This window comes from Scyliorhinus canicula, chromosome 2 (assembly GCF_902713615.1).
Source record: "Scyliorhinus canicula chromosome 2, sScyCan1.1, whole genome shotgun sequence".
Taxonomy (NCBI): Eukaryota; Metazoa; Chordata; class Chondrichthyes; order Carcharhiniformes; family Scyliorhinidae; genus Scyliorhinus; species Scyliorhinus canicula.
The window spans coordinates 48,212,064-48,273,011 of record NC_052147.1 but is presented as its reverse complement, the minus strand read 5'-3'; the positions used below and the strand labels follow the sequence as shown (position 1 = coordinate 48,273,011).

The 60,948-nt window shown below is 45.8% G+C and overlaps 1 protein-coding gene across 2 annotated transcripts; it reads left to right on the top strand.

Moving 5' to 3' along the window:
- Window positions 1-18,817: 18,817 nt before the first annotated feature.
- Window positions 18,818-56,107, top strand: LOC119953367. 2 transcript variants are annotated; one of them, XM_038777564.1, is made up of 4 exons: window positions 18,818-19,428; window positions 36,476-36,583; window positions 54,519-54,629; window positions 55,745-56,107. In XM_038777564.1, exons 1-4 carry the CDS (start codon window positions 19,223-19,225, stop codon window positions 55,992-55,994), a joined length of 675 nt encoding a protein of 224 aa, XP_038633492.1. In that variant the 5' UTR covers window positions 18,818-19,222; the 3' UTR covers window positions 55,995-56,107. The 2 variants fall into 2 exon arrangements, 1 of the variants encoding a protein (XP_038633492.1); XR_005458008.1 differs by lacking the exons at window positions 54,519-54,629; window positions 55,745-56,107 and adding an exon at window positions 32,887-33,046 and having other exon boundaries at window positions 36,476-37,538.
- Window positions 56,108-60,948: the final 4,841 nt, after the last annotated feature.

Here is a 60,948-nt window from a genome sequence, read left to right as displayed (position 1 = left end):
TTGGGTACCTCCAACCTAGGTACCATAATACCCCTAATACCGACTACCACACAAGGCCAAAGCGGTTCTTTACCAAAGGCAAATTCGGTTCAGGGTATTGTACCCGGCAAAACTGTGGGTAACCTTTGAAGGCCAGGAATGCTACTTTGGAACCCCAGAGGAGGCCAATGACTTCATCAGAGAACATAAACTGGGGGAGAACTGAATGCTGATGGGAGGGGGAGGCGCTGGAACAACAGAGATTGGAAGATGCGGGTAGTATGGGGGCTGGACGGTGGGGGGCTTTTTCTCAGGTGGGGTGATTTTGTTATTATGATTGTTTGCTAAGGGGTAATACGTTTGTAAGGGTGCAATTGCCTCCCTCCTCCCACCATTTGTGGTATTTTTCTTTTCTTTTTGGATGGGGTGACCTTTGTTTTGGATCTGTCTTTGTTTGTGTGGGGGAGGGTGGGTCCACAGGGAGCCGTTTGCACAGACCAAGGAGGGAAACATGAGGGGAGGGGTGGAGGGGCAGATAGGAGGAGCCATCGGGCAGGAGCTGCCACGCTGGCAGGTAATGCTAGTGAACGGAAGTGAGGTGGGGGAAGTGGCTGCGGGGGTTGGTCAAGTAGGAGTGGGGGGGGGGGGATGCGACGTGGCAGTGTTGGAGTAGGAGTGGGGTCATGGGTGGAGAAGGGGGCCATCTTGGATGGGCCCAGTTTATGGTGAAATTAAAGGAGGGGTTTGATGGCGGACGGTAGTGGAGAGTGGAGACGTAAGCCTCCGGTAAGGTTTGTAATTATGGAACATATGGGGACTGAACGGGCTGGTGAAGAGGTCACGGGTCTTCACATGCCTGAGGAACTTGAAGGCGGGGGTGGTCTTTCTGCAGGAGGCATACCTCCGGGTGAAGGATCTGGTCAGGTTGAGAAAGGGATGGGTGGGTCAAGTATTTCACTCAGGGTTTGATTCAAAGTTGCAGGGGGTGGCCATCCTGCTGAGCATATAGAAGGGGTTTGTAGGGGCCAAGGAAGTGCGGGGCCCGGTTGGGAGATACATGATGGTGAGCGGGGTGTTGGAGGGGATGCCGGTGGTGCTAGTAAACATCTACACGTCAAATTGGGACAATGTGGGGTTCATGAAAGGGGTGTTGGGAGCGATTCCAGACCTGGATGCGCATCAGTTGATTATGGGGGGTGATTTTAATTCTAATGGAACTAAGGGTGGACCAGTCGAGCCCTAAGTCAATGGGAAGCTTGAGGATGGTGAAGGAGCTGTGAGGGTTTATGGAAAGAATGGGAATGGTGGATCCATGGAGGTTTAGGAACCTGGGGGAGAGGGAGAATTCCTTCTTCTCACATGTGTACAAGGGAGACTCCAGAATTCACTTTTTTGTAGTGAGCCGAGCGGAGTATGTGGGAATCGTGATCAGACTATGTGCCGTACTGGCTGAAGGTTAGACTTAGCTCGAAGCAGGAGCAGAGGCCGGGATGGAGGTTAGACATGGGGCTTTTGGCGGACAAAGGTTTCTGTGAGAAGGTGCGGTTGGTGATCAAAAACTATGCGGAGTTGAATCAGAATGGGGAGGTATTGGCAGCCACATTTTGGTAGGCGATGAAGGCAGTGGTTCGGGGGGAGGTTATCTCTTTCAAGACACACAGAGACAGGAGGAGGAGGGAGGAGGATGGACAGTTGTTGGACAAGATAATCGAGATTGTCAGGAAATATTCGAGTGCCCCACAAAGGAGGGGTTGGTGGAAAGAAATAAGTTACAGTATAATCGGATTTTATGGTTAAATTGGAAAAAAAATAATTGGGTACTCTAAATTTAAAAATTTTTTAAATCAAAAATAAATAAATAAATAAAGGCCATCCCCACTACTTGCCTTCAAACATCCGCGCAATCTCAAACGGACCATTGTTTGCAGCAAACTGCCCAGTCTTCAGGAGAACAGCGACCACAACACCACACAACCCTGCCATTCAACCTCTGCAAGATGTGCCAGATCATCAACATGGATACCTCCATTACAGCAGTCAAACATAAAGTACAACTGGACTTTACACTGACCTTGTTCATAAAATGGTTAAAGTTATACATGATTGCATCAGTCATAAACAGCTCCGGAGGTGCCAGCCTCTGAAGTCTACGATTTAAAATAATTATACACAATACATCTGCTGCGATGGAATCAAGGCTTCTCAAGTCAATTTCTAAAAGGTTAGATGATCTCAGAATAATTTGCACCCTAGTCTTTTCCTTGCCATGGAAAAACAATGAAGCATCCATTCATTGTCATCTTCCTGACTGATAATGCGTCATATGGGGAATTGTCGTCACAAATATTCTGTCCTCAGCAAAACACATTCCTATACCACCATGTGGCATCACCCTGTTGTCGATGATGAAGTTTCAATTTAATTTCTAAGGCTCATTGTTTGATCCAGATGTTTTCAATGTTACTTGAAAATGAATAGGTCAGATGGGAAAGAATATTATCAGTTTAATGGTGGAAGGCCAAGATATATTGAACCAAATTACTAACACTTTCCAACAACTAATAATCAAAAGTTTTTTTTATCTTGCATGTATTTTTTTTTAAATTTAGAGTACCCAATTAATTTTTTCCAATTAAGGGGCAATTTAGCGTGACCAATCCACCTATCCTGCACATCTTTGGGTTGTGGGGGTGAAACCCACGCAAACACGGGGAGAATGTGCAAACTCCACACGGACAGTGACCCAGAGCCGGGATCGAACCTGGGACCTCGGCGCCGTGAGGCTACAGGGCTAACCCACTGAGCCACTGTGCTATCTTGCATGTATTTTGTAGAATTTTAACTTTAAAGGTTATTAACATACATTGTAAGTCATTAACATTGTTAATTAGGCACCTTTTTAAACTGTTTTCTGTGTAAAAACAGGTTGCATTTGTTTCGACCTATTAAGTAAAGATGTACTCTGAATACTGGTTGTATTCTGTTATTACCGTTAAATGATAGAGGGGGAGGGCAGCATGGTGGCACAGTGGTTAGCATTGCTGCCTATGGCGCTGAGGACCCGGGTTCGAATCCCAGCCCTGGGTCACTGTCCGTGTGGAGTTTGCACATTCTCCCAAGTCTGCGTGGGTTTCGCCCCCACAACCCAAAGATGTGCAGGTTAGGTGAAATGGCCACGCTAAATTGCCCCTTAATTGGAAAAAATAATTGGGTACTCTAAATTTTTTTAAAAAAAATGATAGAGGGGGAACCTATTGCTGTTGCTGACGAACTTACTCTATTTTGAACTGTAGATGTTAAAAGAGGAAAATAAGTTTTATTTCAAATAAATTAAAGTACCTTGTCATTGCAACCATAAAAAGTGCATCTTTGATCATTCTACTTTGTCCTAGATCAAGTAAGAAGATATGCTAAAGTACAAAACAGTTTATTGTTCAATGTTGAGTAAAGGTAACTCTATTTTACAGTTGTTTGTTTAAGGATCATTTCTGCGCCTTGGATTAAATACAAACAATGAATGAAGAAAAATAACACTGTCCTGAATTTTGTGGTCATTGGCAAAGGGACAACATTCGCCACAGACATTGAAGAAAATGGCTCATGAGGATCGAGTGATCTATGTAGCATGGATTTCACCTTTCCCGATTTCCATTTTAATCTGGCACCAAGTTCAAAGAGATCTTAAGGTGTCAAGCAACAGCAATGTTATCAAGCAGGGTGAGCCGCCAATTACATTGAAGCATTCTCACAGACAGCAACCCAAGAAACAAATTGAAATTAAAACAGAAAATTCTGGGAATAGTCAGCTTTTTGGCAGCATTTGTGGAGAAAGAAACAGAGTTAATGATCCAGATTGGTGATCCTTTTTCAGACCTGACGTAAAATTCACCGATTATTCTTCACTTAAAAAAAATGTTTATTAAAAAAATGTCATCTTAAACAAAGCCATCCAAAACAATTAACCAAAATTCCACAATAGAAGGAAGAGACAAACAAGAATATTAACATATTAACTTTAACCCCAAAAATAAACTAAACCCCCAAACAGCTGATGGTGACTAGCTCCTTAAAAAATGAAATGAATGGCTGCCATCTTAGGTAGAACCCTTCTACTGACCCTCTAATGGTGCACTTAACCTTCTCTCAGATCTGCACGGTAGCACAAGTGGCTAGCACTGAGGCTTCACAGAGCCAGGTTCCCAGTTTCGATTCCCCACTGGGTCACTGTCTATGCGGGGTCTGCACATTCCCCCCGTGTCTGTGTGTGTTTCCTCCAGGTGCTCAGGTTTCCTCCCACAATCCAAAGACGTGCAGGTTAGGTGGATTGGCCATGCTAAATTGCCCTTCGTGACCAAAAAAAGGTTAGGAGGGGTTATTGGGTTACAGGGATAGGGTGGAAGTGAGGGCTTAAGTGTGTAGGTGCAGACTCGATGGGCCGAATGGCCTCCTTCTGCACTGTATGTTCTATGTTCTGACAAAGGATCACCAATCACTGACCAGGAAACATTCACTCTTGTCCAAATTCAATTCGTAACCAGAGAAGGAGCCAAAAATACGAAGTAGCTTCATTATCTTGTCCATGGAGGGCACTGGATCCATAATATCGAGAAGTAGATTGTCCGTATAATGGGACACCCGATGCTCTACCCCACCCCGATTAATGCCACTCCACTTAATAGAGGACATCAGCACTACAGCAAGCAGTTGTTTTGGCAAAGCAAACAGAAGCAGAGACAGTGTACACCCCTGTCCCGTGCCCCTATGAATCTCAATCAGATACTCCCACTCCACTCTATGCCTTTTTGGCATCCAGTGAAATAATCACCTCTGTTCGGGTACAAAGGAGGGGAAAAGGTTTAGTAGGTGACGTACATTGCCTGCCAATTATCAACCCTTAAAGAATCCCATCTGATCTTCCGAGACTGCCTTTGGTAGGCAGGGCTCAAGCCGCACCGCCAGCAAATAGGCAAGTAATTTAACACTCTGTTGGGTCTTTGCCTTTCTTGAGAATCAAGGAGATAGAGGCCTGTGTGTGGGTAGAGAACAAAGAACCCCGGATAAAGAATCATTAAGCATGTCCCACGAACATCTTATCAAAATCAATGGGAAAGCCATCCCGGCCAGTGGCTTTGCCAATCTGCACCAACCCAATGCATTTTATAATTCCATCTGGGCTCAACGGGGATTTCAACTCATCGCTCCTCTCCATCTCCATTGCTGGGACGGATAAGCTGTCCAAAAAGTAATTCATGACTGATCTTTCCCGCCGGAGGCCCGATAGAACAATTCAAAATTCACATTAACCTGAGATGGGGCAGAAACCAGGCTATGGCTCGAGTTTCAAACCTGTTCAATTTCCCAGGAAGCCATCTTCTGGTTAAGCTGGTGAGCCAATGGTGACTGGCCTTATCCCCGTATTCATAAAACATGCTCCTTAAATGTGACAGCTGGCCACTCTGTCGACAGTAACTCAAATTGTGTTTGCAGCTTATTCCTACTTGCCAAAAACTCCAGGGTAGGGGCAAGTGAGCACTGGTGGTCCATCTCAATAGTGGAGTCCACCAGCCTCTGCTGCTCCACCCTGGCTGTCTTCACCAAGTGAGCTTTATAGGAGATAATCTCCCCCCTGACGATCACCTAAAGGGATTCCCACAGCATGGAAGGTGAGATTGACTCACTTTATTAAATTTTATTTGGTCCCCAATGGCAGTAGACATGCGTTCACAAAATTTCATATTCGTAATAATGTTCTGTCCAACCTCCATGATCTACGTTGGGAGGGACCTGGGGCGGAATTCTCCGACCCCCCGCAGAGTCGGAGAATCGGCTGGGGCCGGCGTAAATCCTGCCCCGTTGTGGCCGGAATTCTCCGCCACCCGGGAATTGGCGGGGGCGGGAATCACGCCCCGCCGATCAGCGTGCCCCCACCCCCTGCTGGTCGGCGGGTCCCCCGCAGCGATTCTCCGGCTCGCGATGAGCCGAAGTCCCGCTGCTGACAGGCCAATCCCGCCGATGTGGTTTCAACCACCTCTGGTGGCGGCGGGATTGGTGGCAGGAGCTGGCCCCCGGGGTCCTGGGGGGGGGCCGATCAGACCCTGGGGGGTGCCCCCACGGTGGCCTGGTCCGCGATCGGGGCCCACCGATCAGCGGGCGGGCCAGTGCCGTGGGGGCACTCTTTTTCTTCCGCCGCCGCCACGGCCTCCACCATGGCGGGGGCGGAACAGAACCCCCCTACCGCGCATGCGCCAGTGGTGACGTCAGCGGCCGCTGACGCACCGGCGCATGCGCGAACCGGCAAAGGCCTTTCGTACAGCCCCGATGCCAGGCGCGGGCGTCAAAGTCTGTTGGCGCCGGTTTTGCCACCAGTCGGCATGCGCCAACCACTCCGGCGCGGGCCTAGCCCCTAAAGGTGCGGAGAATTCCGCACCTTTGTGGAGGCCCGCGCCGGAGTGGTTGGCGCCACTCCACTACGCCAGGACCCCCCGCCCCGCCGGGTAGGGGAGAATCCTGGCCCTGATTCTTGTGCCAAATCAACAAAGTGCAATTGTCCAAAAATCACAATTGTTGACTACTCAGCCGCCACCACTGAAGGGAGGAGAGACGTGTCTACCACAAAAAAATCTATCTGGGAGTATACCTGATGAACATGCGAGAGAAACCAAAAATCTTTGTCACCTGGGTGCAAAAAACTCCAAGAATCTAACCCGCCCCCATCTGCTCCATGAAAGACAACAAAGCTCTAGCCATCCTCCAGAGAGCCACAGATAATAAATAACATGTCTGCCATTGGGGTCGGTTAAGATCATAGAGGCAGAAAACTTTTATTAATTAATATTGTCGCACCCCTGGCCCTACCATCAAAGCTGGAATGAAATATTGGTCCAACCCACCCTTTCCGTTGGCTTGTCTGGTCACTGACCGGCAAATGAGTCTCTTGCAAATACACCACATCAGAGTTTAACTCTTAAGGTGAGAAAATACTCTTGAGCTTTTCACTGGGCCATTCCCACCCCTCCCCAATCTGACCCAAAAGATACATACAAGCATACAAAATATGACGGATGGCTAGCCCACCACCTTTCCACCCACCTCTGACCCCGTATTCATAATACAACAGGTGAACAGGGGCCAAAATCAGCAGCCTGCCAGCCATGTTGAAAAAAATAATTAACAGGCAATTTGGGTGTCTTAAGCCAATTGACCCAAATATTATGATGCTTGTACCATAATATGGTTATTGTTAGCAGACGGCCGAGGGCAGGGAATCCGCTGTATTACAATCTGGGGGAAAAAAGTGGGAAAGAAGAGGCTTGCATCTTTTGGGGGTGCCCTGTGTGCATTGGTGGTATCCCTTTGTGCCCAGAACAGCCTGGCCTCCAAAGCAAATCCTCCACCTCTCGCTCCCCTCCCTAGGGTGCCCAATCTCTTCCTATGCTAAAATCCCGGGATTTACCTGAGTCAAGGATTCGCTGCCCTTCTTCCCAGGGATTGCTTGCAGTCTCAACAACACCTATTGCTGAGTTCTCGGACTGCTAGAGCTGATGGCCAATCAGAATGGCCAGCAGTTCTCGAGGGCTGGACTCCCTACCGCTGGGAGGTGGAAGTCCCACTCTCTGTTATCACTGAGGGGCGGCGGTGTTGAAAGTTGGTTGGCTTGGAACTGCTTTTTGTAAAGGGCAGGAGGGTGTGGGTAAACACCTCTCACCCCCCCCCCCCCCCAGTACTTTCAAAGAGCTGACACAAGCTGAATGGTCTCTTACTGTGCTGTAAGGTCCTAATATCTGAAGCATACGCACTACCTACAGGATTTTCATTTATGTATTAATGAGTTTCCCATGTTTTGTGTGTCTGCGTGTCTGTGGTGTGTCTTCCCTTCTCCCTAACCCTCTTTCTCTTTGTTGCTATCAATTTCTGCCCGTGTGCCCGTATCTTTCTTCTCCTATCTCACAACCATCATTAAGTAGAAAAATTACATGTATAAGCATAAATAAAATGTATAAACAATGATGATCAGAAACTTTTTGTTTGACTAAGAAGCTTTCAAAATTCAATTAATTTGCTTTTTACTTTGAAAAATAACCCTCAAATTAAGTTGACAAAAGATGTTCTGAATCATCCTCTCATTCTGTCAGTTGTATATTCTTTTGAACAGTTATAATTTAAGCATGATTAAAATTGGTCAAAATCTTTTTCTCAGCCAACGTCAACAAAAACAATTTATCCGATGATATATTTCTGCGCTGTATGTATGACCTTGCTGAGTGCAAATTGACTGCTGTTTTTTTCCCTATGTTACGACAATGACTGCACTTCAATAAGTATTTTGGGACAGCCCGGGAACGTGACGGACAATATATGACTACAAAGTTCTATCTTCACAAAGAAGGACAACTGACATATAAGCAATAAGAATATAGGAGCCTGGGACTTAGGAGCAGAGTAGACCATCCTTCCCTTCGAACCTGCTCCACCAATTGATAAGATCTGATTGTGGTTTAAACTCCACATTCCTGTCTCCCCCCACCTCGCCGTAACGTTGATTCCCTTGTCAATCAAAAACCTATCTAACTCAGCCTTGAATAAATTCAATGTCCCAGCCCCCACCAACTAAAATCCCTCTGAAACAATTTGTCCTCACATCCATCTTAAATAGTAGCCCCTAGTTCTAGCCGCCCTCACAAGAGGAAACATCCTCCTGGTTGTCCATCCTGTTAATTTCCCCCCAGGATCACCTCTCATTCTTCTCAACTCCAATGGGTATAGGCCCAACCTGTTCAACCTTTCAACATAAGATAAGCTCTTCATCTTTAATAATGATTAGTAATGATTAAAATAAAAATATCAACACAGTATATCATTTTTTCAGTTGTTTTTACTCCCCTCATTCATATTTTTATTTGTTCTTAGAAGGTAGGCAACAATTGGAAAAACACATTTGTTACTCAGTTCTAGTCGCCTTAGTTTGTTTTCCCCTTGAACCGATGCAATCCTTGTGATGAGAAAACTCCCACGATAATATTAGGTAGACAATTTCAGGATCTGAACTCAGCCATGGCGCAGGGGCAGCGATATTTATCCAAGCAGGCATGATGTGTGACTCTGCGGGGAACTCAGAGATGACAACAATCACATGGCATTGATGCTGTTGTCCTTCAAGGGGTAGAGGTCATGGAGGAGGAGGCGCAGCTGGAATATCCTTGGTGAGCTGCTGCAGTGCACCATAAACAAGTAGACAGCCACTCAGAAAAAAAAGCTGAAAATCAATCAGCTTTGGTGCATCATGTACCAAAAATTGCACTTTCATACCTTATATGAAATAAATTGTGGTATTTCTCAGTTTTACACATATTCTTTAGATTTGCTGTCTGCAGGGCAGCACGGTGGCGCAGTGTGTTAGCCCTGCAGCCTCATGGCGCCGAGGTCCCAGGTTCGATCCCGGCTCTGGGTCACTGTCCGTGTGGAGTTTGCACATTCTCCCCGTGTTTGCGTGGGTTTTGCCCCCACAACCCAAAAATGTGCAAGCTAGGTGGATTGGCCACACTAAATTGCCCCTTAATTGGCAAAAATAATGAATTAGGTACACTAAATTAAATTTTTTTAAAGAAGATTTGCTGCCTGCGTATGTATGAAAAATTATCAGCAACTGCTCATCATACCAGGGACAGGAATAATGTATAATTTTCAATGAGACTTGACACTCTCAAATCTCTCTTTTGATAATCTGTTTGCACGTGAGCAGTACTAGTTCTCCTATTTGTTATTCTGAAATTAAAGAGTCTACAGGTAAAATTAAATCGTCCTCAAGGGGGCATTTAAAGTCCACATGAGCACGTTGGATTTGCATATCAATGCCGGCAATGTTTAAAGTTAGTGAACGCAGGCACATCAAAGCCTTTTACACCAGTTGTTGCCTTCTGTCCCATAAGATAATGGTTTGCACCACGGTGACCAACTCTGTGTTAAGCATCCCCAGGGCTTAGGAGCTCCACACTATCGCTGTAATCTCTCATTTGCTATAGAGGAAGACAGCGGGTTGAGAAGGTACATGATTCACTAGCTTCTGTTTTCTCTGGCCGCTCTCTTTGGCCAGCTGAGCTTTCTTTTTCTGCACTCCAATGTCCTTCCAAACAGCCAACCACCAGAGCTCATGGCTTGTAACTTGAATCTCTCTTGCAATTAATGAGAGCGGACCGCTTGCTTCAATAACACATTCCATCATAGCGATGTTAGCCTCATACCATTTGGCATATTCCGTTCTTGCTTTCCATATACTGAGAGTAGAGTATTGTAGGTGGTGTCTCAAAATACATTCTATTTTATTTCTGCACTCTGTGTCAGAATGCTGGGGAGCGCCTGTTCAACTGAGTCGAGGAACTATCTGGATCGGCAGTACAGCTAATGTTGATACACGGATGGCATTTCTGTTTTGAATTAAAAAGCTTCAAGAGTTGCATTCTAACCCTGTTGCACACTGGGGAGTGGTCTGTCTCACATTTAGGGCTGTGGTATCTCTGTGTTGAGAATGGTGTTCTGAGAGCCACATCTGGCCGTGACCAGATCCAGCTGGTGGCAATGCCCTGATCTTCAGATGCAGAATTTTACAGTCACTCATTGACACCAGATTTTCAGGCCGGGTGCCGAGGGTGGGTGAACTTCCCTGATTGGCCTTCCCTCCACCCTTCAACCCACCCTGACCTGTCTGCAATTTTACAGGGACAGGTGAGGCCTAGGCTGGCTGGCTTGGCCTTGCTCCAATTGAGGTCTTTAAGTGGACAATCAATGACCACTTAAGAGGGCAGCACGGTGGCGCAGTGGGTTAGCCCTGTTGCATCACAGCGCTGAGGTCCCAGGTTCGATCCTGGCTCTGGGTCACTGTCCGTGTGGAGTTTGCCCATTCTCCCTGTGTTTGTGTGTTTCGCCCCCACAACCCAAATATGTGCAGGGTTGGTAGATTGGCCATGCTAAATTGCCCTTAATTTGAAAAAAATGAATTGGGTACTCTAAAAAAAAATTTTAAATGACCACTAAAGAGCCAATTCCCACTTGGTCTCAATTTTGAGGCTGGTTGGAGGAGTTGAGGGGCCGGGCGAAGCTTGGCAAGTCACCCTGCTTGGGCTTTGAGCATGAAGTGTGGGACACCCTCATGGACCTCCATTCCACATCAAATTCCCCCACAAAGTCTTCCCCACGGGTGCTACTTCCTCTCTCCCCTACCTCATCCTCTCCATCAAGACCCGCCCCTTTCTCCCCACCTCCCAGGCCTCATATCCCCATTCTGCTGGGAGAGCACATGTTTTTACCTGGTCCTGGACTCAGCAACTTTGAATCTGGGGACTGTTTGTAGTCCCAGTCTTGGCCACTGCTGCTACTGATGCTGCAGTACTCCCGTGTGAGGGGCGCAAGTCCCATCTCCGCGGTGATATGCGTACATGCATATCTGTAATATAACTGTGCAAATGTATAAAGCCATTTATTAATGTATGTCATGATGGATATGACCTCCTGCCAGTTGGTGGCACCAGACTTGCATCATGTAACTGATGCAACTTGGCAGTTGAATAACTTCCTTTGTATATAGATCTGATAGTTATCTTCCCACATGCTTAACAATAAATAATCGTTCTGGTTGAACACATTCATGTTCTGTGTGTGTCTCCATCATCAGGGGAACCACAGAACACAACAATCTCTAGCCAATAAATGATCTTGGAACACGAAATGTCAGTGGAGCTGCTGGAATCATGGGGGATGTGTTCCCCGCTGACTCTTTCCAACTGAAAGATCCTGTGCCAAGACACCTTATTGCAGGTTTGTTCTGAAAGAAGTTGTTAATTACGCAAAGCAGCAAAGTTAAAGTAGTCTCTGTCCATTCTAACTTATCTTTCCCAGGCCACGGCAGGAGGGTTATGCCTCATGGTCCGCATCCACTCTTGCATGAAATCCCCCATCAGATAAAGATGTTTTTACCTAAGGATTCTGTTGACAGCCCAACATGAGGCGGATGGTGGCTGACCGGTGGGGCACAATGGCCCCTCCCACCATCAGAAACAGCACGTAGCACCTGTCCTCTATGCAGATGAAGTTGGGCTTATTGCTCGGAGCTGCTGTCTCCATGTTTTTTTGATGCTCTGTGGTGAGGCTGCAGTGTTTACTTCAGGGCTCAAGCCTGAGTAAAATTTATGGAAACTTTGGGCAGCCCGTATACCAGGGACCCCCCTCTAAACCTCCTTGGTTGAGTCAACAGGGATGCACATTTGGCACTGGTTTGATTGCAGAAGTTGCCAGAAAGGTGATGTATTTATACATCAGTCCACCTACCGCCACCTTTGGATTCCATGCCAGATTTTCTTTCAGGGTTTACTCCCTGTGGTGAATTATAAACCTAGTAATTCACACTGTGTTGTATTATATGTATTGTGTCCTTGTGGGCTCTGTATACAAGCCGTTGCGCGGCTCTGCCCATAGGGGGAGATGAGGAGTTTGTACTGGGCTCCACCCTTGGCTCTGCCCATGGCTCCGCCCATGGCTCCTCCCACTAACCGGAAGTATAAAGCTCTGCAGTCGTGAGCCTGCTGCCAGTTCATCTCGTCGCAGGCAGGCTCTGTTGTAAGCCACTGTTCACTTCCAATCACGTGTCTTGTGAATTGATGGTCACATCACTCCCTTAGGCTTCAACTCTCATGAGGTATCCACAAGGCTTTTCACCAATAGCTGGGAGTTTGGTTCATAAGTGCCAGGATATGTTTGCATGCTGGTGGGTCTACACACTTTGTCTGGGGGCCAAGCCTCTTCCGAGTTCCTCTGAATCTTTAACCTGTGAGGGGCCCAGTTTCCGTGTGTTGCCACAGCTGAGGAGTTGCCGATTGAGGGGCTATTTACTGACAGAGAGGAACTTACAAATTTGGTCCTCTTTCTTGCATTGCTGCTAGCCAGCAGGGTAGCTGAAAATGAGAAACAAACTCGCACATAAAAGCGGAAAACATGCTAACTCTTTTGAACCACTCACTAGATACATCACATCAACCTGTTAGATGCGATTTAAAGTTATTTCTATACCAGCATTTCCATAAAATGTGAGCAATCATGAGATGCATTTTGATAAATAATAAGGAATAGGAAGATAAATATTTTTTAAATTAATAGTTTAAATATTTAAGCTTATTAGTGTTTCCAGGTGGATTACTGGGACAAATGCTTAAATCATTTATACAGCTGTAAAACCTACCCGTCATTCTTTGAGAGAGTGGAGAGAAATGCAGTACCTTTTGAATTGTACACAGCCTAACTCAGTGACACCAAATGACCTTAAATAATTAAAACACAGAGAAGTTGATCCATTGCCTAACTGAAAGTACATTTTCCTACATTACGTCAGTGACCACCTCAAAATGATCAAAGCACTTTGCTGGTAGTGAAAGGCACTGGAAGAGGTTTAGGGACCCGCCAAGGTTGGCAACAAAGGCAGACCTACCCGAAAATACTGGCGCTAGCCAGCATGGCGTTTTCCCAACCCCGACCTTGGCATGGTCACTTTGGCTGAGGCATGTTTGGGGCTCACAGTATGACATGAGCACTACTCCCCATACCCCCCCCACCCCAACACACACACACACACAAGGCTAGCTAATTAGTCTGATTGACAGCCTTAAAAGCATCAAAAGGAAGTTTTTTATTTTTATAAATTTAGATTACCCAATTATTTTTTCTATTAAGGGGCAATTTAGTGTGGCCAATCCACCTATCCTGCACATTTTTGGGTTGTGGGGGCGAAACCCACGCAGACACGGGGAGAATGTACAAACTCCACACGGACAGTGACCCAGAGCCGGGATCGAACCTGGGACCTCAGCGCCGTGAGGCGGTTATGCTAACCACTAGGCCACCGTGCTGCCCAGCATCAAAAGGAAGTTGACTGGGATTTCCCAAATGTCCTCCAGTTTCCTAATGTGACAGAGGGCAATTTAATTGCCTGGAGGTGGGCATGCAGTTACAGACTGGAGGCCAGTATTCTAGACAGACCTACAGGCCCTCCCAGCCTTCCTGGGGGTGGGTGCAGCCAAAGGCTGCCCTAAAGAGAGATTCCACAATACCACCCCCAACCCCTGACCTTGGTGGCCTGATTGCTTTTAATATTTTTAATTTAAATTTTAAAGAAGTTGTCAAGAGGGCACCTCTATGTTGAAGCACCCTCTCAATTACTCAACCTTTACTGCAGCTTCCTCTTCTCAACCTGGAGGTCCTCTGATTTGGCCCCCCAGCTTGAAGAGAGCCTGGGCGGGATTCTCCAACCTCCCCCGCTGGGTCAGAGAATTGCCCGGGGCCGGCGTCAATCCCGCCCCCGCCGTGTCCTGAATTCTCCGCCACCAGAGATTCGGCGGGGGGGGTTCCTTATTATAGTTTCTATTTTTTTTTCTCTACGGTTATGTAACTTAACATTGTGTTAATTTAAGTTGTTGTTAATATGTTGTGTTGTTCATTGAGGAGGGGCGAATGTTTATGATTGCTATCATTATTGTTATTGTTGGTATTTTATTATGGTTCGATGTTGTTGTATAAATTCTAAATTTTTCAATAAAAATTATTTAAAAAAAAAGAATTCTTTGTTTCTGAATTTGAGAAACAATTTTAAGAGCTTACCCGCCTATAAGATGCACTGGATTTTCCAATAAACATTTAGTTGATTTTCCAATTAATTGGCAGTAATTATGTTCTGGCTGTTATTGCTCCAGTGAGAAGGTCATCAGTGATCAATAACTTGAAAGACCCTGACAGCGGCTGTTTGCATTGATGATGGCTGCTGAGGCATAAATTGACCTAAACCGAATTATGTGCTCACACAAAATTGAAGTTGTAGATTCTGAAAGAAAAATCAGATTGAAAGTGATTTATAGAGTAAAGTGATCTTAGTAAGGGATTGGGGAGTGGCGGGGGGGAGGTGACATTTGATTAGTAGTACAAAACACTCTTACCCTCAAAGTTTATGACAAAATAATTTGCACCTCCTGATTATATTACTCCTGTCTAATCATTCTCTTTCCAAATATTCTTCACGTTTGTTCCATTCTAAACATATTTAATAAGCTAAACCCAAGCCAAAATGGAAAGGCAATGGGCTGGATTCTCCAGTTCCCAGCTGCGCGTTTCTCAGCGCAGTCGGTGACATTCTATCTTCCCTCCGCTGATCAATGAGATTTCCCATTGAAATGACCCCACACCGACGGGAAACCCACGGCCAGGGCTGCGCTGCCAGCAGGAAAATTGAATCGCGATGACCGGAGAATTCTGGCCAATATTTGATTTTTTTAATTGTCGAATTATGCGCCACTTCTTGGGATCTTTCTCAAATAAATTTGAATGATTGATCCTTTGTTGAACAGTGTATTTAGATGGCAATATAAAGATCATATTTAGAATTTATTTAAAATACATACAGATAAATTTAAGTCATATTTAAGTGTTTCAGCATTAAGTGCTTAAAAGGGTTAGTCCTGAACCTCATTTATCTCCTCTCTAGAATTTAAACATTTTAAAATGGGAGTGAAATTCCTCTTTTGATGAAAAGAGAATGCCTATTTTACTCTCTAATTAATGACAGACTGACAAAATTGAGTTAATAGTTAAATTTGAAAATATGATCAAGTAGGTGGTTTAATGATTCGAGAAAAACTGGCACACTAGCGTTATTTTTCTCCACACCTACATACCATTTCAAACAAAAAGGTTTGAGAAGACAATCTACTCCTTGCCTGTACCAATTTCATTTCTGAGTGGATGGGAACGTGTATGGGGTATAAAAGAACATCCCAGGCTGAATTTCATACAATCCATAGAACCCCTACAGCACAGAAGGAAGCCATTCAACCCATCGAGTCTGCACTGACTCTCTGAATGAGCGCCCTACCTAGGCCCACCCCCCTGTCCTATTCCAGTAATCCCATAACCCCCCCTAACCGGCACATCTTTGGACACTAAGAAGGGACTATTTTAGCATGGCCAATCCACCTAACCTGCACATCTTTGGACACTAAGGGACAGCTTTATCATGGCCAATCCACCTAACCTACACATCTTTGGATAGCAACATTCTTTACATCATTGTGGGAAAGTAGCTAACCTGCACTGACTATCTTGTTTTACACTATGATTAAAATAGGTAAGTCACGTTAAGGCATGTCATAGCTATGAACCATTGACATTTTACTTGATAGCGCAGTTCCATTGGCTTAGATTTGGCTTAGATAGGTGAAGCGAGGGTGTTCGCTGCTGACCTTGAAGCAAACATTCCACAATTATCAAGTAATCTTTTGCAGCAATTTCCTCTTTCAGATTGTAGTTCAAACCTGGCACCAGATCAAGGGGAGGTCTTGGCATAAAGCAGCAGCCATGTCAGCAAAGGGGGTAGGCAAAGGATGACACTGAAGTATTCACACACAGCAAACCAACGAGTTAAAAATGCAACACAATCCTTAACTTTTAATTTAAAGGGCAGCACGGTGGCGCAGTGGTTAGCAGTCTGCTTCACGGAGCCAAAGTCCCAGGTTCGATCCCAGCTCTGGGCCACTGTCCATATGGAGTTTGCACATTCTCCCCGTGTTTGTGTGGGTCTCACCCTCACAAACCAAAGATGTGCAGGGTAGGTGGATTGGCCACGCTAAATTGCCCCTTAATTGGAAAAAATGAATTGGTACTTTAAATTTTTAAAAAGAAAAAAAAACTTTCAATTAAAATTTTCAGATACCAAAATAAATATATGACTGCATAATCGTATACAGAAGTTAAAATAAAGATAAACAGACATTTAATGAAAAAAAAATACTTTTTTGAAAAAATGAATTTTTTTAAAGCGCTGTGGAGAAATTTGACATTCCACAATTATAAAATTACATTTCCATGTTAGTATGCTGTGAAAAGCTTAGTTACATTCCATTCAACAAGTTGTACCTTTTTCAGTGATTTTTACAGCGTAGAAGTTGTCGCTAAGACATGATTGCAATGTAAATTGCACTTTGTGGAAACCTCTACCCTACCTATGATGGAGCACTGACAGCAGCTTGGGGATTTTCATGTATTTCTGCACATGTCCGAACACCAAAATTTTAGTGGGTGAACACTGACGAACACTCACGGTTTTGCCGTCACTATCACAGCAAAATCCAGGCCATGATCCTCGTTTAAATTATGCAATTTAGTGATGTTATATTATTATCCATAAAATGTCGAACTTCATTTAATTTTAAACAAAACTGACACCTGGAATCCACTTGTTTCAGAATATCATTTATGTTTGACCATAAGGTGCTTTGTCAGTCCTTCGAATGGAAAACAAAAGGTAATCTGTTATATTTATAAGCCTCACAGGGCTCCCGGTATGACTAATGAATTCTTTTATTGCATTGCAAGGACTGTTGCTAAGCTCAAGGTTTTTAAAGTACTTCCCTAACTCTATTGTCATAATGCTGTGCTGAGGACTGCCTATTTTCTACAAGACAGGGCCATCATTTATAGTCTTTTATCTGAATGCATTCTAATGGTCTCACAGAAACCGCAGCAAAACTTCAATTTAGGTCTCCAATGTACCAAGCAGCCTTCTATAGCTATTCTTCTTACAAAACTTAATGGGTGGAAGCACCATGACAACCGTCACATGTGGCTTCTGTCCCACTTTCCCTACTCTCCTTTTAACAAAGTGACACAGCAATCAATGCCCCCTTGAAATCTTTGCAATCGCTGGTAACTTGCGAAAACAATAAGTCATTATGTGGCGTCGCGATCTGTGTAATTGAACATTGTGGGAACCTTGCCTGAAGAACACAAAGGCCTGCGGTAAATATCACTCAAGAACTACCCAGCAACAATTCAGAATATTTTTATATTTCTTAAATTATTTTTAACAGACTTTTAAAGCATGCATGATATCAAGCATTTCATGACTTTTAAAAATTATTATGTGATCCTGAACATAGACGCGCCCCCCTCCCCCGCAAATACATTTCTGTGGATTAAGCATTAATCCTTAATCATAAATCCTTTGTTGTTGGACTGTACATATGAATTTAAATCTCACTTAATAGCCTTTTCCCAGACAACCTCCTGTTGACACAAAGTTGATTCTAATCCTCTCTGTTTGGATTGTTCATTATTAGATTGCCAATGACTTATTTGTGCTAGGCAAAATAGCACTGTATAAAAAGGGTTGAAATCCAAAGGGTGTTTCTTGCTTCGGCCCAGTCTACAGGCTTCTACAGGCTTGAAGGTTATGTTAGAATTGCCAGGTTGGCACTTACAGAGTGCCAGGGGCACTGCTTGGGTGTCAGGTTGTCATTGCCAGGGAGCCCAGGGTCCAGATTGGCACCGCCACGGGTCAGGGTCATGCCCATGAAAGTGGGGGGTGAGGGTGGTATGAAGGGCGAGGGGGATAAAAGGGGGTATGAAGAAGCATCATAAATGTTGAGAGAGGGGTGAAAAGGGGTCCTGAAAGAGGGAGGAGACCTAAAATGAGGAGTGGGGGGGCCTGAAAGTGGGGGGGCACAGCAACCCCATAGGGGGGAATCCTCACTTTGGGGTGGGGGGGGCAAATGCCCATGTCTGTAGGGGTGGCAATGCCTGTGGGTGGGGGATTGTGGTGAATGTAATATATATGTTAATTCACACTGTCTTTGTAAGCGCAGTAGCGCTATCCTACCACTGGGAGCACTCAGGAACTTGTACTGGGCTCCACCCTTGGCTCCGCCCACGACTCCTCCCCCTAGTGCAGCTGTATAAATACCCGTGTCCAGAATCAGCCTGGGTCACTACGAGTTCATCGACAGGTAACAGGCTGGCTCTGAAGTAAGTCGATTAAAGCCTAGATTCACATCGGAAACACGTGTCTGGTGAATTGATGGTTCCATCAGGGGTGTGAGGGACCCTCAAGCTCACTTAGAGATCTCTGAGGAGCTGGTGTCGCCGGCGAGTTCAACCCCCACTGCAGAAAAGATTTTCAAGTATGGGCTGGACTGGGGAGAAACTTCCAAGGCCCAAGAAAACAACTGAGTGTGGGTGAATACCAGTCTGGATCTCATCCAGAAAGCGGATGGGAAACACCCTGCTAAATCCACCCAAAATTACACTTAGAAATGTTTTGGTTGAATCGCGCCCATGGAGGTCAATGGGTTCTATTGCAAACATTACAATTGACATTTTTATAATGTCTCCAGAAGCCTATGTGAGTAATGGAGATTGAAATGGGATGAGCTAGAGTGTGATGGATGGAGATTTGGTTGTGGACAATGCAATATGTTGCATATTTCACTGCTCATCGATTTTGGAATACCTATGGGTCTTATACACTCAATATCCCTGTACCCCTGGGAGCAGGAGCAGAGGATGCAACAAAGGAGGCTCTCACCAGTCAACAACTGAGTTTGCAATATTAGCAGTAGGCAGCATCAGAGGAGGAGGCAGATCCAGGTAAGGATTTGTAAAAGACCGACCCTGCCAATGCCAGTAAAGATGTGCTGTTCAGTGTCGGGTCGGGTTGGAAGTGATTGGGGGGGGTGTCAAACAAGGGGAGGTTCAGAGAGGAGGGGAAAGGGGAGGGTAGTCAGATGGGGTGGGTCTGGTCAAATTGGGCTGGGAGTGGAGGGCGTCAGTTCAGGAGGGAAGGGGTCAGGTTGAGGGGAGTCGGATCGGAGATGTGCGAACTGACCGGGAAGGAGGGGGGGGGGTCGGGTCAGACTTGGGAGGGGGATGATGGAGGGGGTGGTCCAGCCGAGGGGAGGGGGGGCTGTGGGGTGGGTGCCCGGGGGGGGGGGGGGGAGTTGTGTGTATGCAGATTGCCCCGTGCAAGGCTCAGTCTGTGTTTTTTAAATAGTTACTCTGGAGTTGGAAGTGATTTTTAAAAGTCTAATTCTTTCAGAGTGACTATCAGGGTAAACCTGGCAGAACCATCTGAAGTTAGCGATTTACATCACTTCTGTTGACGGTTCCCAGCCCAGCACAACTGTCCAGAGGAAGTTAGCACTTCTGGGAAATTGCTGGGTAAACCCTTAGGTGTGAATTTCCTTGAGGGATTCCCCAGCTCATCATTGGGGTACTCTCTAAATGTGACGTTTGGGAACCAGTAATTTATGGGCCTCCGTAAGACAGCCTATAACCACCTTTGTAACATCATTCCTGTGTCGGCTTGCCTGCTGTTGTGAACCTCAATTATGACTTTGTTACCTCTAGTCTTAATTATTTCAATGCACTCCTGGGTGGTCCTGTGAACTCTACCCTCTGTATACTTGAGGTCATCTAAAACTCTGCAGTCAGTTCTTAACTTGCACCAAGTTCCATTATTTATCACTGATGAATTATAAACACTAATAATCCACACTGTATTGTACAACATGTGTTGAGCCTGTACCTTGTATCAGATCATGTGTAGTTGCGCGGCTCCACCCATAGGGGGAAATGAGGAGCTTGTACTGGGCTCCACCCTTGGCTCCACCCTTGGTTCCGCCCATGGCTCCTCCCCCTAACCAGAAGTATAAAGGTTGCTGTTGTGAGCCTGCCTGCCAGTTCATCAAGAGTTCATCTTGTCACAGGCAGGCTCTGTTGTAAGATGATTAAAACCACTGTTCGCTTCTAACCACGTGTCGCGTGAATTGATGGTCTCATCAATTTAATCGTCTTAAGAAACAGTAAGGAATGACCATGGGATCAGCCCTCAAACCTGATCGACTGGAACTCGACCCACAGGATGCAGAGGCGAAAGAAATCTTTTCACACTGACTCCAATGTTTTAAGGCCTACCTGCTGAAGGAAGCACTACAGAAACTACGGAGGAGCAGAAACTCAGTCTACTGCACGCAAGGGTGAGCCATCGTATATCTACTCAACTTAATTGTACCGGCTCATATACAGAGGCCCTGGCCCTGCTCGACAGAATGTACGTGAGGCCCGTCAATGAGGTCTACACGCGCCACATTTTTACTACTCGCCGCCAGCGCCCCACGGAATCGTTAGAAGAATTCCTCAGAGACTTAAAAACCTTATCCCGGGACTGTAATTACCAAGCTGTAAATGCTGCAGAACATAGGGAACTCGCTGTCTGCGATGTATTTGTTGCAGGCCTCAGATCCAATTGCGTGCGCCAGCGGTTGCTTGGGAAGGGGGCCCAAAACTTCGAAGACACTGTAGAACTCGCCACTACTATGGAGGTCTCGTTCCGCAGTCTCACCTCGTTCCCCGTGGACTCCGCGACCCCGTCATGGGCCCCCGACCAGCGACTATCCAGGCCTGCGCCGCGCGGCCACCCAGCCACTATGTTACTCCAGCCTGCCACTTTTGTGGCCAGCCCCAGCACCCGCGGCAGCACTGCCCGGCCCGCAACGCGACCTGCAGCAGCTGTGGTCGCAAAGGACACTATGCCAGAGTATGTCTGGCGAAGAAAACTCCACTCAAACTCCCAATACGCCTTCATAGAGTACCCTGACGGCCGTCAGGACATTGTATCCCTCCGGGACCTAGCGCCGGCAGGATCGAGTCCCACCACTACCACCGCCGAGGTACCCCTCACGCTACACCCCATCCAACTCGTCGCGCCCCACGCCCCCGCACCTACTGGGTCGCTACACATGTTCTGCACACCAGCGCCCACAAGCTTCCAACGCCCCCAGTCCCTAGTCGAACCAGACGGGTACGAAGCTTGGACAGAATCACCCCCGGAATCCGCCATCGTACCCCAACCTAATGTCTCCTTATGCAATTTGGTGTCATATTTTGTTTAATAATGCTCCTTTGAGGCACATTGCAATGTCTTATTACATTAGAAGCAAGCATTATATAAATATATATATATATTTATTGTTGTCGATGACCAGGGATTCCAGAGAGCATTTCAGGATGGGCTGAAATGTTCCGCAGATCCACACTACATGGTTAACATTTAATATCCTCTGAAATGGTCAGCACACCACTTAGTCACAAGAACAAACATAAGCCAAGTATTGCCTTCTTAATGCCACTAGGGATAGACAGATGCAACTTGCCGACATTTTGAGAACAGGCTTTCAATAAACTACACAAAATAAAGAAAGCTAAATTTCAGCATAACATGAACAGAAATGAATGGTTGATTCAAGGTGGGATTTTTTTGATACTTATGGATATCAATCCTATGTTATACATGTTTTGTTAATCCGAACGTATCATGTTGTAAAAACACATAAATGTCCAAATGTTGCCACAAAAAGTTTGGCATCCGCACAATCAGTGATTTATTTTGCAAGGGAACTTCAAATTAAATGGCACTGAGCTTTCAGTAACTGCTTCTTTTAATTAGAAATGTTAAATACAGATTCTAAAAATAGTTTTTAATAAAGGCACCAAGGGCACTTTGATTCCATTGGAACATATGTGCATAGAATATATGCAGTAATATTTAAATGCATTAAGATCTAATATACCTTGTAGGATGCTTTATTAATGTGTGCAAGCAAGTGATTCAATCATATGACACACTGTTCAAATTGCGCATCTTCCAGCTGTGCCCACAAAACAAGAAAATGATTCAAGAGCTTGGATATAAAATATATATGGAGATTTTAAAAATTCAGAAGGTCATTCCAGCTTCCTAGTCGCAAAGGATTGTTTTTTGAGATAGTGACGCAGGCAGCCTTAGAAAGCAACATCTATTTTGGTGCGGAGGCTGAATTCTATGTTAATATCCTGTGCTAAGGAGGCTTTAATAATTTGCTTTTCCCAATCTCAGTTTCTCTCCTCGAATGAGAAAAGCTTGGGTTGTGAACCAAGAACGGGGGTGGGTTGATGAACTGATGAATAAGGACCTAAATGGCCTTGCATTTTTAAACCATAATGCAGACTTTGTCCTTTTATGATCGATAGGCCTGTTCTTTAGTCAGAAATAATTATGGATGCGGCAAGATAGATATATGGGTCACATTGATTAAAATTCTGAGAATTGTATGCTGGAATCCATCTCCCAGTAGCAGAGGGCACAGTGTCATTCAAACACTAGCATGACATCAGCTTTCCACAGCTTATCTCTAGTTCCTATTGGTAAAATCCGTTCTACCATGTATCTCCATAGCAACGTGAACAATTCAGCAGGAAAAGAAATGACTCTGCAGAAACAGACTTTCTTGCTCTATTTGTTAAAATTACAAAGTACTGCAATTTTCTTATCCTTTATTAGGTTTAACAATTGCATAATTCCAATAAGAGCAATATACAACAGACAATGAAGTGTGAAGGTTTATGGAATATTTTGCCCCCGACTGAACTTTGAACAAGGCTGAAATGAAGAAACAAAAACAGAAAATGCTGCAAAGCCTCAGCGGGTCTTGGCAGCATCTGTGGCCAGAGAATGAAGCTAACATGTTTCAATTCTGGATGACTTTGACCAAGAGTCAAGCCGACTCAAAGCATTAGCTCTGCTCTCGCTCCACAGATGCTGTCAGACCTGCTGAGGTTTTCCAGCATTTTCTGATTTTGTTTCAGATTCCAGCATCTGCAGTAATTTGCTTTTATTATATTATTGAAATGAAGAATAGGTTTACGTAACCTTAACATTTATATTGCTGTGCTTAGTTGCATTTTACCAATGCAGTAAATTCAAAAATGAACAAAGTCCATTAAGGTTCATATATCTTTATTATACTATATCAGAGGCCTAAGCTTTGTTCCATTACAGTATACAAATATAATAATGCTATAAAATGAGATTATTTGGGCTTCACTCCTTTTGTCCAGATAAGGATGACGGATTTCCCTTGTTAAAGGTGAACCAGATAGGTTTTTATGACAATTCAAAGAATAAAGAACAATACAGCATATGGACAGGCCCTTCAGCTATCCAAGCCTGTACCGGTTACCCTTGGCCAAAACTCTCAGCACTTCCTAGTGCCGTATCCCTCTATATCCATCCTATCTATGTATTTGTTGAAATGCGTTTTGAAATCCGTTAATGTATTTGTTCCACAACCTGGTTACGCGTTCCAGGCAGTCATCACCCTCTGCGTAAAAAACCTGCCTCTCACATCTCCTCTAAACTTTGCCCCACGGACCTGAAACCTATGCCCCCTGGTGACTGACCCCTCCACCCTGGGAAAGAGTGCCTGCTCATCCACTCTATCCATGCCCCTCATAATCTTGTAGACCTCCATCAGGTCACCCCTCGAGCTCCCTCGTTCTAAAGAAAACATTCCGAGTATATTCAGCCTCTCCGCATAGCTAACACTTCCAGACCAGGAAACATCCTGCTAAACCTCCTCTGCACCCCCTCCAAACCCTCCATATCCTTCTAGTAGTGTGGCAACCAGAATTGTGCGCAATATTCCAAGTGCGGCCTTACCAAGGTTCTATACAACTGTAGCATGACTTGCCAGTTTTATACTCGACCCCCCCCCCCCCCCCCCCCCCCCCCCGTCCAATGAAGGCAAGCATTCCATATGCTTTCTTGAATACTTTGGTCACTTGTATGGCCACTTTCAAAGATCTGTAGACCTGCACGCCCAGATCTCTCTGACTTTCTATATTCTTAAAAGAGTTTTGCCATTTACGGTATTTTCCCCTCTACGTTAGACCTACCAAAATGCATTACCTCACATTTGTCTAGATTAATCTCCATTTGCATTTCTCTGCCCAAGTCTCCAACCTATCTATATCCTGCTGTATCCTCTGACAATCCTCAACATTATCTGTCACTTCACCAACCTTGGTGTCATCCGCAAACTTACTAATCAGACCAGCTACATTTTCCTCCAAATCGTTTATGTATACTACAAACAACAGAGGCTCCAGTACAGAACACTACTAGTTACAATCTTTCAGAAAAACACTCTCCTATAGTTGAAATAACATAATTTCTGATACTTTTTTTCTAGAATTAATTAACTGATTTTATTTACCTTAGCTACCATGAAGGGATATGAATTCATGGACACATGGATCTGCATTCGAACGCAGATGGGAACCAGAGGCCTGTGTGAGGAAACATCATTCACTTGTGACTTTCTCTGAATTAATTGAGTAACAGCTAATTAAGGACAGTGGGCAGGCTCTCAATGTTGGAGGGGCAATGTGGGGCCCTGCAGCTCGGAAGGGTAGAATCATAGAATTTACAGTGTAGAAGGAGGCCATTCAGCCCATCGATCTGCACCAGCCTTTGGAAAGAGCGCCCTACTTAAGCCCACTACTCCACCCTATCCCCGTAACCCAGTACCCCAAACTAACCTTTTGGACACTAAGCGGCAATTTAGCATGGCCAATCCACCTAACCTGCGCCTCTTTGGGCTGTGGGAGGAAACTGGAGCACCTGGTGGAAACCCACGAAGCTGGGGAGAAAGTGCAAACTCCACACAGGCAGTCACTCAAGGCCAGAATTGAACCCGGGTCCCTGGCACTGTGAGGCAGCAGTGCTACCCACTCTGCCACCGTACTTCCCCTTTTTTTATTTCTTCTTTGGGGAAAACAAACATGGCAGGGAGTGTGAGGGAGAGGACGCCCCAATGTGGAGGTGCCTTTTCTAACTTTTATGCCTCTGCAGGGCGACCTGTGGCTGCTGCTAACCCCAGGCAGGCAGGAAGAGCATCTAGACCTGCCTGGTGCACTGACAACCCCACCCTGGCCACCTGCAGACCCCTGTAGGGTGACTGTAAAATCTGTCATCCAGGTCATTTGACTGACTGCTGCCTGCAGACAGTTACCCCTGCCACCCCCATCCTGTCTCCAGCAAAATGGCCCAGGGGTGGGATGGGATCAGGGAACCAGCATGCTGGTTGGTAGCACAAAATTCAATTGCCAGTCCCCCATCGGGGGCCAGAAATTCAGCCCTATGTCTCAAATCATTAGCCAGGGTCTCTGGGTTAAAAGTCCAGAAACATAAGCATTATGTTACCGTAATGATACTGATACACCAAAGTATATCACTCGCTCTGAATAATTGAACATCTGTCTGTTAAGCAAATGAGAAGTAAATGAATTACAGAGGACTTTAAGACTAAAACTGACATCAGCCTAAAGGAAAGTGCTGATTAGTGAGAAGTCGGTGAGTTATTTTTACCCAGCTCTTTAATAAGTCTTTAGTATACTTTTGTCAAGTTTAGCTGATCTAATAAGTAGAGGCAGGGCAGGAAACCTGAGTTTTATTACGCAGCAAATGGTTATGCATTGCCTGAGAGTATGGAGGTGGCAGACATAAAAGGGGGACTTTTAAAGGGCAAGTGGATAAGCAGCTGAAGAGGGAGGGGAAGGGCAGGGAAAGGGCAGGGGAAGGGCAGGGAAAGGGCAGGGGAGCAGAACTAACTGGGTTGCCCTTGCAGTGAGCCACACAGACACAATGGGCCAAATGGCCTCTTTCTGTGCTGTAACCATTCCAAGACTATGTGACTTTGCACAATTGTGTTTGTGCAAAGTTTTATCGCGAAGGCATAAAGGCCTTTCTCCATAGCAAACATTGCTACTGCAAAAGAAGCCTTTACACAAGATGGGGGTGAACATCTCCATTGGCAGATGTACAAAACCGCTGGGCGTGCTTCAGCTGCAGGTTATACAGCCTCTAATTTTCCTTCTCATTGGCTGCCAATTAAAGGGGGCGTTTAACAGAAACCTTTCTAAGTATCATTTTGGGTGTGATTGGCGGGGTGTTTATCGATGGCCGCGTTGTCGAGGTTGCAGCCCACATTTAACGGCACTTAGTGGTGGAAATGAGTCCTGACGAGCTTCTCGCCATGACTGGCTGTCTCGCCGTCCCATTTGCCAGATTCGGGCCTCAGCGTCTTGCCGCTAACAAGGAGGAGCTGTTTTTAAACGCTCCCTCGGCATTCACTCACAGTAGACACACAAGCATGGCAGCACGCTCCTCTCTTTGGCAATACTGACCTGGCCGGGCCTCTCAATGCTGTGAATGCGAGACGAGGGGGTCAGAGTACCAGCAGCAGGGTCAGCAATACCACCTGGGGGGCAGCCGCTGTCAGTGCAGGCAACATGATCAGGCAGACCAACGTCCAATGTAGGAAGAAGACCAATGATCAAGCTGCCTGCACTGAAGACCAAGCTGCCAGGCTAAGTTACCAACTCTCTCCTGGCATCAGATCTGCCTGCCACCCCGCAAATTCCCAATCTTCCCCAACCTCACAAATCACAGGCTGACTTCTCGTACCCTCCCCTCATCCGATCTTCGTGCTTGTTCTTCAGCACTCCTGGCAGCACAACCCATTCATGTCCAGTTACATGCCTCCTGCCATAGACCCCCCCCACCCCCCCCCCCACCCCCCACCCCCACCCACCCCCCCCCCCCCCCCCCCCCCCCCCCACCCCTTGCCATTCCATCAAGCCCGCAACTCACAAAGCTTTCTCTTTGACCCGCAGGACAAGATAAGCCATAATAAGGTGGAAAGGACCAAGACGGGGGGCGGCGTACCAGAGATCTGAGTCCTCTCCCCCTGTAAGGAACGGGCCCTGGAGATTGCAGGGTTGACCAAGAGGAGAGTAGTGACCGACAGTAAGGCTGGCCTGCGCCACAGAGGTGAGGATCCATTGCCATTTCACTCAGATGACCTGTCTCAAATGAGTTGTTCATGTCAGACACAATGATCCGACCCTCTCACTGACCACATGTCCATTCTCTCACAGGATCTCCATCAGATGGGGCCGGTCCATCCAAAGTCATCCCTCCCCCTGCCACCCAAGTGAGCCTCAGAGGAGAGCTCTGAGGAGACTATCATCAAGGCATCACAGCAATCACCCGTACCTTTCTCTAGCACAGAGACACGCACCTCGGTGGGCGACATTAGGTTACTGGACCACAATCTGGTGAGCACCACAAAGTTGTTGATGCACATCAGTTGGAGGCGAACATCCAAGGGGACAGCATTTGGACGTGTGCTGGATCCCAGAACTCTGCTGAGTCCCAGTCAGATACCGAGCCTCTAGACATGTTATGCCAACACTGATACAGATGCTCGGACACAGCCATGAGATTCAAGAGGGGATGTAGCAAGTGTATAGCCGATTTGAGGAGTCCAAATGGCTACGGGTGCAGGAGACACTGCGAGGGTGGTGTCAGCGCCTTGAGTGGTGGTGTCCAAGGCTCAGTCTGTGACGACCATGTCTGAGGGCCTCAATATCATGTCCCAGTCAGCGAGATACATGTCCCATACGCAGGTTGACATTGCTGAGGCACTGCAGAGCATGTCCAGTGGCTGAGGGACGTGTCCGAGATGCAGGTGGACATTGCCGAAGCACTCCAGAGTGCGGTCCAGTCACTGAGGAACATCGCTGAAAGTCAGCCAGGGTCTTTCAGCTCCAGGCCCTCCAGAGGACGTCCGCAATGTCCACTGGCATCTGGGACATGTTCCTCAGCAATAGGGACATGATGTCGAGGCCTTCAGCGATGAGCGTCACAGACAGAACCATGCCTTGGGCACCACCACTCAAGACGCTGATATTGTGGTCCAGGCTTTCCACTGCGGTCGCCACCCTAGCAGCTTTGGCCTCGGTGCCATGCGTGGTCGGCAGCATCTCCAGCGCCCGTAGCCTTTGGGACTCCTCCAATCGTCTATGCACTCGCTGGAATGACACTGACATCTTTCCTAAATCTCATGGCTCTGTCCTTTTTTTAAAAAATGTATTTTATTCCAAACATACTCAAAAATACAACAACACATATCAATAACATTCTCAACACCCCCACTGTTTACAGTTTGTACAGATTTTCCCCCTTTTCACCCCCTCCCTCTTCCCCCTGCGATGAACAATTCCTCAAACATTGTCATCAACAGCTCCCACCATATCTCAAAGCCCTCTGCTGATCTCCTCAACTCGAACTTGATCCTTTCCAGCCAAAGGAAGTCATACAGCTTCCCCAACTAGGCCCCCAACCCCGCCGACTGCCAATCCAGCAATATCCTTTGCCGGGCACAATTAGAGAGGCATAGGCCATGACATCAGCCCTCTTCCCCTCCATCAGCTCCGGTATTTCCAACATCTCAAAGATCGCCACCATTGGGTCAGGCCTGACCCCTACCCCCACAATCTTTAATAACGTCCTGATCACCGCTTCCCAGTATCTCTCCAACTTCTCACAACCCCAGGCCCTCGCCCACACGTCTCACACTCACTTATGGCTCTCTCCTATCAGCTCTGGGATAACCTAGTCCAGAGGCTCGGCATCTGAATGGGACCCAGCTGGGTCCTGGGATCCAGCAGACCTCCGACTGCTGTCTCCCTTCGATGTTCCTGCCTCCACCTGATGTGCATCAGCAACTGTGTGGCATTCACCAGATTGTGCCCCAGAGACCTGACCACTAATGTTGTTCACCGAGGTGTGTATCTCTGCATTGGTGTACGGTGGGGATGACAGCTGTAATGTGTCGATGCTCTCCTCCTCCAAGGCAGTCCCTTGGATGGCAGGGTGCCGGGTGTTGGGGGGGGGGGGGGGGGGGGGTGGCAGCCCTATCAGCTGGAGATCCTCCAAGACAATGGACAAGTGGTCCATTTCAAGTGAGAGGGGAAGGATCATTTTGTCTGACATGATCAACTAACTTGAGACATGTCATCTGGGTGAATGAGCAATGGATCTTCACCTTTGTGGCACAGGCTAACCTTGCTGCTGGTGACTGCTCTCGCCTTGGACACCCTGTGATCTCCAGGGCCCGTTCCTCATTGGGGCAAGGTCTCAAGTCTCTGGTACTCTGCCCCCACCCTGTCTTGGCCCTTTCCCACTTATTATGGGCTATCTGCTCCTGCAGAGACATTGAGGGGGCACTGTGTAGTGCACGATTGATGGGTCAGGGGTGTCTATAGCAGTCGGCAAATAAGCACTGCATCTGGACATGAGGCAGTTGTGCTGGTGGGTGCCAGTGGGTTCTGAGAAGCTAGCACAAAGATCGAGTGTGGGGAGAGTACGAGGTGTCAGCCAGTGATTTGTTGGGGGGGGGGGGGGGGGGGGGGGGTTGGCAACCTGAGGGGGGTGCAGGTGGAACCGATGCCAGGAGAGAGATGGTAACTTACCCTTCCAGCTCGGTGGAGGCCGTTGGTCTTCTTCCGACATTGGACGTCAGTCCTCTTGGTCATGCTGCCCGCACTGACAGCCACTGTCACTGCCACCCAGGCGGTATTGGTGACCCTGCTGCTGGTCCTCTGACCCCAACGCGGCTGTCGAGATACAACCCACCAATCTGCATCATGGTGTCGACACAGAAGGTTTTCCATTAAATCGCGCCCTAAAGATATTACAGTTCTGGTGAAGAGACATACCTGAAATAAATGTTAGCTGATCCATAATCCATTTCAAGTTGCTAGTATCTGATGTCTTCCTTTTTTATTTCTTTGTAGAGCTCATTTATATTTTAAATTTGTTGCCAGGGGCAAAGAATTAGCCCATTCAGGTGTTGCGAATAATGGTTCAGGAAAAGGTGACTCGATGCAAAGAGGAGTAACGTTTTGCATAATACTTCATAAGAAACAAAGAACTCATTGGATCGACTACCGTTGACTTTTTTTTCACGTATTGGTCCTTGCAGTTTGAAAGTGGTTTTGTATTACTATTTCTAAAATGAGTTGCTGGAGGAGTCTATAAGTAATCCTTACAAAAATGTGATTCAGTTATCACAACATTTTAAAAAATTAATTTAATGTACCCAATTAATTTTTCCAATTAAGGGGTAATTTAGCGTGGCCAATCCACCTACCCTGCATATCTTTGGGTTGTGGGGGCGAAACCCACGCAAACACGGGGAGAATGTGCAAACTCCATAATGGACAGTGACCCAGAATCGAACCTCGGACCTCGGCGCTGTGAGGAGCAATGGTAACCACTGCGCCGTTGTGCTGTCCCAAGTTATTACGCCATTTTAAAACAAATTCTAGTAAGGAGCAAGTCAGGAGGTAATGCAGAGATTCTGAGTTCAAGGCTTGGCTTTGACTGCAATCAATAGCTAACTTTCATCAGCTCTTAGCTAGACCACTGTGTGGAGCCTAGCAGAGCAGAACAAACGTTCCCCAAAGGACATCAAATATGTAAATACAAAATGTCCACATTATCCAGAAGGAAAGAAGTGTAGCAATGGTAGGGCGGGTATTGATTAGAATATAAATACAAAAGTCGATTTGTTTTTTTTTCCTAGTGTTAATTTTTACACTTTTTGAAAATCAGGCTTCCACTGAAAGCAATGTAGACAAAGATATTTTTGCATTTAAAACTACTCTTATGATATGATGGACCTAATTACCCCCCCCCCCCCCCCCCCCGTCTATAATGTTTTGTTCTATAATTCCATAATTCATATATCAAGACTGATGTTTTATTACCACGTCACACCTTGCCTAAAAATGCTGCACTTCTAGGAGTGGAGGAGGGGATTGGGGGTCCAGAGGCAGGCTCCCCAGGAAATATTAAATATTTACATTCAATATAATTAATTCTAAACCCTTTTTATAACCTCACAATTCAACCTAAATAATACATAAGAAAAGGCGAAGGCAATTATTCCCAAGCAGGAAGGCACAAGAAAAAGTAATTAAATAATGTGAAGCTTGGTTGACCCTGCAGTTACATTTAACAAGCAGATGTCAGAGGATGTGTTCAACTGAGCTCTTTTGTGTCAAATTCATCCACCTACCCGGTGTGATTCTTCATTTTAGAAACTGGGGGCGGGATTCTCCGTTGCCCGACGGCGATATCGTCATCGGCGATTGGGCGGAGAATCCCTTTTTATGACCGAATCAGGGACGCTGTCTGTTTTCGGATGCTCCGCCCCCTCCAAAATGGTGTAATCGGGGAGTACGCCGCACTCCGTTGGGACGACCTCAGGATGTCCCCTGAAGGCCCTCTCCCGATGCTCTGCCCCCGCTGGACCGAGTTCATGAAGGCACGGATCACGTGTGCTCTGAGTTTTCATCAACTTTGCATGGCGGCTGCGGACAGTGTTGGGGGGGACACTTCGGCGAGGGCTGGTGGGACTGGTGGGGGTGGTCCGGGAGTAGCAAGGGGGGGATCCAGGGGAGCACTATCTGGCAGGTCGCAGTCTGCATGCGGCCAGTGGCATGTCGCACAACGCAACAGCTGCAGGTCATCACCGTACACATGCGCGGCCACAGACCGGCCATTCTCCGGCCATCTTTGGCGGGGAAGCCGGGAGTTTTACCCGCCGCCACAGCTACCCCCTCACCAGTCCAGGAATCGGTGAGGATTCACCGCTGATTTTGGCGTTGGCACTTAGCCGCAAAATCGGAGAATCCAGCCCGAAGTGTCGACGATGGGACTGAATTGGTGGACTTCTGTGAGAACAGAATTGGCACCATCCCAGAGCAATTCATCAACTGTTGATGGATTAGCACCAGCGCTACGTGGAACACAATTGGTTCCAATGGAAAACGGTTCCTGATTTGCTGGAATCAATATTGGCACTCATGAGGCTAGCGAGCTGCAGCCGTATATAAACACTCCACTCTGCAGACACACTCATCCCAGCCAACAAGGTGGCAGCACAAAGAACAGCACCCGATTCACTGATGCTGAACTTGAGACCCTGCTGGATGAGGTGGAGGAGAGTCGGGCTACCCTGTAACCCAGGGTGGGGAGGAGGTTGCCACCCGCCGCCGTGCACCGGGCCTGGGCGCAGGTGGCAGATGTTGTGAGCGCCGTGGGCAACACCACCAGGACCTGCCACAGTGCCGTAAAAAACTGCACAACCTCCTCAGGGCGGCCAGGGTGAGTAGGCAGCACTGTGCCCCTGGCACCAACCCCCGTCCCACACACCAGTAACCCCACCCCGCCCCGAAGCGCGACTGAACTCTCACCCTGTCAGCACCCATACCGGCCGCTGTGGCCGCATGCCCTGGCCACAAAGGCCACCAGCTACCCACCCCTGTATTGCATGCGTCCAACTGTCTAACATTGTGCGTTTTCTGTCTCCCCAGCCCCCTCCAGGAAAAGTTGGCCTACAACTGCCAGGAGAGGGAAAAGACCGGAGGGGACCCCCGGACCTGCAGCCCCTCACTGCAACAGAGCGGTGGGCCCTGGACCTGATCGGTGGGCTCAGAGAGAGGGCAGTCACCGAGGCGGAGGTCATAATCGGAGGTAAAATTGGTCACCAAGTCCATCAGGGGTTGGGGTCAGTATTAAAGGTGTGTGTAAAACTGATAGCAATCTGGACCTTTCCAATAGCCTGCTCGATAAGTACATGATGATAGAGCAGGCCGAAGAAGAATCACCAGCCATAGGGGAAGGTAGATATTCAGTATCTTGGCTAATATTCTGCAAGAGCCCTCTATAATACCTGAACCAATACATTTACTCAGGGTGACCCCAAGATTAATACCTGGAAATCACAAGAAAAGGAATACTGGAAATATTCAGGCAACCAGGCAGCATCTGCAAGAAACAAAATGAACCTTCTCTGTTCTTCTTTCCCTATGTCAGTATTTGTGTAAAACCCCTTACATCTCTAGCTTTTTCCAGTTTTGATGAAAATTATGCCGCCAATAACTTATTATTTATAATAAAGTAGGTAATTTTTAGTACAGTTACAAGCTTTGTGATGTTTCTGAACTAGATCTTTCCACTTAACTAACAACTGTCTATGAAGTATCATTTGTCTCTTTCCTTCCCCTCAATTACTGACCATGATCTTCTCTACTTTATGCAAATGTAATTACTTACTCTAAAGAAAAATTTGAGTAAATGCAAAAACAAAAAAGATAGAAGTTAAATGGATTCATTCATCTTTTTAAAAAAAAATTTATTTAAAATTTAGAGTACCCAATTCTTTTTTTCCAATTAAGGGGCAATTTAGCATGGCCAATCCACCTATCCTGCACATAGAACATAGAACATAGAACGATACAGCGCAGTACAGGCCCTTCGGCCCTCGATGTTGCACCGACATGGGAAGTCAAAAACTAAAGGCCATCTAACCTACACTATGCCATTATCATCCATATGCTTATCCAATAAACTTTTAAATGCCCTCAATGTTGGCGAGTTCACTACTGTTGAGTTGTGGGGGTGAAACCCATGCAAACACGGGGAGAATGTGCAAACTCCACATGGACAGTGACCCAGAGCTGGGATCGAACCTGGGACCTTGGTTCCGTGAGGCAGCAGTGCTAACCCACTGCGCCACCGTGCTGCCCTAAATGGATTCATTCATTAAGGCATTGTTAAAAATAGCCCGGCGAAGGATTTTGCTACAGTGGAAGGACGCGAGGCCCCCAAGCGTGGAGACCTGGATCAATGACATGGCGGGCTTCATTAAGCTTGAGAAGGTTAAATTCGCCCTGAGAGGGTCGGTACAAGGGTTCTTTAGGCGGTGGCAACCTTTCCTCGACTTTCTGGCTCAACGATAGGGTACGGGGACAGTAGCAGCAGCAACCTGGGGGGGGGGGGGGGGACGTTGATTATGCTTGCTTATCTTATTTAAATTCGATTTATTTAATTTTAATTTATGGTTAAGTTCTCTTGTTGGGGGGGGGGGGGTGGGGGGAGTGTGATACATGTGATGTTACGGTATGGGGGGAATTGTGGGTGTTATGAGGCTGTTAGTTGCATATTACTGCTTGTTGCTATACTTGTTGTTATATTTTTATATTTTCTGTAAAAAATTCCAATAAAAATTTTTTTTTTTTAAAATAACTAGATCATAAGTTTATAATTTGATGAAACCTAAAAGATGGAAAGAAACGGTCTTCCATTTTATGTTTTCAGTAGAAGAAGCTAATGACATGTGTGAGAAGTGAATAGGACCTAACTGCTTGTAAAAACGATGAATGAAGTCAAATAGAACATAGAACAGTACAGCACAGAACAGGCCCTTCGGCCCTCAATGTTGTGCCGAGCCATGATCACCCTACTCAAACCCACGTATCCACCCTATACCCGTAACCCAACAACCCCCCCTTAACCTTACTTTTATTAGGACACTACGGGAAATTTAGCATGGCCAATCCACCTAACCCGCACATCTTTGGACTGTGGGAGGAAACCGGAGCACCCGGAGGAAACCCACGCACACAGGGGGAGGACGTGCAGACTCCACACAGACAGTGACCCAGCCGGGAATCGAACCTGGGACCCTGGAGCTGTGAAGCATTTATGCTAACCACCATGCTACCCTGCTGCCCCTTAAATGAATTGCAATAAACTTGCATTTGGACATGATTTGAATAGACAGTTAACCGTTGGTAAAATTATGGAGGTTGTCTACTGCTGAGACCACCAACTGTTTAAAAATCTTAAATAGAGTTACTAATGAGTGCTTCTACCATGCAGAAATATCCTTGTTAATGAGAGGTCTTGCCTATGAGTGCTGGTCACCCCCCCATTTAGAAATACTTCACACATGTAGCTGAAATGAAACAAACGTACAGCCATCAGTCTGAATCAAAATCAAATGGCACCTTAACTCATAATAGAAACCATTGGTGTGAGTTCTACGTTCCTAAATAAAAGGCAAGGAAACAGAGCCACAACTCTGAGCAGGAGAATCTTTATCCATTGCCTACCTTGTAAAGAATAAAATATTTGTTAGATCCAAAAACAACATTATAACGCAAAGAAAACGCACCCCAGGTACATCAACACATATTTGAAAATTGAGAAACCTATCAAATTCGCTTTTAGAATTTGTCTTCTGTGTGGGGGAGGCAGTAGCGTAGTGGTATTGTCGCTGGACCAGAGATCCAGGGTAATGCTCTGGGGACATGGGTTCGAATCCCGCCAGGGCAGATGGTGAAATTTGCAATAAAAGTCTGGAATTAAAAGTCTAACGACCATGAAGCCATTGTTGTAAAAACCCATCTGGTCCACTAATGTCCTTTTAGGGAAGGAAATCTGTCATCCTTATCTGGTCTGATCTACATGTGACTCCAGACCCACAGCAATGTGATTGACTCTTAAATGTCCTCAGGGATGGGCAACAAATGCTGGCCCAGTCAATGATGTCCACATCCCAAGAATGAATAAAGAAAAAAAAAATTATTGTCCTTCTTGTGCCTAAATACAGATGCAGTGAAATTTGGCTCCAAGGCGCCTGATTTGTCAATGTAACATAAGTGGTTATGCCTCCAAAATGGTACACCAGATACTGGATTCGATGAGAGCATTAGTGTACAGAGTGAATGTCCTCTCGAGGTTTGCAGAGTAGGAAGATTGTGACATCAGTCTATTGTTGGCTAAGCCAGCATTTATTGTCCATTCTTAGTTGCCCTTGAGATGTTGGTGTGAACTGCAGTTCCTGAGTCAGCTGGTTTAATACCAATGCTGCCATTTTGAAGTTTAATGACCTGCTGTCCCTTTAACACTGAACAAGCAATAAACAGCAGGAAGGATTCCCAACCCACTAACTAGCACTATTTTAAGAGATCATTAGGATAGTTGCTGGGTGGTTTCTACTGGCCATTTCTGTGATTGCAGATGTATTTGGTGGTCTGCAGGGTTGTTTTAAGATCCTGTAGTTTGCGGGGTGTGATATGGCATATGTTCTGAATTCAAGTAATCTCTTTCTTCCAGAAACCAGTATATTAGTATGCATCCCCCTTTGGACTACAGTATGACAGGAAGAATGAGCAAAGGCAGCACAGAGCTGGACAAGCTGCTGGAAGAAGGAGGAGGAGGAGGGTGAGAAGGGGTCTCAGCGGGAAGCATATTCACTTTGGGTGTTCAGGGAGCATTTCTCCTACCAGAACTTTAGAAAGGAACAATGTGTCAGACATCTCTGTTTCACTAAGGAGTCATCACTGAAATCTGTTGCCTGCTGTAACCAGAACTACAGCCTTAAAGCGGGATGAAGACGTCATTTCCAGTGGCTGTGAAGGTGAACCTTTATGCATCTGGATCCTTCCAGGCTGGAGCAGGCAACAGTTGTATTATCTCCCAATTTGCTATTCATTGTTGCATAAGGTCTCTGGACAGAATTGTCCCCGCCCACTCGCAGTGGGAATTATGGTGGGCAGAGAAGGAAGATGTGGTGGCAGTCCAAAAATCAGTTTCCTGACATCAGGAAATCAGTTTGAAATCTATCTCACCAACCTTTCATGGCCGGTTAATGGTGGGTTGCCTTTCCCGTTGGTCAATGTCCGGAACCCATTTTGCACCCCATAAATGCTGATTAAAACTCTTTTGGACCAGAAGCTTCTGGAAACAAATGGAAGGGGTGGTGGTAGAGACAAAGGGGAATGAGTGGGTCATGAGAAGGAGTGGTGCTGGAAGAGACAAAGAGGAAGGGGTGAAAGAGACAAAGAGAAAGGGTGGAAGACATGAGGGGAAGGGGTGCTGGAAGAGACAAAGGGAGGGTGGTGGAGTCAGCAGGTAAGAAAGGCAATAAGGGGAACGGGTGGAAGGCATGAAAAGGAAAAGGAGGAAGAAAGGCATGAAGGGGAAGAGGGGTGTGAATGGGGGAAGGGGTAGGGCAGTGTTTAAAAGGGCAGAGTCAGCCAAGTCAATGGTGGAGTCCTGGGTGGAGAACTGAAGGTGTTATTGGTAGGAAGGGACAGTCACTGTGAAAGTGGGATGTGGCAGGTGTAGTTCTCATTGGGAGGTTTATTGTTGGGGACAAGAATGGTGGCATGGATAACAGGAGTGGGCAAGTGGGCAGAATCAGGGAGGACATGGGCACCGTGACTGGTGGAGGCTCAGCTGGGAGGGAAGACAGTTATAGCATCCAGGGTGATGGGCGAGGTTCAAGTGTGACAGAGGGACTATCACATTGGGGAGGGGGTGGATCAGCAGTGATGGGGTGAGAGATGTTGGTGGGTGACAGGATGAATGTAAAAGTTAGTGAAGCCACTCTAAATGGTTACACACACCATCTTAGTGTGAAGGCAGTTCAGCAGCAAGCCACCTTCCTCTGTGTCCAATTGCAAAACACTGAGGCGGAAAGAAGGTCTTCTTAGTAGGGTGGAGCTGAAGGTCAGCGCAACTGATAACTAAAGGTTCACCCTGATAATGATGGGGAAGCTGGACGAGAGCTTTTTTAAAAACATTCTTCATTGTATGGTGAAGCCCAGGTCTGGCCCAGAGGATTCGCATAACACCGGCTTCCCAGCAAGGTGGAGAGCTGTCCATTGCACTGCAACATTTGGCATTGGCTCCAGTTAGAGAGAGAGAGGTGGATGCCTAGAAGGGGCATACAGGTGAATGGCAGCCAACCCGCTTCACGCTCTTATTCGTTTCAGGCCTTAATCTCACACCCAAAACCAAGTGACTTCCGACTGAAATATGTATCCACAAGTACTCCAGTCAATAACTCAAAGCTGGAGTACTCCTTTGATAATTCCTGTTATCCTATGGGGGATCTCCCCACCTTTCAACTGGCCGAATGTCACAAAGCTAATTTATGTTGGTCCCATTCTGAACTAGGTTCTGGGGTGACAGGTGTGGGTTTGGGAACTCCATCCATCCCAGTCAAGGGGGAAATGTATCTGTTTAAGTACAGCTCATAGGAAGCACAGAGTCAATGATCACACAAAGAGACCGACTTCAGGGTTAACGTTATGAATCAGATGCATGTTTAATGTCTGCCGCTATTACCATTGTCAATTAATCTTGAATTTCTGTTACCATTAATGTTGTCAGTGTTGGTTCAAATTCTGCGACAGTTAATCTTTTAAAAAAAAAATAATTTTAGAGTACCCAATTAATTTTTCCAATTAAGGGGCAATTTAGCATGGCCAATCCACCTACCCTGCACATCTTTGGGTCGTGGGGGGCGAAACCCACGCAAACACGGGGCAAATGTGCAAACTCCACACGGACAGTGACCCAGAGCCAGGATTGAACCTGGGACCTCGGCGCCGTGAGGCATCAGGGCTAACCCACTGTGCCACCGTGCTGCCCTGCGACAGTTAATCTTGTTGATGTCTGTTGAGTTTCAGTTACTCTTAACCTTGTCAATCAGATCTATGTTTAAAGTTATGCTGTGTGTGCATACAGGGTTTGGTGTATATTTAAAACGGGGAGCCACTCTCCGCTCACTTTCTGAGATCAGTCGCTCTCTCAGTGAGACTGACTTTGCGATCGATGGTGAATCTCCTTCTTTCCTCATCAGCCCCAAATCCAGGCATGTTTCCAAGAAATTCCTCATTTCCCCATCAAACACCTCAGGAGTCTGCGATCAAACGTCTCGCACGCAGACCTATGCAGATTTTTATTACAAGTTATTTAGGTCTCCAATAAACAACAAAAAACAGAAAATATATTTTAATTTGCAATTTTTTTACATTCAGTAATACAGAAGTGCCAACAATGAACGTGATTTTTAAAAATTAACTGTGAAGACTACTGTCCGTGGTGTGGGTCGTGAGAGGCGGTCATTTTGTAAACATGGGTCCCCTGATATAGTTTGAAAACCACTGGTGTGGGCAACTAGAATAGTGTGAAAGGGTGGCTTCTCACACATGGCTCTCATCTCCCTTGTCAAAGAGCAATAGCTTCATATGCAGGAATCCATTAAGGAGTGGGACATCAATTATTGGTCCTCCATGATGTATTTATTCTGAAACAGATGGAGTGTACGCAAGCAACTAGCAGCAAGAATGAATCCAGGAACTTCCATCGAGTGCAAATTAACACATATTTACAAGTCTCCAAACCATATCAATGATTGTAAACCCTTGCCATCAATCTGCATTCAGAACATCTTAATCTTTCTAACCCTCCCATTATAGCCAGGAACATTCCTGACGTCCGAGGTGGAGGCAGCCTGCTAACTACTATGCCCTCTTGCCTGTGATGACTTTGGCAGGTGTCCTCTGGAGGCCCAAGGCCTCTGCCTCCCACTAGCACTGACCACCCTTGCGACTTCCTCCCAGGCTGCCACGGTCAGATGGCAAGGCCTCCTGCTATTATCTCTTGGAAAAAGTACTGCCCACCTCTCCTGGATGGCCTGGAGGAGGATCCCCAGGGAGACATCACTGAAGCGTGGGGCTAGAGCTTGCTGCCTTTGCTTTGATATTTTGTTGCTCTCTGACAGTCCTGGCACAATGGGTGAATGGATGTCCTGGTGATTTTTAAATATGGCGCTTAAAAATGATGGTGGTGTGCACGACTATCTTCCCGTCTCGCCCTGAGATTCGATGTGAACCTTGCAGCCATATAATTAATGAGGTGAACGTTGCACAATTCACCATGTTCATCTGCCCCAATCTCCAGGGGAAATCACTCCAACTTCTCACTCTCTCCATTGGACTTAGGCTCGGAGGGGAAAATTCCTGCCTCTGCATTCTAAGAGAGCTGAAACCAATGGATTTGCTGTTACCAGACAGCAGCAGTTGGCATGGTAACCTGGCCTTGTGAGGATTGCAGGCTCCACCATGCTGCTGGGTGCTATTGTCTGCTGATGTGTCACTTTGTGTTTGCCGTGTGTCAGCTCTGAGATGACCATCACCGAAAGTGATTCCGTTTCTTCACCATCCAGCTGGTGTGCTACCGTATGCAGCCTATCATGCAGGACAATGCCCAGTATCCTGGCAACAGTCAGAATGTTTTCATTCTGCAGCAGTGCACTGTTCCATTTGCATATAAGCCACCACTACAAACCAGAAGGTTTGCTTTTCGATGACAAAGGATATTCTTTGATGACATGGCTCCTGTCACCTGTACATAAGCTATGAACACGTGGGCAATATCCTCATAGTGAAAACCATTCTGTCACACAAACTGCGATAGAGCAGACCATTAAACAACACTTCCGCTGCCTGGACCAGTCTGCAGGAACCTTGCAGAATTGGCAGAATACGTGTCAAGATTTGTGGTGATCTGCCGCATGTTGCACAGCCACCATGCTACCATCTATATGGCAAGTAGCTGAGGAGGTGAAGGGAAGAGTCAACAAATGCAGCACCTGTATGGCCGGCTTGTCCGTGATCGAATCATGAACTGTGCACGCAAACCCAGTGTCACATTAGCCAACAGTCCCACACCTGGGACTAGGGGCTGGTTTAGCACAGGGCTAAATGGCTGGCTTTTAAAGCAGACCAAGGCAGGCCAGCAGCACGGTTCAATTCCCGTACCAGCCTTCCCAAACAGGCGCTGGAATGTGGCAGCTAGGGGCGTTTCACAGTAACTTAATTTGAAGCCTACTTGTGACAATAAGTGATTTTTAATTTTTTTTTTCACCTTTCATCTCCTTTTGAGGAGGCCTGGGCGCTGGAGCTGTCCTCACTGCATCATAGCACTCACTTGGAAATTACACAAAGATAGAAACGGCAGCAAACTGAGGGTGAGAGCAGTCTGAACTTCCACTGCGCACCTCCACATAGTGTGGCTGCTGCTAATGCTGCAATTCACGCTGAGGCAGTGGCCTGAATTTAGAGTACTCAATTCATTTTGTCCTATTAAGGGGCAATTTAGCGTGATCAATCCTCCTAGCCTGCACATCTTTGGGTTGCTGGGGCAAATCCCACGCAAACACGGGGAGAACGTACAAACTCCACACGGACAGTGACCGAGAGCCGGGATCAAACCCGGGACCTCAGCGCCGTGAGGCAGCAATGCTAACCACTGCGCCACCGTGCTGCCCTAAGTCTTGGGTTTTCTGACTTTGTTCAGCCTGCTTTCTGCTCCCAGTGCCTTTGCAATAATTGTTTGGATGGCCTCGGCGTAGAAAAGGCATTTCTATTCCTCTGCACATCCTGCACCAAGCCCTCCATTGTAGCATCAGAAAGTCTTGGAGCCCATTTTCTGTCATGTTGTGCACAATGAAAGCAAAATACTGCAGATGTTGGAAATCTGAAACAAAAACTGAAAGTGCTGGAAAAACTAAGCGACTCTGGAAGCATATTTGGAGAGTGAAACAAAGTGAAATTTTCAAGTCCATATCGTGATAAAATTAGAAAAACAAAAAATCCAATAATTTGGAATGTGTTGTGGTGGTTGTATGGCTACAGGGAAAACAAGATTTTTTTTAAGGTGAAGAAGAGGTAGAATCTCTGAGTTGATAGAACTGGGGGTTTGAGTAACACAGAGAACAAGTTTAGGAACAATGGAATGTGTGGGTGGATTTCATATTTACATTCTATAAAGTGAGCTCATGTAATAAAGATAATTAAAAGTAACCGCTGAGGTTATCTCAGATTAGGGAAGATCAAAAAGCAAGACATTATATCAGAGTCAAATTCACCCTATGCATGGAACTGTTTGAGATTACAGCCCACACAGAAGGAAGCTGTGTTCACTCCCAACAATTTTTGTCTGGAGAAAATCTGTTTTGAGAAGCCAGTAGTCTCTCTTCCAAATCAGATGCAAACCCAAAAGATATAAGTGCCTGGTATGGAAACTATGCTGGATATTGCATATAGTTTTAAAACTTATGGGATGTTGTTTGGAGAGGTTTAGCTCTGAGGCTAGGAAAATAGAGTGGTTTTTCCTTGGGAGGTTTTCTTTTATTCGATGCTTATATTGTCATGCGGGCCGTTGTTTGCGGGTTGGTGGGAGGATGAGATTGTTAATAAGGGGATTGACATTGTGTTCGTTACCGTTGACTGTTTGTTGGTGGGGTGTAAATTTTGAACAAAATGTGAAAATGGAGAATAAAAATATTTTTTAAAAAAGTAATAATAACCTTTATTATTGTCACAAGTAAACTTACATTAACACTGCAATGAAGTTACTGTGAACATCCCCTAGTCGTCATATTCCAGCGCCTGTTCGGGTACACGGAGGGAGAATTCAGAATGTCCAAATTACCTAACAGCACGTCTTTCGGGACTTGTGGGAGGAAACTGGAGCACCCGGAGGAAACCCACGCAGACACAGGGAGAACGTGCAGACTCCGCGCAGACAGTGACCCAAGCCGGGATCCTGGCGCTGTGAAGCCACAGTGCTAACCACTGTGCTACCATGCAGCCCCTATCGCCTTGGCAATAGAGCAACTGACATTGGCGCTTAGCGTGTCAAGGGGTTGGAAAGGGATAGTGCTGGGGGGAGGGGGGGGGTATTGGAGGTGTTTTGCTATATGCGAACGACATGTTGCTGTATATTTCGGACCCACTGGAAAGCATAGGGAATATTATGGACATTTTGGTGGAATTCGGCAGGTTTTCGGGGTATAAATTAAACATGGGGAAGAGTGAGGTGTTCCCGATCTTAGGGAGGGGGTAAGAGAGAAGGCTGGCAAGCTGCCGTTTAAGGTAGTGAGGGCAAATTTCAGGTATGTGGGCATCGGGGCGTTTCACAGTAACTTCATTGAAGCCTACTTGTGACAATAAGCAATTATTATTATTATTATCCAGGTGGTGAGGGGGTGGGAGCAATTACTCCAGTTGAATTTGACCTTGCTGGTGGAGCATATGAAGAGGTATGTTAAGAGGTGGGATGTGCTTCCACTGTCACTGGTGGGGTGGGTGCAGTCCGTGAAGATGACTATGCTTCCAAGGTTTTTGTTTCTATTCCAGAACCGCCCGATTTTTATCTGAAAAGCCTTTTTAGGAAGGTTAACACATTGATATCGGGATTTGTGTGGCGGGGAAAGCCCCATGAGTAAAGAAGGCACTGCTGGGGAGGGGGCGACGGGGGGGGGGGGGGGGGGGGGGGGGTGTGTAGGCAGGCTTGCCTTGCCATAATGAAATGAATTACTACTGGGGGGCAAATATAACCATGGCAACGAGGTGGGAAGTGGCGGATTTCTTTAGGCTGGAGAAAATTAAGTTCGTCTTGAGGGGGTCTGTGGAAGGGTTTGCCTGGAGATGGAAACTGTTTCTTGATTTCTTCCAGGACAGCTCAATCAGCAGCAGGGGGGGGAGGAGGGGGGTGTAATTAGAATATGATTAGTGGCCCAATCAGGGAACCCCTTTCTGTGTATATAGCAGGGAGTGTCAGATCCTCTGCACTCCCAGTGTAGACAGCAGACTGAATGGTCATGGTTCTTCAGCTGTGGGTTTGTAAATAAAAGGAATTCTGGTGACGGGACTTCTGGCTCCGTGGTCTTATTACAGGGGGCATGGTATGGAGGGCGGGTTGTGGGTGTTAGTTACTTATTTAGTTATGATGTGATCTCCTGTTTGTCGCTTTTTGATCTTGGTTGTGGTTGTGTTTGATGTTTATTTCTAAATGCCTTAATAAAAATATTTTAAAAAAAGCTTTTTACTCTTTCATTACCCGTCTAGTAAGCTACTGGAAGAAGAAGCAGCAGCATATTTAGAATGATAATTGCATCCAATGTTTTACAGATGACATTCTATTGCTATAACATAATGCAGTAACAACGATTATTGTTACTTTATGGAGAAGCAGTGGGATTTGAAGATTTATCCATAGATTAGGAGTCAATGCAACAATGACTTGTATTTATATAGCACTTTTAACGTAATAAAATGACCCGAGACATTTCACAGGAGCATTTATACAACATAATCTGACACCAAGCCGCATAAATAGATATTGGGGAAGATGACCAGAACCTTGATCATTGGTTTCACTGAGCATCTTTGAGAGATAGAGAGGTGGCGAGATTTAAGGAGGGAGTTTCAGAGCTCAGGAACTTGGCAGATGCAGGTGCAGCTGCCAATGTGGAGCGATTGAAACGGGTTGACTTACCTTCGCTGGAATTCCAAAGCCCCTGTCTCGCCTGACCTTCTGCACGCAGGCCAAGAAAGACAGAAGCAGCAAAGCATGTAGCCGCATGGGGTAAATGGAGCTCAGCGAGGGAGGACACATCACCTTTTTATGGCACTAGCTGCCAGCACCAGGTCAAGGTTGGATCGAGATGGGTTGGACTGGGCTGGGGAGTGGTGTCGGGTATTGGGTCGGGCCAGGGTCTGACTGAGGGGGCCGGGGCGTGTGTGTGTGGGTGCATGTGTGTGGGGCGGGGGGGGGGGGGGGGGGGGGGGGGTCCTGTGCAGGGCTTGGCATGGGTGTTTAAAATAGTTACTTCTAAAGTTAGAAATGCTCTTTTCCCCCTTCTAACTCTTTCAGAGTAACTATAAGGACAAAACTGGCAGAATCTTCCGAAGTTAGTGATTTAAATCGCTTTGTTGGATGATTCCAAGCACAGCCCAGCTTATCCAGGGGAAGTTAGTCCTTCTCGACAATTGCTGGGTCAACCCTTAGGTGGGAACTTCCAAAAGGGATTCCTCCAGCGCAACTTTGAGGGACCCCCAAAGTGTGATGCTGGGGAGCCAGGACATTATACCCCAGTGGCTAATAAATTGAAAGATAAGACAGGTTTGCATTTATATAGTAACCTCAGGACAACTAAAAGCACTTTATAGTAATACTTTTAAAGTTTGTCACTGTTTAAGTATAGGAAGCGCAACAGACAATAAGGCCTCTGATTGATTAATTTTTTCACACCAGATTGATTCATTTTTCACACCAGAGGGACACTGTATGTTGGCACACTAATATATTGGCACCACAGAGCAGTAGGCGATTCCATGGCATAAGTTCCCGTTGTTAGCCAGTCTATTTGATGGAGACTGAGCAGCCAACTATTACCGAAGGAAGAAAAAAACTTCAAAGATATGTCAATCCATGATACTCTTCCAGCTCAGTTATTAACTGAATACAAAGAACGGCAGAGTCCTGGGGACAGTTGCCTTTAAACCCACACATTGAGAACAAAAGCATGGAGTTGAAGGCTTTATAGAGAAGAGGTTTTTAAAAATAAATTTACTGTACCCAATTAATTGTTTCCAATTAAGGGGCAATTTAGTGTGGCCAATCCACCTAGCCTGCACATCTTTGGGTTGTGGGGGTGAGACCCATGCAAACACGGGGAGAATGTGCAAACTCCTCACGGACAGTTACCCAGACCCAGGATCGAACCTGGGACCTTGGCACCGTGAGGCTGCAGGGCTAACCCACTGCGCCACCGTGCTGCCCTGGCTTTACAGAAATAACCTGTGGAACAGAATTGAAGCGGTTAATGTTAAACGGCTTCCTGGATTTGGCATCATGATTCCATTATGTTATTTTTTTGATTGTAAGCAAACCTAGGACAAGAGTAATATTTGCATCAAAAAGCAAAAAATAGTTAGCATTAAAACTGGAAGTCGCAGCCTACCCTGTGATTCAGCAAGCTGATGGAACAGGAAGATTCCATCTTCAAATCACTAGTTTATGCTGAATAGCTGATTTAAGCAGGCTACAATTTGCCTCTGTAACCATGTATTAGAGAAAGTAATACCAGCCTTGTTGCTGCTTGTAACCATCAACAGGAAACCCCTGCTGGAAACATGTCTGTTGGGATAAGGTGATGGCAGTACTGGATCGTTGTGTTGCCCCCTGTAGCTAAATAGCCTGCCAGCAATCATTATTAAAAGCTACACATGGATACTGGTGGCGCAGCAGAGGTGGACAGTACCCATGGAAACATTTCCCAACAAGGCTTCAAATGCCTTCGGGACTGCATGGGACGGAAGAAAACTGTCATGAAAAAACTCAGGGATGTGATATATGAAAATATAATAAATAACAAGACTATTATTCATTATCATTTCTATCAGTACGGTTTTACTGGCCTAGGTTAATATATTGGTATTAATTACCAAAAAATGCCTTGTCCACAAATTCTAGCCTGTTTATTTTCGTTCTACCCTTGTGTAAAATCTTAGTTGCTGAAAGTTACAATCAAATTTTGTACTGAAAAATATAATTCAGTTCCAAAGCAAAATCAGATAGTTTTGTTTTCAAGAAAAACTATGCAAGAGTATTAAATGCTAAGTTTACATGCAATCAATTAATGAAGACATTTTGGCATAATTGTTAGAGTTATCTTGCTTAAAAGAATTTAAATCCATGTCAAAGTCTAAATAAAGTAATTGGTGGAAGCCGGCATCTCTCACTGGTGTTCGATTGGCTGTTTGCACGAAAAGTCTTTCAGTGCAAGGGAATGTATTCCTGAGCAAAAACATATCAGCCACATGACTGTTGGTATACAATTGATTAAAGAGGACTTTAAACAACTTCTTAATGACTCGAGCAAAGAGTCACGTATAAGTATTTTTAGCCAAGCTGCATGACATTCTGATTCCTAGTATAGGTCACTGTAATGCCACAGGTATTCTTCAGCGCTCTGTTAGTTTAATGCACTTTCCAATTCTCCAAAACCCAATGTTTGAAATAAAAGCAAGTTTCAAGAAAATGTGTTTGCAAAACCTCTTGCTTGTTCACCAGCAGATGAAACATTAACATAATGAAATAAATTGAGTTAATAGATATCTTGCGCCACTTGTAGGTAAATCACAAAGGACACTTGACTCTCCTGAGCTTATTCTCTTTCCAAACAAAAATGGCTTTGCCAACCATTTTACACGAAGGAGGTGCTCCTTTCATTGGGTGCATTACTACTGTAGCTCATACTCAATAGTTTGTGGCTTTAAAAGCAGGGACAATTTATTTCATAAAGATAGAGGTTTATGGTAAAAGCCCATATGAAATATTTACTGTTCTATCAAATATAAATTGTTTCCATTCAAATGAACCATCAATTATTTTAATGAACAAATTCCACTGTATTTATTGTAAAATTACATTGTGTTTTTATTTTTCCATCTAGACTACTTCAAAAATACACTGATGGATATTTACATGCCCACATTGGCCAGTAATGGCTGCACTTACTCACTCTTCATACATTCCTGGTGATAGGCACGCTGCAAATCTAGGCAGCCTGCACCAGGTGCCTGCATACAGCAGCTACTATTGTGACAGAAAATAATTCATTTACTTTGGGTTTTTAATGTCAAGTAACTCTATCATGTGTGCAGCATTTTTTAGAATGATGTAAACTTTATGAATTATAAGCAACAAAGTTATTCTCGCATGAAGGAACATTACCGCCCCAAGGACAGGTTTCAAGCTGGAATGAATCTGCAGGCTGCGGATTTGGCACACACTCATCTCTAGAGTCAGCCCCCTCGTTGCCATAACAACTTGTGCCACCAATGTAGTTCAGCAATGTGCGCATGCACGAATAAATATATATTAGGACAACTGTGAAGGTGCCCTGCAGAAATCATGGATATGTGTGCTAAATTAGACATTTCTGAGCATGGAGTCAAACATGGAACTGGGTCACGAGAATCCCAAACTAGATTCCGTCAGTTAGAGTAGGTAATAAAATGCTGTCACACAAGATACCAATAACACTGAGTGGAGACCCAATAGTAAAGAACATATAAAACAATTATACCACAAATTTGTCAAGGGATTTGGCAGGTTTCTCCCATCAGATTAATGCAATACCTGGTCGATTGTCATTGAAAGACATCATTGCTTAGCCAATTCACAAAGCACAAGTATAAATAATGAAAATGATAAACTCATGTAACCAGTGTCATTCACCACTATTATCAGAACTAAACAAAATATTGAAGACAGCAAGTAATCACCATGATTCTGCATATTAGACCACATCTTCTTCTTCGGCAGTCCCTTGGGACCGAGGATGACTTTCTTCCTCTCTGGGTTTTTAAAAAATATTCCTTTACAGGATGTGGGTGTCATTGGCTAGACCAGCATCTATTGTCCATCCCTAATTGCCCTTGAGAAGTTGGTGATGAAAAGCCTTCTCGAACTGCTGAACTTGATGTGGTGTAGATACACCCACAATGCTATTGGGGAGGGAATTCCAGGATTTTGACCCAGTGACAGTGAAGGAACGGCGATATATTTCCAAGTCAGGATGGTGAGGGACTTGGAGGATAAACTCCAGGTGGTGGTGTTCCCATGTGTCTGCTGCCCTTGTCCTTCTAGATGGTAGGAGGTCATGGATTTGGAAGGTGCTGGCTCAGGATCTATTAAGACCCAGGAAGCCAAGCGGTAAGATGAATGTAAGTTTTAATCATGGTCACATAAAGTTTGCCCATGGCAGCAAACTATTTACACAGCACAGTCCCGTTGGGACAACCAACATGCCGGTCTCTGTCTGGGTCGGCCTTTATACTCGGTCTTATGAGCCCCAGCTGAGCGGGCCTCCGCCCACCATCAGGAAAGCTGATATTCCATGAGTGCCATGGGGAGATCAATCAGAGTACACCATAGGCTTCATGGGTGTTATCTGTCGGTGCGGATCCTTCGGTGCCCATCTCCGAGCCGGAGTCGTCATCATCTTGATCCATTTTGGGCCATGGCAGGTTGAATGTCTTGTCTAAGGAGTGGCTCCCGGGGAGGTGGAGGTACCGGCGTCACTGACTGGGCGTCATCTGAGGCGGACACTCGTCATGTGGTCAACGTGTTTGCGTATGGTCTTCCCTTGGGTCTTGAACTTGTAAGATATGGGCCCTCTTTTCTCCAACATTATCCTTGGGAGCAGAGAGCACCATGTCTGAAGTTGCGGATGTGAACAGCGGCCTCCTTTTGAAAGTTCCTCCCTGGTGTCCTGTGGTCATGATACTTTCGCTGCGAGTCTTGCTGCAGCTCCACTTTCCTGCCCAAGTTTGGGAAGGTCAGGCTTAATCGGGTTCTGAGGCACTGACCCATCAGTAGCTCCACTGGTGCTACCCCTGTTGTGACATGCGGCATAGTCCTATAGTGAAAAAGGGATCTCGCCAGTTGCATGCCCAGGGAATCCATGGTTTGCTCCCTCATGTCCCTCTTGAATGTTTGTACTGCCCATTCGGCCAAGCCATTTGATGGCAGGTGGTATGGGACAGTTCGGATGTAACTGATCCCATTCATACCTGAGAATGTGAAGCACTCCTCACTCATGAATGTTATCGGTGACCAGCACCTCAGAAATTCAGTGGGTGCTAAACTGGCAACTTAACTTTTCAACAGTGGCTTTCAATGTGGTGGAGACCATCCTATGTACTTTGAGCCACTGAGTGTAGGCATCCACAATGATTAGAAACATGGACCCCATGAAAGGCCCAGTGAAATCCACATGTAGCCATACCCAGGGATGCCCTGGCCATTCCCAGGGGTGAAAAGAGGCCAAAGGAGGGAGTTTCTGGTGCTTGTGACACACCGGGCATCTTTTACGACCCACTCGATGTCACCATCAATCCCTGGCCACTAGGCATAGCTTCGTACCAACACCTTTGATTTTGAAGCCCCTGGGTGACCACTGTGCAAGTTCGACAGGGGCAATACTTGGCCTGGCTATGGGATGACCACACCTTATCCCACATGAGGATGCCGTCTTTGATGCTCAGTTCCCGCTGTTTCAGGACATAGGACTTGGGGGGGGGGGGGGGGGGGGGGATGTGGTCCTCTGTACAGTGGCTTGTGGTCGATGATGATAAAAAAGTGTGGTCCCTGACTGGGCAGGCTTTACACTGGGTTCATATGAGCCCCAGTTGGGCGGGCCTCTGCCCACTAGCGGGGAAGCTCATATTCCACGAGCCCCATGGAGAGATCAATCAGAGAATCCCCGTGGGCCTTGGGGGAGTTATTACAAGATCCTTGGTGAGTTGCTGCACTGCACCCTGTAGATGGTACACATCTGACATGTGCCTGTAGATGATGGACAGGCTCTGGGAGTCAACAACTGAGCTACTTGCTGCAGAGTTCCTGGCCTCTGACCTGCTCTTGTAGCCACAGAATTTAAATGGGTGGCCTAGTTCAGCTTCTGGTCAATGGTAACCATTTTCAGAGATAGCAATGCCATTGTGCTTCTGAGGTGACTAAACTGCTAAACTGTCCAATGCTGGATCAACACACTCTGCCACAGGTGGGGTGTAGTGTGTAATGAGGTGGGTGGGTGGGATTCTGCAACACTCCATCTGCTGTTTGTGCTTGACCTCCACCTGAGTCTGTTAGCGACGTTCAAAATGGTTGGCACCTTCGCAGATGGTTCTTCTCTGGTTGAGCTGCCTCGAGCAAGAAATTCCCACATACCTGTGAGGATGCTGCATTTTGTCAGGGGGGCTTTGAGGATGCCCCTGAAATGGTCCCTCTGCCCTCCTGGTAATTGCTTGCTGTGACAAAGTTCAGAGTAGAGAGCTTGGGTGGGATTCTCTGTTTCTGAGACGAAGTGTTGAAGCCAACGCGGAATCCGTGGACTTTTACGACAGAAAAGCCTGGAACGATTCAGCTACTGTTTGAGGGGCCAGCACCAACGCCACGTGGAGCATAATCGATTCCAATGAAAAATGGTGTGGGACTCACTGCGTCCGTGATTGACACGCGGGAGGCTGACAAGCTGCAGCCGCACATAAACATTACACTCCCCACACACACCATCCCAGCCAACAAGATGGCACTGGCTGCACTGAAGCGTGCCCATATAGCTGATGGGCCAGCTGGGGCCAGAGGGCACCCGGGGTGGGTTGGGGGGGGGGGGGGGGGCGCCCTGGGGGGACACCTATATGTCCTGTGGCACCATGTTCAAAGTGGGCTGTTAGCAATATGCGCAGCTGCATGACTGCCTTGCCGGCTGCAGCAATGGTGTTCCAGCCTGTCCACCCCAACCCCACAGCCCACCACCTGACCATCCCCCACTACGCCCCCAGCCCTAACAAAAGCCCCCGGCCAGAGGCATAATTGTCAGTAAACTATGGCGATGTTGCACACCTTCCGTATGCCCTCTCTCTCCCTCAGCAGTTGTCACGCTGGTTTCACGATTTTTAAAAGCACAAGTGAACCATGCCATCGGGAACTCAGCCCATTGGAGATGGGGAATCAGGGAGGTCCCGAAGAATACCGGGTTGAGCCCACTGATGATATGCAAACAGTGTCTACTATACATGTGTTCTGGAATGCTTTGCGCCGCTGTTGAGGTGCTGGAGCATTGCAATTTGGTGTCAAATCGACACCTGCCGCGATTTCGGCGTCGGAACCGATTCTCCGTCCAATCGTCTTTCCTGATTTCGGGGTCGGCTAATGGAGAATCCCGTCCCTTGTTTTGGAAGTCTTGTGCCAGGCATGCGGATGATGTGGCCCACCCAACGTAGTTGATTAACAATAACCAGTGACTTAATACTGTGGATGTTGGCCTAAGAGAGGTTACTGATTGATGCGACCATCAATTCACTCGAGACATGAGTAGAAGTAAACCGTGGCTTTAATCAACTTAGAACAGTGCCTGCCTGCGACTGAACCAATACTGAGAACCGCCTACAGGTTGACTGCTCTTTATACCTCCAATCAAGGGGAGGAGCCATGGGCGGAGCCCATACATGCCCCAACATGTTCCCCTATGGATAATGCCATACAATGGCACATAGGAGAAGCCCACAAGGGCAACAGCATAGCACAGATACAAATACAAGGGCAACAGCACAGATACAAATACACTGGTGGATTATTGGTATAATACATTCACCACATAGATATTGGACCATCTATCCTGCCATTGAATTTGCAGGATTTTACGGGCACATCGCTGATGATGTCTAAGGTGTCGTCTGTACGTTGCCCAAGTCTCTGATGCATACAGGAAGCAAACAAAATAATCTGTTGTGGACCCTATTACAAGCTGATAAATGAACGAGGGTTGAAATGGCATTAAGGAACCATTTGAGCTTCACTCTGCTGGGCCTTGGTGACACCGAGTGAGTTACACTACAGACAAAGGGCAGAATTCTCCAGTCTCCTCAACCCCCCCCCCCCCACCACCTGCAGCAGGATTTTCCCGCAGCGAAGGTCGGACCTTCCAGTCCCGCCGAAGTCAATGGCAATTTACACTTCTTGTCCTTGCTGCCCTTGGGAAGATCCCGTCCGTGGGAAGACCTGGGGAATTCCTCCCCATGTCTTCTCTACTAATGTAATTTCCCGACTGGTCTGGCTTGAGTCAGATATCTAATGAAACTAATTGATGGCAAATGAATGGGCGCTCATTGGTAATTTTAATATTTCTGGCTGAAGAGTTGAAAAGTAATTTATTCATGTCTCTATTCCTGATAATCTTTAGTAACTGAGCAGGGTAGGCGGATTGGCCACGCTAAATAGCCCCTTAATTGGAAGAAAAAAAGAATTGGGTACTCTAATTTTTTTTTACAAACTTTAGGAAATGATTTGATTTGCAGTCTTGCATCCAGGTTTTAACATTCATTGATGGTTTCTTAATCAGTAGAAAATGTATGTTGATAAATTGTAAAAGTTGGCATGATTGAAGAAGGGAGATCCGTGGCAGGTCTAGAGAATATAGGCATGCACTTTCAGCAGAGGATGAATTTCACAAAAAGAAGTTTGGAAACCTCCGCTGCAAACTGTGAAGATCCCTGACGATACGATAATCAGTGTGACATTTGCTGTGTGACATTTTATAATGTTATGTTGTAGCTGCCTCCTACATTCTGGAGACAAGAGATTGGATCACACGGCACGTCTGGTAGTATGGTAGCATTTGTGGAGAGAGAACAGAATTGGTGATACTGGTTAGTGACCTATCATCAAAACTGGAAAAAGTTAGAAATGTTAAGTCTTAATCACGTAGGAAAAGGCTTGGGGGTGAGGATGAGAAAGAAAGAAAAGTAGAAGTGATTAAATGACAAAAAAAAGGATGATAGTGCAAGGCAAAAGTTTTGGTAATGTGACAATAAAATAAATAAAAATTGAGTCTGGGAAAATGACACACCGAATCATTATCAGCAAGTGCTGTATTACAAAAATGGAGCACTTGATCTGCAATTATTGAACTCAAACTTGAGTCATTTAATACAATCATGGCAGATCATCCACTTCAATGTCCTCCCTCACTATTCCCACATCCCTTTATATCATCGGTATTTAGAAATCTGTCAATCTCTGCTTTCAGTTTCCACAGCCCTCTGGGGTAGAGAATTCCAAAGATTCACAACACGCCTAATAAAATAAATTCTCCTAATCTCGGTCCTAAGTGGCTTCCCCCTTATTTTGAAATGTGTTCCCTGGTTCGAGATGCTCCAGGCAGGGGAAACATCTTATCTGAATCTACCCTATTTATCCCCTTTAAGTATTTTGTAGGTTTCAGTGAGATCGCCTCTCATTCTTTGAAACTCTAGAGAATACAGGCCCAGTTTCCCCAGCCTCTCGCCATAGGACAGCCCCACCATTCCAAGAACAAGGTTGGTGAACCTACATTGCACTCCCTCTATGGCAATAATATCCTTCCTAAGGCAAGGGACCAAAACTGCACACAGTACTCTCGGTGTCGTCGAACCAAGGTTCTATACAATTGAAACAAGGGGCGGGATTCTCCGACTCCCCGCACACTCACTAAATCTATCCAAATTCCCTTAAAGCCGCTTTGCATCTTCCTCACAACACACATTCCCGTTTAGCTTTGTGCCATCCACAAACTTTGAAGTATTATATTTGGTCCGATTTCCAGACTATTCATATAATCTATGAACAGATGGGGCCCCTTGCGGTACCCCATTAGGCATAGCCTGCCAACGTGAGAATGGCCAGTTTTCTCTCTGTTAACCAACCCTTCAATCCATGTCGGTATGGAGAATTCAAAGGAGAAGAAGTGACTGAACATCAGGGATATGCTTGTTGACTGAACACGAGGGGCTCAGTAAACAAACAATTACCTATCTGTGTTTGAGGGGTATCCATGTAGAGGGGTGCTTATCTTAGGCACCAAATAATGTATTTTAAATTGAAGGAAGTGCGCATAAATCACTTCTTCACCGTGGGCACACGATTATATTATTCAGCCTGTTAACTCTGTTTCTCTCTCCAACAGGTGCTGTCTGACCTACTGGGTGCTTCCAGCACTTCCTGTTTTTAATTCAGATTTCCATCATCCACCATGTTTTGCTTTTACGTTGGGTTTCTGCCACATTTGCTTTGAAAGGTAAATTCCCTGGACCCGTTTTCTTCTATTTTTTTTTTGTTTTGGCCTTCCTTCCTGTTCTCGAGCCCCAACCTGGGGAGCACTTGCAGTACATTATAAACACTTTTAGAGGACTCCGATTGGTTGTATTATAATTATATTCTAGTCAGGGAACTTGTTTCCTGGGTTTCAATGTACAGCGTAAATCAGGAATGTAATCAACAATTCATTGCCAAGTTAATTAATCTGTTGAGGCTTTGTGTAGGAAGGTAAACCTATCCGAGTGTTACGCCTCTGTATTACATTTGTGACTTTGTTCGACCTTGAAAATCTGAGGCAAACCAATGCATAAAGTGTTATTCGGCACAAAACATGACAGTTCCACTGCTTGTTGTCAAGGTAATTATACATTTTGGAGGACAATAAAAACACTTTAAATCGCAACAAACCAAGATCACTTTTAAACACTGGTTGTCATTGCCAACAAAGCAACTTTTACAGTTTATGAGAGAAACTTAAAAATATAAACTGCCTGGTGCTAAATATTGTGTTTACTCAACACTTAAAAATACACACAGCAATAGCTGCAGAAATAGGTTTCTAAATCTCGCTGTTATGAAGCAGATCCAGCAGGGTGGAAGTATGCAAATGTCAGATCATCAGCAAGTCTGGGAAAGTTGCCCTATTTGACTGTGGTGCTAATTATTCAGTTCTAAACCCTTAGTTCAGTCAAGTTCTTCTATTCACACTCTTGGATCAAAAATCAAAAGTATTCTTCACATAAATTTCTAAAACTTCTATAACAGAAATTAGATACTCAACTTGGTATTTAGTTCCCTTGTTTATAATTGTCATTGCACCATTACAATTGTAATGTGCCGTGATTATTTACAATGTATTTGTAGAACCTCCTTGTAGAATTATGAGGTGCCTGTCCTGGTTTAATATTCCTGGTAAGTTTGGGCCCTCAATAGTCACCACTCCAGTGGGGCCTCTGACAAGTCACCGAGGAATTGTGCTGACTGTGTCCAGTGACCATTTCTTAAGAGGCGGTGGAGGGGGACCATTTGGTTCATCTTGCTTGTCCTGGCTCTTTGTTACAGCACTTCTAAAATTGGGTTTCACTCTTCCTGCAGTGGTGTCCCTTCCGCTGCTTCAAATAATGGACTGCCTGCTGCGATAGTGGAGTCGGACACTTTAGGAACTTTCAAGCGGTTATTGGATAGGCACATGGAGCACACCAGAATGACAGGGAGTGGGATAGCTAGATCTTGGTTTCGGACAAGGCTCGGCACAACATCGAGGGCAGAAGGGCCTGTTCTGTGCTGTACTGTTCTATGTTCTAATGTCAAATTCAAGATTTACATAGTCCTGGAGTTTCTGTAGAGATCGTTGATGACCAGAACCTTAATGTTACATCCATTAAAAATGTTGTGTTTGGGCTAATTGCCCAAAAACTATAGGATGCTAATCCTGGGTGATTAAAATGTTAAAATGGCCGTCAGATGCTGCCTGCTGTATTCTTGATACATTCATGTTTGCCATCATTTTAGCTGCTGAATTTCAGGAACATCAGGCTGCCCACCACTAGCAGGCTTGGGGCACAGGGTGGCCTCAAATAATTAATGAGTCCGGTCACCAGGGCCAGGGGGAGATCATATGTCCAGGTGTTTCTCCTGTTTCCAGACCCTTTATTCCACTGCCCCCCCCCCCCCCCAACCACCCCACCTCCTACGTTTAACCCTCCTCCTCAATCATGCATGATATTTTTTTCCCATCAAGATTCACCAATCAATTCCCTAAGCACTCACAGAAAGGTCCGAGTAAAATGATGACACCCATTGATGGCATCTGCTTACAAGTATAATCTGAAAAATATGCAGCAAGGGTTATTAATATTAAGAGCAGCAATGATATAATTCAGTGTTAGTTTATGTATGTCCTAGAGGTGATCCCACTACGACTATTGAACAAACCAGAGAGTAAACAGCATCGTACAATATTGTTCATTTGACAGGAGACTATCCCATTTGTTATTTATAACACTGCAGACAATAGCACTGATTTTGATGACTGCGTCAGTCTCATTAACATGTCCTGTACGTTTCACCATATGGACATGGTGATAATAAATTCATATTTGGGGGAAAGAGTCAATACTTGTGACCCAGATAAATTGTACAACATCACTTCTATCCTGTGGAAGAATTTCTCCTGCCTGGGTGCGGGGTATTGCTCGATATAATTATTTCTATGAGGGGGTTAATTAAAATCTATTTTATCAGTAATCTCACACGGTAAAAAGAGCAACAGACTTCAGAGGAACAAAGTAGAATGATTGAACAACAATGATCTTAACTGTCAGCGAGAAGCGTTGAAGCCCTGAGGTGTCTCTGTGTAATACAGTTTGAGGCCAGAGGACAAAGACTGAATGGTTCATTGTAGTTGTGTTTTCTTGATCAGCAACTCTGAAAACTCTGCTCATTGCTGCTCTCACTGCAGGACATTTTGAATATCTCTTGTGCGACACAACTTTAGGATATTTCAATATCTCATAAAATTCATTAAAGCACCTAGAGTGGGATAATGAGTAAATAGACAAAAGGACAAGGCTGAAGTCAATGGAAAAGACTCTTGAGAATCATGTGCAGTGCAAAAGAGTTTATTGATTCACCAGCCCCTCATTCCCAATACCTCTTCAGCCCTCCACCACACCCCCACCACGCACCTAATCCCCAAGCCCTAGGGTCCCACCAGCCCACAACTCCCTCACACCCTCACCAATCCCCAATCAAACACACACCCCCACCCTCATTCCCTCACTCAACCCCACCAATGCCCATGCCATCAACGCCCACCACCATCTCAACACCCCCACCATCCATACACTTCCTCCTGGGCAACCAATTGGGTCTACAATTATTACAGGGATTTAACTTGCTATTTTCCAGGCTGATTTTTAAAAAATGCCAATTAAAGGGCAATTTAACATGGCCAATCCACCTTATTCTGCACATCTTTGGGTTGTGAGGGCGAGACCGACGCAGACGGGGAGAATGTGCAAACTCCACACAGGCAGTGACTTGGGGCCAGGATCGAACTCGGGTCCTTGAGGCAGCAGTACTAACCACTGCACTACTGTGCCGCCCTTCCAAGCTGATATTTAACTGAAAACATTCTTCTGATAGTAGCAACGGATAGGAAATACTGCCAACCATCAGGCAATTCATCGTTTTCTGGTAGGTTTTCAAAGAAAAAACATTGGAACCAGGAAGTTGCCTGAAGGTCAAAAGCAACAGCGCAGCAACTGTGTGAAACTGACCTGAAATGCTGGCTTTAAAAACATTGGAACTATCAGGCTGCTTTTGCTTTTTAAAGCCGGGCATTCAGGTTTGCATCTTCTCAGTCTGGACGACATGAAACTCCATTTAGAACAACACTCCCAGGCCTCCGTAGAACCCAGCGTTTCACACCATTTGCCTGTCCCACCCCACTTCTCCCAGGCCTTGCCGGTCACATTATTTGGAATCTCAGGTGATTTTAACTGGCTTGCCACAGAGATTCTCAGTGCCAGGCCCATCAGTAAAATGTGGCAACGGACAGTCTTGTCGCAAATGTAGGCCTATTGGTGTCTCTTTTTTAAAAAACTCAAGGGCTGGGATTCACCAGTCATGCTGCAGAGAATGGAAGATTCGGCTGAGTGCCAAATTCTCCGCCCTCGCTAGCAACGGTAGTGGGGCAGACTCGCAACAGATAATCCCGGGCCAAGTTAACTCTTTGTATAGTGCCATTAATGTAACAAAAGGTCTCCCTGGTGGCCCGGAGATGGATTTTGCTGGGATGTAGGGACTCGGAGCCTCCAAAGTTGAGGGTTTGGGTCAGCGACATGGCAGGGTTTCTTAGGCTAGAGAAAATTAAGTACACCTTAAGGTGTTCGCACACAGGGGTTTGATCGGAGGTGGCAGCCGTACATCGACTTCTTCAAGGAAAATTGACCGTCAGCGGGGGTTGGGGGAGGCAAAAAGGAGAGAAAAAAAAAGAAGGAAAAAAAGGGTAAGAGAAACAGAGGTGGAGGAAATAAATTAAAAACAGTGAAAGATGAAACAAACATCAATGAAAAAGGGGAGTGTAATGAAAATAGTAAAGAATTTTGGGAGAGAAATGAATGGCAGGGAAAGGAGAAAAGTGAAGGATGGGAAAATCTAATGCATAAGAGTGGAAAAGCTGACATGTAAAAGAGAAATCTGTTCTTAATTACCATTACCAGTCTCCTTATTTAGAAGCATAAAAAGCTGAAAGACTTTTCAGATTTATTGTCTGGAATAATAATTAGCTGGAGCTGGCATTGAACATGTGGGTAGGAAATATGTGTGGGTTGGCATAATTTTGTCAATGGTTGCACCTGAAGTGGAAGCCAGATTGAAGAGCTTAAAAAAAGTCACTACATCACAGTGTTCTGATTACATGCGTAACTATTTCTGTAACCATCCCCCCCCCCCCCCCCCCCCCCCCCCCCCCCCCCCCCCCCCCCCCCCCCCCCCCCCCCCACTTTCTGGAGGCAGTCTGCAACCTCCTTAAAACATATGCGAGAGACTGTGTTTTTCAATGTGATTTATATTTTTAAAGAAGATCTGAACAAAAACAGAAAATGAACTGAAAATGGAACAGAACAGGTAAACATAGAAAAGAAACAGACCTCCTGGTTTCTAACGAAACAAAAGTAAACTGAAGTTTACAAACCAAAACCTCTCGCAAACTCCCCCTGATTGAAAGATGTATAAAGACACAGATCAGTCCAAGCTGAGCAGTAGCAGTTGATGAGTTCAGTGGTGCAGAACAGGCAAGTTGAAGAAGGCAGAGCCCAGATCCAGAGTATGATAAAAAGTTGCTGCAGCTGCCTTTGAAGATAACTTTGGAACGTTGGTGGGTAAACCCAACTCACCAAGTGCTGCCGACATGTAACAATTATGATGAGGATTGTGCCAATGCAACTTGGGTTGGTTGTGCTCTGCTGTCAGCTGGGGATCAGACGATCTCCAAGAAGGAGAGGAGCTGACATTCTTTGTGAGGGAGACAAGAGTTGCAGGACTTTGTGACTGAGGGTGATCACCAAAATCTGGCCTGCTGAGCCAATTCTTAGTTGTATCTGCCATTTATTGTGCAACTTGTAGTTTATAATCAACCACGATTTGCCTGTTAATTCATGTTGCCCTCATGTTAATTCGAGGTGCTAAAGTACAGGATAAACTTTAGTGTCTGCTTCTTTGGATCTTGCATAATAAAAAAACCCCTCTGCTTAAACACTGCAATCTTGTGTCTTTATTCTTTCAGTAAATAACAGGGATTTTGAATTTTGCTTGCCTTAAAAAAAAGAGATGGTAACATGTGTGATTAGCTGTTAACAGAATCACAGCATAGCTGCAGCACAGGAGAAGGTCTTTGGACTTATCGAGTCCACACTAAGGGTGGCGGTTTCTGGTCTCACCCATTACAGGTCTGGAAATTCCTACACAAGGTCAACTGAGCTTTTTCTGGTCCATCAAACTTTCCGCTCCGATCACAGCAATCACCGTGGTGAATGGGATCGGAAAATCCCATCCCAACTCTCTGGAAAAGTAATTCAGCTAATCCCACTCCTCTGTCTTTCCCAGTAATTCCGCAAATGTTTTTTTTTCTCCTGTGCTTCTCTAATTCTCTTTTTAAAAGCCACAATTGAAGCTCCCTCCAAGCAGTGCATTCCAGACCCTAACCACTTGCTGCAAGTCATCTTTCATTCCTTTGCCTATCAGTTAAAATCTGTGCGGTCTGGTTCCCGGCCCTCCACCAAAGGGAATAGTTTATTTTTATCTACTTTGGCTACAGCTCTCATGGTTTTGAATACTCTCATCAAATATTCTTTCAACCATCTCTTATCTAAGAAAAGCATCCCAAGCTTACATAGAACATAGAACAGTAGAGCTCTCCAAAGTATCCTTGTAATTTAAATCCCTCATCCCTGGAGCCATTCTCGTAAATCTTCTCTTCAACTTCTCCAAAGCCTTCTTGGAGTGCGGTGCCCAGAATTAGACCGAATACTCCAGTTGAGGGTGAACCAGTGTTGTATGAAGGTTAATCATAACTTCCTTGCTTTTGTACTCTATGCCTCTATTCATAAAGCCCAAGCGGTGGTATCAAGGATACTCACTTATTTTGGGACACGTGATGTGAACGGGGGGGGGGGAGCATTTAGTAAAGAAGTCATGCAGGTCTTGCTCTGTTTACTTGCTATAAATATATCAATCAATATGGTTGCTTTCCTTAATCCTAATTATGTTTATTTTCAGAGCCTCCACAAGGTTCA

What these genes read in the sequence shown, in the direction of transcription:
- LOC119953367 (XM_038777564.1), top strand. Translation starts at nt 19,223, where the DNA reads ATGGATGGAGATTTGGTTGTGGACAATGCAATATGTTGCATATTTCAC. An exon ending in AGAGGAGGAGGCAGATCCAG is followed by an intron (nt 19,429 to 36,475) that starts GTAAGGATTTGT and finishes TCTTTCTTCCAG; the next exon opens with AAACCAGTATATTAGTATGC. An exon ending in TGCCACATTTGCTTTGAAAG is followed by an intron (nt 54,630 to 55,744) that starts GTAAATTCCCTG and finishes CTCTTCCTGCAG; the next exon opens with TGGTGTCCCTTCCGCTGCTT.